This window comes from Ceratosolen solmsi, unplaced genomic scaffold (assembly GCF_000503995.2).
Source record: "Ceratosolen solmsi marchali unplaced genomic scaffold, CerSol_1.0 scaffold33, whole genome shotgun sequence".
Taxonomy (NCBI): Eukaryota; Metazoa; Arthropoda; class Insecta; order Hymenoptera; family Agaonidae; genus Ceratosolen; species Ceratosolen solmsi.
The window spans coordinates 574,454-637,894 of NW_011948438.1; the positions used below are offsets into that span (position 1 = coordinate 574,454).

A 63,441-nucleotide genomic window follows, 5' to 3' on the forward strand; every position below is an offset into this window, starting at 1 on the left:
TAGTAATTTAAATTACCAATGGTATAGGTCGATAGAGACAACAGGAATTATGCTCTAAAGCTCCAGATCCTGCAGCGCTATTTGGCTGCAACTAGAAAAATAATTAAAATTATAACGGGAGTAATAAATATTTTAAATGAATGTAAATTATAAAATAATGAGTATTGTGATTATACATTTTTTAATATACAATATTAAAGATATTCATACATATTTGAATATTTGAAAATTAATAAATGTTTTTTTTAGAAAATACATAGATTCTGTATTCTATGAAGATACATTCTTCTGAAAAATGCATTCTTTTCTTCTAATCTAATGTGAACTAATCTACGAGATATTAAAAAAACACCAATAGAAAAAGAAGTCTAAGTCAATAATCTAATTAAGTACTTTTAATTTTCAAAATAAGCAATTTATTATTTACTCTACTAAAGACTTTAGAATCCAAATACTAATCCATATCATAGTCTTAAATACAGCCATTAGCCTATTTAAAAAACAAAAAAAAAAAAAAATATTGATGTCTTGAACGAAATATTGAAATACAGATTTGTATGAAAAACGTAGTTTACTAAAGATGCTGAAAGTTGACATTCAATATTTAATATTAATAAGATTAATCGCATCCATAATTTAAGTGTGAATATAATTTGAATATTTATATTAATAAATTATATTTTACTAAAATATAAAAGGAAACAAGCAATTTTGTTTAAATAATAAGGCGATTAATATTTACTGTAAAATAGTTAAAAATGAAATATATATATATATATATATATTACAGTTATCTGCATTAATAAATAAATAAAATAAGTACTAATAATTTTTATAAAACTATACTTTCAACACTGAAGTTTCTGTTGCAAACCACATTACTCACATGTTCCACATCTGCTCTTCTGTTCGGTTCCATCTAAATACGAATGAAAAATTTTAAATTCAAATAAATGGGCTAAAACGATACTCTAATCATGTTTATGCTTTTAATGGCATATAATATAATTTTTCAACGTAAATTTAAGCTTTTTATTAACAACGAATTACCTGATCCTCTATTGTCCGATGATCAGTTTCTTGTAACCATGTTCCAAGTATAACTGAATCGTTGGCATGGCACACTGTCCGAAGTAATGAAGTAGTTGTATTTCCTGGATTGTCCGCTAATGTGAATTCCGATACTAACATTCTAAGCAGATGAGTGTAAGAACCTGCAAATATTATAAGTAAATAATATAAATACAAATGTCACGATAGATTATATTAAAGAAAATGAAAAAAAAAAAAAAAAAAAAAAAAAAAAAAAAAAAAACAGAAAAAAAAACCCAGATAAAAAAAAAAAGGTGCGTCTGATTCATAAATTTTATTGTAAAATTGTTGGTGAAGATGAAATATCTTTATAAAATACCTACCTTCAAATGTTTGAGGAGGTAATAATAATAATGTTTCGTACAAACGAAGACGAACCATTGCAGCTGGAGCCTTTAACTGTTGTCCATAACATTTTAAAACAGTTGACAAGCTTAAATAAAATTTAAAATTAATCGATAAAATATGAATAAGAAACAATGTGACGTGTAATTCGAACATTCTATTGCATTCTGTCCTTTAATTGGATTATTATTTTGACAATTTTTAATCGATTCAATTTTTTCTCAAAAATAACGCGAATAAGGTGCTTTTTTTTTATTATATGCTTTAAAGATTTGGACGACTACTTACTTCGTTAACATTGTCAAAGCAGATTCAATTGGCGTCAGAAGTCGTCTTGTAATATCCTCGCTCATTAATTCAGGACAGTGTAACAGGAAGCTGTGCATCGCTGAAAGTGCTCCGGCTCTGCCCTCCAAAGTTACTTGCCATGTAAATGCATCACCGCGTGCCTTTTCACTTTCCAATTCCTTATTGGAGCGAGGAAACGAATTCCTCCACAGTAGCAGCATCCTGGGCAAGAGTCCTTTCACAACAGCGGTACCTGAAATATTTCAATTGATTTTAAAATAAATAATTTTCTTAATCGTATAGAATCGATAATGTTTTAATTATAGATCGTATACCTAAGGTCATTATAGCTCCTATGAGAAGCCAACCCGCATGAGTTCTATTTAGCGATAGACGGCTATTTTGACTTGCACTTCGTAATAACTCTTCAGCAGTATTAAATATAATCTACAAGTTTTTATTATTAGTAAAATGAAAATAATTTTATTTATGAAAAGTGCATAAAAAAATTCTAAGCAAAATGCGATTAAACTAACCACACGGAGTAACATGTGTTTATTTATAATTATATTAGTCATCGATGAACTTATGCATGCTTATCGATTAATTTCTCTATAAGTTTTTAATTAATATAGACGTATGGATCAATTAGAATAACAATTAAGCAATAATATTAATTGCAATGTACTATTACATAGATTTAACGAAGACCATACATTCTGTTAGCGTGATTAGATGATTGTTATGCTTTGATAAACACAAAGTTGTATATAAAAATATATAAAAATGTAAGCTAACTTTTCCTTTGGTGTGTGGAACTCCAAGAGGCGATAATCGTACACTTCCTAAAACTGCAGCTAACGCGCTACTGTATCCTGTTATTGCTTCAGGTGACGTTCTCATGCTTTCAATGCTTTCGACACACCTGTCGATCAATGGTGTTATCTGACTTGGTACCGCCACACAGATGCATCTCAAACACCAAGCTGCTGCGAGTCTAGCGGCTTGACAGGGATGGACCAGAACAGCCATTGTAGTTTCGACTAAATCTAAATAATTATATTAATTTTATTAAAGAATATGAAAGGATTCAAGGATAAAGGATTAAGTCGTCTGTACAATACCAATAGCTAATAAATACTTAAAAATAATGAACACCCGAGACTTTTCATTCCAAACTGATATTAAATTATGTAAATGCAACACTCACTTAAGGAATGATCGTTCAAGAGATTCGAGGCTGTTGTTCCCAAACCAAGAATCAAATTGCCCATTTCCTGCAATGCGCAGACAAGCAAGTGCTGACTAAATAATGTCTCTTGATTACAATCCTTTGCATTTTCTGGACTAAAATCTGTTAATATAAGCAACAAAATTATACGTACAAAGTAATTTATATAAAACGATAATTCGAATAGCTTTATTTGACAAACAAGACTTACCAATGGAATTCATTTGCTTTAAAATAACGTGAGCAATTTCCTTGCATGCCGCAGCCTGAGCTCCTTCTCCAAGAAGCTTGCCAATGGTTCCCCTTAACATAAAATTTATGCATTTCCTTGAATAGACCGCGTCAACGTGAGAGCTCGCGGCCTTTGGATTAGCGACGAGGTCCAACACATGAGCGACTAAGGTGGCGATATTGCGCTCGAGCCATGTACTACCTAGCATTTGTACGAATACTACGTAGGCCTGAAAATAATTCTTTTATTTAATAATTCATTGTCTCGTATCGTGGAATCCATTGGAATAGTTGAGGAACAAATTTATTTCGAGGAAACCAACGCGATATAGGCTTGTTTCGCACAACAAGCACGCAAATATAAAATAACCCAATATATGCATGAACACTGCACGAAGCTAATTATTATTAATTTAGAATTTTTTAATTGCTTATTGAATTTGAAAAAATAGGAAAATAAAGTATGTGCTATTTATAATATATACTTACATGAGTAACTCCAACGCGCACTTCCCTATTAACTCCCGAGCTGCCTTTTATTATTTCCCCCGTCCCTTTCAAGAATCCTACGCCACCTCTTAGAAAGCCAGACATTAAAATATTCAGAACTTCTTCCAATGATATATATTTGAAATTTTTACTTTGATTAGCTAAAATTATAAAACGGTTAAACATTAGTATGGGCTCGACGATATCTTTTTCCCCAATTAATATGAAAATAATACATATGTAGTTGTATATTAAAATTAAAAGTAACTTTTTAATTGATACTTTTGTTTTCACACTTACATGGTGGATTTTGACCTTTTGGTGCTGACAGTTGTGTCTTTGCTACAAGCATCCCTAATAATTTTGCAACCGAACATCGTACTTCGTAATTCGATCCCTCAAATGCCCGAAAACATAATGTTGCTACACTTTCAATTTCTGTTGTATACAAGAAGGGCGCATGATGTAACATTTCCAGAAGACACTGAAATTTCAACGAGTAATTTCATTAAAACACTGACAATCTTATCGAAACTGTATTATAAAAAACATTGATTTCATATATCTTAATTATATCTTAATAATCTGTATTAAAAGCACGTTTGTGCTTAAGCTACAATCTGTCAATAATAGAATGAAATACTTATAATTTATGGTTAATTCTTTAAATTTAAACGTTAATATTATATTTACTTTAGCAGCAGCGCATCTGACAGCCATTACTCTATCGGTTAAACAATGTCTGCAAACTTTATAGATTTCTTTATGAACATTAATAACAGCCGATCCCATACCCGCACAAACCTAGAAGCCAAACAAAGCGAACATTAATATAAATTTTTCACTATATCGATCAATATCATCACGTTACCTTTAAAGAAAAAAAAAAAAATAAATAAAATAAACAAACAACCAATGGTTTTATTTACTTTTTCCAGGGTGTGCATAATTTCAATACGAGTTTGCGATTCAGCTGAACGTAGAGATTTAATTAAAATTTGCACTGTTTCTTCGTACGAACGACCCATCATTCTTCCCAGTTTCTCATACATACAACCAACGCAGCATATAGCAGCCCTAAAAGTATATCGAATTAAAATTCCTATGCAATTGATGTAGCTATGGATAAGTTTTGTTGTGTAAATTAAAATTCGATTGGAATAATTTGATTGGATACATATTATGGAAGCTTAAAGCACGAATTATGGTTATTTATTTTTTTTTAATTTAAATGCCCTGTAAATGATAAACTTGTAAAATTTATTATTTGAAATTGTTAAATATATTTGAATTGATTCATAATATTATTGATTATTTGAAAGTACTAAAATACATAAATAAATAATTAATACTAACAGTTTAGTTGGAAGGAAGCTTGGTGAGTCGTCTTTATTCTTCAAAATATCATTGCACTTATTGACTGTATCGAAGAGTAAAAATGTATCGCCAACACTGAATAGCGTAGCAAGACATCGAGCTATTAAACGTCGAGTGGGTGGTCCTGGAGCACCTTGCATATGCTTGGTCAGTTGTTCGACTAATTTTTGCTGACATCCTTTAATATCGTTCTGTATGACCGATTAAAGGTACAAAAAATGCAAAATATATTAACGATAATGTAAACGTCTATTATAATATAATTTGTTTACTAATACTAATTATTATTAAAATAAATCAATATATAAAAGACTTAGGAATCTCTACATTTTTACATATGACTCGAATAAAAATTTAAATGACTTTTGCTCTTTGCGTTCGTAAGTTTATAATAAATAGCCTTAGTCGTTGAGTTATATATTAACACAAATTTACTTTCTAACTATATATTGTATATAAATATTTCAGAATGCCGACCTTCTGAGCAGCAATTAAAACTTTGTCTAAGAATCTCAGCCATTCAAAAACAAAAACTGGACGTTTTGCTTCAGGAATTTGATTAAGTGCATCCTCGTTGAGGGTTAAGCTATGGCTCAACTCCATCATTGTTAAAATCTCTTTCACTATGGATATTATCTAAAAATTAAAATTTAAATATATAAATTCGCATAATATATGAAACATATCAATAACGATAGAGCAAATGTGCATGCAAATAAAGTACAATTAAAATAATGTTTAAAATACAAAGAATATTCAATAACTGAAATGCCTGGATTACTACCTTTAAGTCTATAAGTATTCAACAATCATGAGTATTTTCACTAACGAGATTATTTAATCGATAATATTTGTACAACGCGCTTAAGTATTATTAAAAATATTCATAACCAATACTTGTAATGCTCATAATAAGATACGGTTTCCTTAATAATTTCCTTTTGTAAATTAAACAATTTAGTCACATACGGTATATTAAGGCCTAATCGTGAAAATTCATTTGTCATCGATTAACCATTAAATAAATGGATATTGAAATTGATGAAATGTATTTATCCTAAGATTTTGGTATATTAAACATTAACATAACATACGTCTATTTGTTTGAAAATAAATATCGATTCTTAAGCTTAAGATCACACCAATGCTACAAATGAACTATATAAAACAATAGGAAACAAAACAACCAAGCGAATGAAACGAGACTTTTATCGTTATATTAACTTGAAAGTTACTTTTGGTTTATAAATCTGTTGACCAACGATGCCGTTAACACACTTATGTGTAATAAAAATTGACCAGCCTAATTAAAATTTTGTAGTATGACATAAGTATGACTTATGTATATTAACACTTTATATATCAGACACATCAACATTGAATAATAAAAATTTGTAAAATCACTGTAATGAAACATTGTTAACAATTAACACGAATAAGAATGGTGTTTAATGTTGCTGGAGAAAGGTCGGGATACCAAGAGTTTATATCACTATTAAGCTTGGAATTATTTAGAATAATTTTCCATTTGAAACGATCGCTAATTACAATCACTGATTTCACGACAACATTATTAATAGATGACAGTAGTCTCGGAAAAGTATGACCCAATTGTTCGTTATATTATAAATAAACCAAAAGAAATTATGGAATATCTATTTTTACGAACCTGCTTTCAAGACGAATGATTAATGCGGCATCACCGACTTTGTTATTAAATATTATTGGCTTTCTGTTTTTTCATTATAATGTCAAATGTGTATCTTCCGTTCGATTAAAGGCTTGCACGCACGTACGCACGCACGCACACACGCACGCACGCACGCTCGCTCGCACGCACACTAGGGAACGATTTTTGGAAACGACGAAGGAAAAAAAAAAGAAATTATCATATAAATTAACACTGCTGCTCAATATATCATGGAGTATCGAGATCGGACGCTCATCATTATGGAAACTCATACACTCATACTTATTATATATTCTTGATTTTTTTGTTATCGGTTGTTATCGTGTCTTGTTTCTTTTCTCACTCTCTCTCTCTCTCTCTCTCTCTTGCTCTCTCTCTCTCTTTATTTATTTATTTATTTATTTATTTATTTATTTATTTATTTTATTTTTTTTTTTTGTCAAAGTCGGGCGGAAGATGTGTACATTACGCACGAGATACGATTAGCAAATTAAAGCCAACGGGGGACTCTTTAAGGGTAGGATATTTATTTATTGTTACCGTTTATGGGAATGATAAACGAAGGGGACCAATTAATATTGTGGAATTACGTGGCTTAGGTTAGAGGATAATGGCCATGAGATGATTATTCGCTCGGAAATCCGTCGAAATGTGTCACTGCGTATATTAATAGTTGTCGGAGCGATAGTACCCGCGAGTCTAAATTACAGGACTCCCCGTTGTTGAGTGGCTACTGCTCACTGAACAGCCTACACTAGATTCAAGATTTTTTCCCTTTCTTATCCTTTTATCCTTATTCTTTGTTTTGTTTTGTTTTTGTCTCTCTCTCTCTCTCTCTCTCTCTCTCTCTCTCTCTCTCTCTCTCTACTTTGCGGATAAAGCGGAAAATGGAGAATAGGAAGGAAGATGTCTCGTCTTACTGCATTGTGCATACTATGGGGCCGCATAGCTCCGATTAGCGACCGAGTAACTACTCTCGGCGTTCGGCTAATTGTGCTTTTATTTACTGGATAAACTCATGCCAGATGGAGCAACGTGTGCCAGTTGTCCCTTTGGCGGAGTTTCTGCCTCTTCGCGCCGTTATCACTTTGTGGAAGATTGCGCCCTTCCTGCTTCATTCGGCCCTCGCGCTCTCACAAGCGCCATTTTCAAAAAGTCTAAGCGCGATCGCATTGAGCGACAATGATCGAGGAAAGTTGTGCCAGCGCCAGGAGAGCCGTCGTTTAAAAATTTCACCACTCGAAGCGTCGAAGCATTCATTTCCTATTCAATTACAGGATTAGATTTAATGGTCAAGGTACTTTTCAACCACCAGATCTCATAGCAGGAAGTAACGTTGATTTAAGATTATTAAAGACTAATGTGACACGCACATCGCGTAATCCTCCAAGCGTTTCAACCAATTCAACCACTACTGTATTGCCTACTCTTTCTTTCTTTTTAGCTGTACATTGTGCGCCTGAAAAAAAAGAAAAAAGAAAAAAAGATTGACTACGATGCTAATTATTCAACAGCTTACTCGAACGATTGATTATTCTTATTATTCTTATTTATCCGCTAAACTTGTAAATTGGATAAAAAAATTGAATAAAAAAAAAGTCGCGTCTAAGATTGCCAAAGCTCAACGATACTTTCTAAACGGATTCGCCACTCGTTTGCTTTATTCAAATTGCATTTTTTCCCAATCCACAATACCTATATTTGTATAAGGAATTTTTCATTTAGTAGGAAATACATTGAAAAATTCTTCTACCAATCGATTAAGGGATTTCGATAGTACAGATATGAAAAATAGCAGGAAAAATATCTGTTCTTCGACTACGATATAATACTTAATAATTAATCGTTTTTCTTAAAGAAAAATAAAACAAAAACAAAAACAAAAACAAAAACAAAAACAAAAACAAAAACAAAAACAAAAAAACAAACAAAAAACGAAAGAAAAAAGTAAGAAAAACTTAAAGGAACAAAACAAACATATTTTTGCGTAATAAATATTATTACTTACAGTGTGCGTTCATCCCTATAGATCAAGTGACGCATGTGCAAATCCCAAGCGATGCATTGACAAATTATATAATAATTTCGTTATAATTACATATACAATAATTACATTTATAATTAATAATTGTAAATGTACGTATAAATAAATAGATGAGTTTTAATCTCGTTAGCGAGTCGAATAATTAGCTATCAATTGCTGTTGAAATGTCGTTTGGACCGAAGAGATTGGCACACCATTGGTAAAACAAAATCAATGGCAATAATTTGTTTTTGTTTTTTTTTTTTTTTCGTTTTTGTTTTTTGTTCGCTTAAATGTTTCGAGGATGCGCTCGTCGCCGCGAATCATTGAGGTTCGATAAAATGATTGTTTATTTGTGTTATTATGCGTGTGCGCGCGTAAGACGCAGTGCGGCAATACCGGAGAAGGAAAGTGTAGTTCCCAGCAAAGATCAATCAATTAAATTAAATGATCTATCGATTACGATAAATTAGTTAATTGGTCGAGCGTTGTTGGTGTTTGTGGATACGGTAATTGAACAATCGATATAATAGAATATAATCGGTTGGAGAAGCATGAATTGCGAAGTCGTGGCGAAAGAGGCAGTAGTCGATAGTAAGAGATAGTAAGAGAGCGGGTCAAGAGAGAGGGGTCAAAATAATTATGGCGATAGGTATGGGATTGATGGATGGGGAGGCGGTAATCGGTCAATCAGGATTATTTAAGGCGGGAGATAAGTAGAGCGCACGGGTAACGGGCGAGGGATGTTGGTGTTTGCGACCGAGGGTGATTTGTGATAGAATGGCCGGCGGACTGGCAGGGCTAAACTGGATCGGCTGGTCGCGTGAGTCGTAGAGAGGGTCGGAGGTTTGAGTGAGATATAGTCGAGCGCTACTTTAGGAGTGGGTGTGTGAGCGCGCGCGCGCGCGCGGTTTTATCAGAGCCATATGGACAGTACGTACGCTGTTGAACGTATGAGGTTATTGCATCGCGGTGCCTCAACCCTCATTGCGCTCATACGTCTTTGATATAATTTGATGTTATTACCTCTTCGGCGTCCATTGGCTGGCCATCCATATCAGCAAAATATTTTAATAAACGCTCAACGGAGAGGTGGATGAGCAAGACGATAGTTTAATTAATTTGAACAATAGTTGAAATAATAATCATAAAAGATCACGTTATCATACTATTCATAATATTTCATGCTATATGATCCAAATTGTTCTCTTGCAAATTACTTTACGCCAGATTCCATTGGGCTAATATGATTAAGTTCTGTTCGATCACACTTGTTTCAATCCCCCGTCATCCAATGTCAAATGCCTTAACGATTCAATGCTTAAGAATGTCAAAGAGCAACTAAAATATTGAAAAATATTTACAATATATTATTAAAATGTCTTTATTTCACTTATTTTCTATCCAGTTGGTGACCGAACCATACGCTCGCAGAGTCGCCGTCAAATGTGACATGTTCTTACATGATTACAGCAATAGCAAAATTATAATTGTCTGTTCCAGCAAACATTGAAGCTATTTAAGGAGATAAAAGGGGAAAAGCGCATTGCGACACGAAATATTCATCACGGCAAATGAAAATTTGTAAGACTACGTAGTCGTGATAAGAGCAAAGGTCCACCTATCTACAACCATAATAATTTTAACCAAAATTTGACATCATTCGCAGATCAATAATCAGATTATTGTTAAGAGACAACAATTGCTAAGAGCTCAGTTTAATTTATTTTCTATCATCGATCATATAAATAATTGGGACACATGAAATTTATAACGAATAAGGTTAGATTTTCTTTTCTTATCTTCATTATATTGCCGATAATTAATAATATTTATAAAACTTATTAATTTTTATTGTTTCGAGTACAGTAATAGAATGTTTTCGATGAAAGCTGCTTGAAAGTAAATAGATAAATAATTGGTTATAGTTAATTATTAATTATATAATAATTATATAAAATGTGGTTTATAATAAAATTGTAGGCCATGTAAAGACAATGTTACTGATCAAATGAGTTACTTTGATGAAATACAATTGCCGAATTTTCCAATATTCCAAGGTGATATAACGATAATGAAAATTGATCATATAAAATATTATTCGACAGATTTTGCAATTATCCATAAAAATTTTAATTTTCATTCCATAAAATTATTATAAATCATACGCCTATCAATTAAGAATAATAGATATAAAAAGTTAATTTTCAATACCATAAATTAGCGTTGAATATTAAAAAATAAGCGTACAAAATTATATAAAGCAATAAGTTTTCAATGAAGTTTATTAATTCAAATAAGAACTGGGAAGTACATTCTATAATATTAACATTTGTTTAATTTAAGCCCTTTGTAATAATATCGTATTTGTTTTTATAATTTATGACAATGGAAGCAATGTCCTAATCCAAACTTTTCAGGGCCATTTTCCTTAAACAAGTACGAAAGAATAAATACAAGTACCCTACCTACTTTTGAATACACATTCTAGGGATCAAAATTCATTCGAAGCATAAAGAAATAGAAAATTTTCAAGCTTTTTTAATTTTCAAAATAATTGCATTTAAAAACATATGGGATAAATATTGCTTTTAGAATCAATCAAATAAGCATGAAAACTTTATATGATAGAATATCAGTTTATTGAAATGTTTTAATAGCCAATAACGTGTTTGTGTGCGCGCGCGCGCGCGTGTGAATCCGTAAGTAACACGGGATTCGTTACTTCATATATGTAACGTATTTGTATGTAACTAAATGAATGGGAAAACTTTTTATAAAAATTTCTTATTAATTTTGGCTATCTATCACAACGAATCTATATATCTGTATTATATCTAACACATATTCCATTAAGCATGTAAGATTTGTAAGTAAAAAAATTACATGACAATGGGACACATAAATTTTGATTAATAAAACTAAATTTATAAAATTCTCGTATGATTGTATTAAATTTGATATGCGATATTAATTAAATATATGTGATGTGCATTGTATTCCAATTCCAATAACAATAAAATAATATTTTTATAGTCAATTGTGAGTCGCGTGAATATTCTTCTAATTGAAACAATATTAGTGCGCGCGCGCACGAGTACACGTACACACATCATATGTAATACTAATCTATGAATAAAATATAATATAAATACTTAACTTAATACTAAATAAATTTAACAAAAAAAAAAAAAAAAAAAAAAAAAAAAAAAACACACAAAACAAAAACAAAACAAACAAAAAACAAATAAAGAAAAACTCACGCGCGCTTGAATATTAGAAAATGAAAAGGATCGGGATTAAAAAAAAAAAAAAATGTACATTTTATAAGACTACAACCAAGAAGTAAGTGCATGACATAATGAATAAGAGGCAATAGACGTGTCTTATACGTACATAAAGTTATTTCTTACGTAATGCATATCCGCGTAATGAATTTTTCTTCATTCGCATGTAATCGTAAAATATTCACATATATACACGTATAATATACATATAATACAACAATTTTTATAGAATTTATATTTACATTGTATTATCGTGTATCGTTTAATTACAATTATCATTTAAGTTAAAGTTTCTAATTTATTTTATATTTTAAAGACTGAACATTATCAACAATTATTCCCTAGTAAATAAACATATTTTTTGGCTATAATATTAGCAAACCTCGAAGCAATTAAATAAATCAAAATGCATTTTCAAATTATTAATGAATTTGAACTCTATTACTTGGTTCAATTCTATAATTTTCTTAATTCATTAATTATTATTTTTACCAAAGAGTCTTATTAGTAAGTGGAATATTTGCTATTATAAATAATATCATTTATACTATAAATTATTATATCATTTATATGGGATATTTACTACCATTGAATACGAGTATTTAAATAATAATTTTCACTAATTTATTCTAAACTTTCATTCCAACTACCAAAATCAATCCATTTCTTTTTCCTGTGTTTAATAGTATTAAAAATTTAATTTATTTATCATTAACATTATATTATAATTCGTAACTCAGTATTATAAATGTATAGAGACTTTAATTTATAAATGGACGATCATTATTAAAAATAATAATATTATTCTATAAGCAATATTTTTGTTTAAATTAATTAATTAATTAATTAATTTGTAATGTAATATTAATTTACGTATTTAATTATTGTATACAATTGAATGTATTAGAAAATTTGTATTTTTACGAAGATTAAATGATTAAGAAATTGTTATCAATAGATAAAATAAATTTGAATGAATGAAGGAATTTAAATATTAGAAAGTTCGATTAAGTTAAGATTATCGAGAGAATGTATAATTAATTACATTAGAGCATTATATTTTAACCACTGTTTATGTATATTATAAATTAGGTCGATTATTAGTTTAATTTTATAAAGATTCGATTAAACCCAACAATGATCTGAAGGGGATTGAACGTAATATTTCATATAAATTCCAGGTGACAATTACACCGCCCAAGCTTATTAATATTATTACAAAAGTTCAGATCAACAATTAATAATCAATCAATTTAATGATTAAGTATTATAAAACTAAACGGGTAAGATTTCTAATAATTTTGCTACTACTTATATGTCGTCTATTTATATAGTCGTCGATAAAATAGTTACATGATTAAACGCTTCTTACATATTATGCATAAGTTAATCATTGATTATTTCAAACACATTGATATCAAGTTTCTCTATCACAAATCTTGCACAATTATCTATTCAACTTGTTTTTCGAAGAGTGCACGATTTGATGAGTGTGTGCTCTGGTGACCGGTTCTTGTCTAATACCATTGCCATAGTAAAGAAGCATAAGCACGTTTAGTATTACAAAAATGTATGACAATTTCTTTGAACTTTTTACATATATTATATATAATCGTATAGGTAGAGGATAATTATTATAATAATTTTTTTTATATTTCGTTAGTTTTAGTAAATTATTTCTAATTGTTTATTTCTAATTGTCTTTCTCGTAGGTTTACATGAAAGTTTTCATTTTTTAAAATATCATTTGATGTAGGTTTTCTTATTATCTACATGACTTTCTCAAACTTTCTCTATATAAATATACTTGACAATTATTCTCGAGTTTTTAGCAATTTTTCAATTTTTCAATCAAAAATCGATTATGAATTTAGTGAAATGTTATATTATAGTATAATTTTGATAATTTTATCGATTATGAATTTAGTGAAATGTTATATTATAGTATAATTTTCAATTAAACTCTTTTCTGTATATTCGTTCTATATCTTAGAATGTTTCATGAGTCTAAAAAATGTCATAACACCCTTTATATACTTTTTTTTTTCTTTTTTTTAGAAGAAAAAATATCAATTAATTCGAGTATATAAGTGTAGGGTCAAAAAATTCTATTGCTTTTATAAATAGATATTTTTATAAATTAAAAACTTATAATCAATGTGTTATAAATAATTATAAAATTGATAAGATTAATAAGTTGTTGTTATTAAATATATGAATTGAATTTTGTTAATGATTGTACTATAAAAATTAAAAGCGCATTGATCTTTGTATAAATAAATGCTTATTAATGAATTAACTATTTCTTACATATTTACTTTATAAACCACTAAAATAATTTCAATTTATCATATTAATAACAGACTTTAAAAACAAACATTTCCAAGAACTTTTATTAATAAAACTCAAATGCAATTGATACAACAATAACATTTTTAATTCACTTACGAGTAAGTAATCTGTTTTTTTACTGATAAATCTATCAAATAGTCTTTGGTATATTCTTGACGGTGTTTCATAATTATAAGTTTTCTACTATATTGTCATTTTAATCAATCATTAAAAAACTATTATTTTATATCTATTTTTATGCATAATGGTATCAATGAGTATCGAAAACGATGACGAACCTAATTAATATTAATTGTTTCATAAATATATGTATTGTATCTACTTATATATATATATATATATATATATGAACACACTTAACTTATATTTAAAAAATAAAAAATATACAAAAAAAAAAAATAATTATTTACCAATTTTATTTATTTATTTATTTATTTATTTATTTATTTATTTATATCATTAAAGGATCGAAATGATAATATGAATTTAATTATTAGAAGCTTAAATTTACCCTTTTATAATATATGTTTTATTGCTATTTTTTATTAGGTACTCTAATATTTTTATAGGGATTTAAAAAATTCAATAAATAATATGAATGAGCAAATAATTAATACATCTTATTCAAGTGTTTTAAAAAATGCAGTTTTAATAATGCAAAAGATGTATTTATCTTATGAATTTTGTTTCAGAATATTTTTATTATATTTTTATTTTCTTTCATTATTCAGGTTGTACTTACATTATGATAAAAGGTGTGAAAATGTTGTTAATTTTAGGTAAATAGTAATGAATTTTCTTTTTACAGAGCTTAGTGAAATATTTATGTTGAAAAATTTATTATTCGTATCGGTAAAATAATATATTATTAACTATTTTGTTTATGAAATTTTTCAAATTATTCATTAAATATTTTGTATATTAAATATTTTAATCTTAAATATTATTTATTAAAATATTTATGTTTATTTCGTTTGTTTTATATAGCTCGTTTTTTTCTCATCAAGGAAAATAATAATAGCTATATATTAATCTAGCTTTCAATTTTTTAATAAATATTGATTTATGAAAATTATTAATCAAATTTATTCTCGTTATTCCTTTTTATTCAAAAGTTTCGGAATACGGCGATAAATTGAAACTTGTATAGTTTATTTATTTTTAAACTTTAATATAAATATGACGTGATAACATTGAATAGGTAGTCATTAAAAAAAAAAAATTTTATGTGTCTCTGCCAGTGTTGATTAATTTTATGTCAATTGACTTGATATTTTCAATTTACAGATGTGTATTTTATATTATTTATATTAATTGTATCTTTATCAAATATATTCAACTGTAAGAAAAACTCTACTGTTTTCGATTTATTAGGTTGTAAATTATTTGTATCTGAACGCCTCGTGTCAAAATAGTACAAAAAATTGTGTATATTGTTATGTTATTCTTAATTTCATCGTTTTGTTATTATTTTTTTTTTTTTTAACTAAATTTAATTGTAATTTTGTCCTATTTCATGTATATACTTTAATATTACGTTTACGGAATATCTATTCTATGAATGGATTGTACCTAAATGTTGCTAAACAAAAATTAGTAAGTACATTGTTTATAATTTATTTTAGATTTTCTGTAGTAATACGTTCGGAGATAATAAAAATGTATACAATTCGTGCTAATAGTGCATAGATTATTATTTTAATGTTAAAAGGTGTATTAAGTGATAAATATTATGAAAGCAACAATAAAATATTTGCATTAAATACTAAAAAAAAAAAAAAAAAAAAAAAAAAAAAAAAAAAATTACTACTTTGGGTCAATTTGAGAACAAAAATAGTCGAATATTTTACCTTAAAAATGTCAGAATTTATGGGAACTCAATAACATCTATACCGGTTGCCTTCTATACATAGTAAATATTTTTCTGCTCTTTCTATCCTTTCTCTCATATTTAACAGTTCATTCACATGCTCTACCACCACAACATTTATCACGTAATCAGTGAATTTACGCCAACCTGCACTTGTTACGATTCTTACTTCTGTAGGACAGAGAACTTGAAAATTGTTTTAATTTCTAAAGCCGTTGATTTGCTTTCAAAATTCTAATTTTGTAACGCTGAGGCAAGAAGTAATCGTACAGATTTTTCTATCGACATATTTAATATTTTTCAAATTTTTTTTATAACTTAAATGGAAATAATTTTTTATAATTATTTGATGAATAATGCATAAATAGAGATCAAAGTTAAGCTATGGAAGAAATAATATAAGTCATTGTCATCTATTCGCACGATTTATACGAACTTCCATAATTATTAATGATGTGAGTGCCCTTATAAAGTCAATCATCTATTCTGAAATATTTATAAGTCGAAATATTGATAAATTGATGTATGCCTGAATTACAGGATTATTGTAATGTTGTGGACATTTTTTATTATTAAATATATATTTTGGCGAATCAATAGTCTGTTTTGAAATTGAATATGATTTTCCAATTAGCCATAAGTATAACAGTACTATTTTTAAATCAAATTCGATGTTTTTGAAAATGTAACGTAATTTTATATTATCATATAAATAAATTATTTATTCGTTATTATTATCATGAAATTTCAAAATATTCTAATAACTAATTTAAAGTCAATATATTGACAATCGTGTCTGTAACATAATTTTTTTTTGCTTTGTTTTTGTTTTGTTATTTTAGAGAACTGAAGAATGAAAAAAGTTCAATGATTTATAAATTATTTACATAAAGAAAATATCAATTAAGTATGACAATGATAATAAAGCTAATGTATATTATATCGGAAAGTTGCCACAGATTACTTGTAATAACGATAATGTAATCGTTAGTATTAATTTTAATCATTTCTTTATATTTCTTCTTTTTTTTTTTTATAGTTAACATTTATACATTGTTATTTATTTTTCAATATTTCAAGAATCATGGTATGTTATGAATTTTGAATTTATTAGGCTATTTAATTAACAAGACCAAATATGATAAAAAAAAAGTTGTTTTAAAATAATTTTAATAAATAATTTTTGTACAATACACTTAATTCTCATATTTTTTTTAAAGTAATTTACTGCAAAATTTTAAAAACACTATAATTAAATATTCCAGATAGATAATTTTTAGAATATATATATAAATATGGAAACTATAAACAATTAATAATTTAGTTATTTTTTAAGTATGATTCAAAAATTTAATTAAAAATAAAAAATTAACGTTAAAAAATGTCTTTTTTTTTTAAAAAAAAAAAAAAAAAAAAAGTTATATGTTAAAATGGTATAAATTGAATTAATGACAAAGATAAGAAAGACTGTGAATTATTATAATGTTGCGTACCATAAAATATCATGAAATAATGACAAAAATGATCAAAATTTTAAGTAAATTTTATATAATACATAGTAGGCCAGACATAACAGATTATATTAAAACAAATTATCAAAATTCAAATATATATATATATATATATATATATATATATATATATACAGAATAATGTTAAAAATGTATCAAATTCTATATTTATAAATAGAAGCGCGCTCAACACAAATAGAGCAAGACACACACATATAATAATCTACTGGCAATAAATACACACATACATACATATCGACATTTATTTATTAATTTGATTAGTCTGTATATTTTGTAAGTATTTAAAGGCTAGATGATGTTTGTTTTTGCATTAAAATTTTCAGAAATAATTAATTATTTTTAATTTTTGTTTTTATTGTTGAATAATATTTTTATCTATTATTTACTAGTGCTCAACGTGTTATTGTTAATATCACAGCAATGAAATAAAACTCTTCGATGGATATATAATGACACCTATATCAGTCTACATAAATCAAAGACAGTCTTAGCCTCTACTTCAAGTCTGCTAGTTGAGATTAAATTTACATATTTATACCAAATAAATATTCCAACAATCATTTAATTATCCTCGGTTGAGCGAATCGAGTAAAGTTGATTTTTTACAATTTAATGATCACTCGTCAAAACATAATATATTGAAGGATCATCTGAGCTGTGAGTTTGACCGATAATCACGATGAACTTGAATTATATTATTACGAAAGATTTATTGTATTATATTCTATTTAGTTGAAGGAATATCAATTTTATTGAAAAACATCAACTTCAAATTATTATTTACGTCAATATATGTATAAACTATTATTTTTAATATTAATTTTTTTTGTGTTTCGCAGTCTTAATGTTGCTTATTTAATAAAAAGTTATATAAATGAAAATTACTCGAGGTGTTGTAACTATTAACTTTGTTATTAATATTCTATTATATATTCGGATTACGTTTGTAATAAACGTTCGGATTATTTTTTTGTAATGGTTTTTAATGGAATATATGTACAATAAAATATAATAAGAGAAATTAATTTGTACGTTGACAAAATTATAAAATAATTTAAAAATAACTGAGACAACTTTTATATTAGACATAGGATTTAAATTTTTAAACTGTTCTTTAATATTTTCAGTTAATGAAACTTGCATCTCACTGCATATGCTTCAAAAGTAAATAATATTAATTTCTTAAATTAACTCTTCACTTTCAATAAGCGATAGCGTATTTTAAAATAATTATAATGATTGATGTAGCTATTTTTATATGAGATAAAAAAAAAATGTCATTCTCTTATATTAATATCACAAAGAAGTGTGGATAATTATATCCATAGAATACAGCCTACGTGAAGTAAGTGAGTTGTATATGTAAAACGAAATCCATGTGAAATTAGTTATATTGAATTAATATGTGGTATATATTAATGGTAATGTGTTTGTGATAATATTTAGTTATTTATCATAATGTGGCATTATTATTTGAGGAAAATATGTATGTACATGTAGAACGCTCGTTTATACCTTAACTTGTATTATGAGAATACACAATGTTAATTCTATTGGAAAATATATAAATGTATTAATGTATAATTTATAAATTACATGAATATAATGAAACGTCATTTGAATTTAAAAAAAAAAAAGAAAAAAAAAAACCCAAAGGATTATAAATACGTTGATGGATAATTTTTTTTCCTTTTTTTAAATTTTTCTATAAATAAAAGATTAGTCGATTTGTTATTTGTTTTTCAAAAAGCCTATTTCTACAAACTGAAAGAAAAAAAAAAGCGACCGGAGAAGTATAAGATCTGACCATTGCTGCTCCATTAGGCTAGTTTGCATATATGCAGAGAGGAAGGGTCGAATGAGCCGCGCGTAAGAGTAGAGTGAGAGGAGAGAAGGAGCCTGCAAGTATAAGAGATCGAACGTGCAAGACATCTCTCGGACTCGGAGCCGGACTTTGGCTGGGGTTTTGGGACCAAGGAGAGGGAACACACTCACGCTTACTGTTAAATATTAAATAGTAAACTGAGCACGCGTCTTTGAGACAATATTTGAAATTAAATTTGCGTAATTATAATAAAAGGAATAATAGTTGTTATTCATTGAAAGATTCCTTCTTTTCTTTCCTAAGTGTTTTAGTTAATTTTAATTCAACTGGATTTAATTAATATTAAATAACTAAACGTTAAGTGAACAGTTGTTTTGGTGCAGTGATGATTATGAATAGAATATGATTGCAGAATAGATATATAAGAAGATTTGTGAATAATTATTGACAAATCAAAGATAATTCAATTCGTCAGTCAGGCGATTGGCCCACACGAGACTGTAAAAAGAAGGTTTGCATTGTATTTCTTTGAGGTTTATCACATTATTAATTTGATTAGTTTTGTTAGTTTGCATGCCACACTGGGTAGCATTCAAATAATTTTCATTGTTGAGCTTAATGTTTATAAATTAATGATAGTAGCATCATATACATTCATTTCAATTATTCGGAAGAAATTGTATGCAATGTACGATTTTGTTTTATTAATTCGAAAAATCATAACAATCATATTAATCGAATATTATTATTTTTCTATAAATACGATATATATGTAACTATATATATATAATAGTGTACGTCAAAGAGCAGTAAATTTATGTAAAAAAATTTAATGATTTTACAATTTAACGGTCTATAAGGTCCTTGCTTACATGGACATATCAATAGATATATATAAATTATTATTCATTTAAATAATTAAAAATTTTGTTTTCATTCGTTATGAACATGATTTTATTACTATTTTTAAAAAGAAAAATGTTTATTGAGTATTGATATTTAATTTGATATTTACGCTTATATTTATTTACAACATTATAAACAATCACTGAATATATATTTTAAATATTTTTTACGTTTTAATGGTATTAGTGCAACAAAACGTGAAATATTCATTCAATAACATAAAACATTACGTTCTATGAAGTAGTGTATGACTATTTTGTTTATTATAATTGGAAATGCTTAACTTGAATCGTATAAGAATCGTATAATATTTTTGCAATATTTATTCAATATTTATCTCATATATAAATGATAAGAATAAATAAGCAAATAACAAAAAAATTAAATAATGTAATAATAGTATTTTATATGTGATCCTTTTACCATTCGTAACCTAATCAGCTTTTATCCCAAATATTTTTAATTAATTATTTCAAATAAAGGAACATTAATCACAATAGAAATATATAATTATAAGTTGTTTAATTTTATTATGTTATGTTAATTATTCAAGTATAATTTCAAAATTAATGTAGTAAAGAGAATAGCTTCTTATAATGTTTTATAAATAAAAAAGTTTATCATTATCTCTATTATGCTATATAATGATTAAAAAAAAAGTATATACAAAAAATATATACTTTACAAATTTTTTAAATTGAAATATCAGTTTTACTATAGGATCTTTAAAAACTTTTTGAAAACGTATAAATATATACAGAATGTAGAGTATTTACAGTATTTGTTTAATAAGATCCTGAAACTAATGCTAGCGTATTCGCGTTATAACAATTAAATCAATAACAAGAGTTATAATAAGCTAATAAGTTAATATAAGCGAATTTTCTATAATATACATACAGTTAATATGAATAATTTTCGAAAATTTCCTTCTCGTTTTATCCCGAAACTTATAATATATTAGCATTTTTCATGATATTTGAAACTGATTTAGAAAAATAAGAAATTCATAATATATAATATAATTGAAATTATATATTTTTTTTTCTGTACAATTTGTAATTTCAATTTCAATCTAGAACAGTATATTTTAAAGAAACACAATGGATCGATAGATTTTTTATTATTTACATCAAAATATATATAAATATAAGTAGAATTAACTAAAATAAAAATATATATGTATTTTAAATTCATATGAATAATTAAAATGTTTTGTTTACTTTATAGTAGACAGTTTTATGACGATGTAAACGCTCCACATATAAATTTTACATATGTGTGTAATAAATTGAATTAAATTTATATTATCTTTAATGATTTTGTTAACATTTTGAAAACCTTGATTGTATGAACGAGATATTTTTGCATAATTAAATGAAAATTTTATAGACATAATCATCGTATTAATTACTTATATAAACATTTATTTCATTGTAAACAAAAGTTAGATTAAAAGTAAAAAAAATATTTTGATGATTAAACATTTATAATTAAAAATATTGATTAATTCATTTCACTAGTACTTATTTTCTAGAATTACTAATGCTTTTTCATGAAAAGCATTGATAAAAAAATGTTGAAATTTTCATTTTAGTTAAAGCTATTTTCACATATAAGTAGAATGATAATATTTATGTGAATAATGTTTAACATTAAAGTAAAGTATATAATATTGAATAGGAAAGAAAAAGCATTTGAATTAAATAATATGGAACTGAAAAAAATAATAGCATTATTGATTTATTTAAAATAATTTATTAACATATAGAAATTTCTAAAAATAGATAAAAGAGTATTTTGTAATGCTAAATTCCAATCTATAGTATTGATTTATTGATTTATAATGTTCTATGAAAAGGCGTAAATTTAATAAATAATTTCATACAATAATCACGTAGTTGTTTATTCATCTTATAATTTAAATAATTTTATATTTATTTTGTATTTCTATTTCTTATTTAAATATGCTATAATAATTATTATGAACAATAAAATGACGATTGTATATACGAATTCAGGAAAGCGCTTTCGTATAATAATTATTAAGTATATTTTTTAATGTACTTTCTCGCATGATATTTCATTGAAATTTTAAAATATTTAATTGTACTTTAATTTATATACAATTTTGTCGAAGTTAATTATTATTAAATTAAAAATACCAATTCATAATATAATAGACAATGATATTTATATTTAATAATAAATGAAAATAACAATAAATAAAAATTATTGATCATAATAATAAAAGTAGAATCAGTTTTTTTATCAGGTAGTGGAATAATTTAATATTATCATAAAATTTCAATCTTCACTGGTGCACTGAAATTTATCATTATCTATTAAAATTATTTTCTTCCAAAGATCATTGATATTATTTATTGATAAAAATATGTTTTAGAATTTTGATATCCCTAGTAAACAAACATTGTATTTCATAAAAAAAATTTATTCTTGAAAAAATGAACAATTTAAATTTATTACAATTCGATTTTATAAAAATATTGATTAAACATTCAGATAATTTAATAAAGTTATAAAATATCTTGGAAATAATTGTATTGTATGAAGATTTTCATAAGAAATGATAAAAAGATATAGAACAATATGTGCTTGGATATATTCGTAAAATTTTGTTTAAGAAGTTTTGAAGAAGATATTCACTATGGAAGAACAAATCTTATAATACATAATTATTCATTAATAAAAAAAAAAATTTTACATTCGTTAATGCCTTGGCAACTAAAACGTGAGTTGCTTCAAATTCATTTACATTAATATCTATTTTAATCAAGTAAATTTTAAAAGTTATTTAAAAAGATTGTTAACAATTTAAGTGTTATAAACATTGTTTAATTACTTCTTTTATTCGATACTTTGAATTACTTTCGAATGATTGAAACATATAAAACAAAATTTATAAGAAATATTGTAATTTCATATCTTACATATGTTAAATCATATTACTATTTATACGCATATTTCGTGTAGTAGAATATTTTTATTTCGCAACTTGAAAATACACTTGATTTACCCGTTTATTATTTTTAAAGAGCAGTAATCTACCTGAAAATAATTTAATTCAGCATTGACTTTTATTTTAGAAGTAAATAATTTCCTTTAATTGTATTATTTCTGAATAAATTTAAATACATTCGTGTTCTTCGTATTTCGCTTTTTTTTTTTGTTTTTTTGTTTTTTTTTTTTTTTTAATGAAATTTGGATTGATGAATATATAGGTGAATGAAGATGAATTTATAGGTACATAGATAGAAGATGTATAGATTTTTGGATCCAGAGAGAGAGAGAGAGAGAGAGAGAGAGAGAGAGAGAGACAGGGAGAGGGAGAGACAGTAAGTGAGCGAGGGAGTGAGAAGTGAGAGTAAGCGAGTGTGTGTGTGTGTGTGTGTGTGTGTGTGAGAGAGAGAGAGAGAGAGAGAGAGAGAGTAATGCGAACCGGTTTAAATGTATCGGTGCACAACGTAATGGATTGTACGCCAAGCACCGCTTACTCGCATAACAAGGCTTTGGCAATACTTGCATAATCCAAAGCGTGTAATTACTTACATAATTTTTCAAGAAGCCATCGTCCGGTCGTCCCAAGTCCTATTTAGTTTTACGATTTTAGTGACGTCCGCATTGATTCTCTTCGTAATCGTCAAAATACGTTATCTAAGTTCTATCGACATAATTTCGATTGGCTGGTGCAACGAAATTAAGTCATCAGCTTACAACTTTGCTTTTAACAAGATAGATAATTTATTGATACTGCCGTTACTTATTGTTATTTATATTTTTTACAATACATAAGACAACATTAAATTCCATATAGATTTCGTAGATAGCCAGTTCTTCATTTATATATATATATTAAAATTATGTATTATATTATTCATTCATATAATATTGATAAATATTTTGTAAACACGAATTACATTAAAAATCTCAATTTAGTAAACATTTTTTCGCCTGAATATATTTGAATTTAAAATAAATACTTTAATCTGTCATATATTGTCTTCTATTTTAAGCGAATAGAGAGAGAGAATGTTATTGAAATATTTTTTCATTATTTATAAATAACGAAACTTATGCTCATACCACACGTTCATTTACAATTACTTTATAATTCAATAATTTGTTCTTTGCAATTTTAGATTTATTTTTTATATCAATTTTTATTGTGAATATTTTTAATTACTGGATGACCATAATTATTTTATTAAAAATATACTTATATTTAGATGTGAATATTATTTAAATTTATAATGCAGTATTTATTTAGTATTATCAAATTTTTTTTCTCTCTGCAGTTATATAAATAACATTTATTTTTTAATGTTGTTAACGTTGAATTCATAATCTTTTTTCAAAACCTCTAATCAGAAAATCAAATAAATGTAAATATATTATAAACAATAAAATGATGCATGACAATGACTTCATTTATATCTATAAATCCAATAATTATTAATATTTGTTAATAATAACAATAATTAAAAATAATTAAAAATTAAATATATTTATATATATATATATGTATATATATATATATATATATATATATATATATATAAATTATATACTAATGGGCACAATTATTATATTACTTGGTTTTTTCGGTTACAATTCAAGTTGCTCATTTACATATTCTGATTAAAATATTTTTTCTTTTAAAAATTGATTTTACGAACAAGTAACGACATAAATGTATATTAGTATATTTTTTCGTAATCTATTAATACTTAATAATTAAAAATATTAAACAACATATCTAATGTAATTACTAATTCCCAAATATTTTATATTATAATTTCAACAGTTATTAAAGTAATATTTTTGAACGATTATGGCGTAGATATTTTAAACATTCGATATATTGATATTAATCGCTTCTTTCCTAATTTCAGATAGGGTTAATATATTCCGGAACTATAAAATAAAAAATAGTAATGAAGGCCTTCATCGAATTCCAACAATATAAAAGTAAGTAGTGGGAACATATTTCTACTTCAAATTCTAAAATAACGCAAATCTCTCATTTTTCTATTGCATTCCAAAATTTCCAAGAAAATTCATTACCTAGTGTAGTGGCAATAGTTACAAAGAAAAAAATGTTAGATTTATATGTAATAGAAATGGGTAGTTTGATTCACAGTTTCAATAAATTCTGCGAATAATTTCAAACTTTTTAATCATCAGTTTATTTGACGGTACAAACATTTATAATATGAAAAAATTCATATGAAAATTGTTTGTGATAATAAAATTAATTATAATTTTTTCTTCAACGTAATATTAGATTAAATGGAGATTAAAGAATATAGTATATTTTTAAAATCGATAATGTTTCGATCGAAACCTTTTACCTATTTGATTATTCAATTCTTTATCATGCGATTGACTAAGATGAAAATAATGGAATATATGAATAATTAGCAATTAAAATCAATTTTATCCGTTATTATTGTTTTTAATGCTTTTTTATTTTTAACGATATATTTTGCTAATAATTGTCAAAAATGGAATTAAATGATGCTATAAGCGGCCTTCAGTCTATTGAACTCTTTCATAAGAATTTAGGAATTCAAGGGCAATGAATAAAACATTATATCGAATAAAGTCACACACTTTTTATATATTCAATATAAAGGAGTATTTTATACGTTCAATATATAAAGAAATAATTTTATATATTCAATAAATTAATTTGTTACGAATTTTTTCTTCTTATTGTTAAATTATTATAAATTTATTGTGAAGATGTTTATCGTTCTTTTTAATTATGTATATTGTTATTAAGTTTTTGTATCAAATTATTGCCATCAAGTTTTTAAAATAATAAATAAAATTATAGTAAACTAGATTTCTCATATATAAAAATTAATAAATTGCTTTTATTAACTAATTAGAACATATATCTTATCAATTTTTATCAGGTTTTACATAAACATACTGTAATCATTATTTTTTTTACAATGTACCAATTTTTAACAAATAAGTATTTGATTAAATAAATATAATCTTATATACGAGTATGTTTATTTTTATAATAATCATCATAATATACATAAGAACGAATTTCAAAAATTTTTGATACAAAAAACCGGTCTATATATACCGTTATATAGTTATTCCTATTTTCAAATGTCCTGTAAAAGATCTCATTGATAATATATTTTTAAATTTTATCTAAATGTAGTTATAATGAAGTACCTTATTATACTATTTTTTACTTTTTTAATATAAAATAATCATAGTTTATCCTTGTATAATTAATATATATCGAAATGATTGAACATTTCACATTTCATAATTTTCATTATAATTTATTAATTTTTATTATATTTTTATCATATTTTTATTATACTTATTTATATTCTAATAACAAACAAACAAACAAAAAACAAAACAAAGCAAAAAAATCATTTCGAAGATTCTTTTAATATCTGTTACCAAACAAATATTATTTGTATATATATATATGTAAGTATAAATGAAATGAAAATAATATTGGAATATTCAAATGATTTCAAATGATGCAAAATCAAATTTTGAAAATCAAAAGGTAGAAGAAACAAAAAACTAAAACGTGATATTTCTCTATATAAATAAAAGCTTTTATTTCCAAGTATCATAATGATCATTATTAATTGAAAAATTATCAATCGAAGTATTTATACTGTTGATATACATATATATATATATATATATATATACACATATAAAGATTATGTAAATTTTTATATAATATTTTGTATTGAAATTAATAATATCTATGAAAATAAATAAATTTAACTTGATAAAATGTTTTTACTTAAGAAGAAGTATTAATGTTGAAATTTTTTAGTTAATATAATTTAAGGAATTGGTCCTTATGAAATATCTTTGAACTTAGCAACAATTATATTTCATAAAAATTGTTTGAATTGAAAATTTGTCTAAATTTTGTTTCTTCGACAAATAAAAAGTATGTATAAAAAATTTATTTCTAATTTCGAAATAAAAAAATCTAAAGATAAAGTATTATCTCGTAAAATCTCTTCAGTGCATGTGAGAAAAGAAAAATTGCTGGTTTTTCCAATTATATAATTCTAAAATTCTCTTTCTGATAAAAATTCTAAAATTTACCAAGTCATATGAAATCAATATCATTATCATAATATTTTTATAAATCTTAATATCTAAAATCTAATTAGAAAAATGTTGTAGGTAATAAATAATCTTACATATTTCTACACATAAACAATGAAAATACCATATAAACAATGATGTTTAAAAATAATTCCTAATTCATCGCTTAACTAGCGGACGATGTTATTCTTATTTTATTTTATGCTTCCGTAAATGTAAGCATCGGTGATTAATAAATCAAAACATTTGATCTTGAATTGAATAGAGACTAAATTTCAAATTTCATATTTTTCTTTCTACTATCATCCACATAAATTCGAGAGGTAATATAAAATTTTGCATATTGCTCTTGTTTTTGGAAAACTTTAATCAAATATGCTCTTGATAAACCTGTATTACCTTACACTGTATTATCAATTTGCGTAATATTATTGAATGTTTTTAATGTCATTTAAGTTTGCAAACGAGTTTGAAAAATGTATAAATATAATAATTTTTCATGTTAACAGTTAAGCGAATGGGTGTGTGGAGGTAAACTATAAAAGGCATGTTTAATATCGTATAATAATTGAGATCGAATTGTGGATTTTTTTTGTTTACGAATTTTGAAATGGAAATTTCCGTATTTAAAAATTTAATGCATTTATACTTATATTAATTTTTCATAATAATTTAACCTCTTACATTCTAATATTGAATATTATTTTTACGCGGAGATAGATTAAATTAATTGTTTTTTATAAAGGAGAATTAATTTAAGGTTAATGTAACGTTAAGGTTAGAAAATCTTAGAATTACAAATAATTTTGGACATTAATATTTTCGTATTCACAAATCAGTTTTTATCGAATTAAAATAAAAATAATTTATAAATAAAAGTAATTCAACTTATCAAATAAGTCACCGATGATTTGTTTAATTTTAATATTTACATGTATTTTGTTATCACGAAAAAAAAAAAAAAAAAAAAAAAATACAAAAGTTGCACGTACAAATTATAAACATTACGACTGTAATAAGTCTATTTAAAGTCGAGGAAATATTTGATATTTTTAATTAAGTTTAAATAATTTTGAATATTAATAGATTTTAATAAGATGATGCATGTTTTTTTGTGTAAGTATTTAGTAATAATGATTGCGAATACGATTAAAAGTTTTGTATATAATATAAAGAAAATAAAAGGTAAAAATATACAATGAAAAAATGTTATTCTTCTACATAAAAATCCATTCATAATTCACCAAGACAATTTTAAGCAAATTATGTTTTCTTCACTAGATTTTCCTAGCTCGCTTTTCTGTTCTCTTACCGTTAGTCAATTATTTCATCTCAATTATCCAAGCTATTTTACCAGTTCATTATAAAAATGTATGTTTCTTCATGCCATTACAATACGGCTATCAAAGCATTTAAAAATGTTAATATGTATTAAAATAATATTTTTCAATTATTGTTCATACATAATCGTTCTATCGTCAATTTAACTTCACATCATTATACGTACATATTAAAAAATAAAAATATAATTTACAAGTTTGATTCTCTAATATAAAAAATAAAATACATATTTTTAAAATTATGTATATATACATAGTTTGTCGTGTGTGCGTGTTAGTGTGTTAAATATCATTACATTTATTTGATAAAATTTTTGAAAATTTATGATATAATTATTAGTTAACTGGTGATATTAGCCGACACATAATCTCTTAAATTGTTAATAGATTATTTATTCGCTGTCTGACACTATTTTCTCAAATGTGCGCAGTAAATTTGACATTCGAGTCAAGGTGAGCTAATTTACATTTAGATACAGCGATATCTATTCAATTAAGCTCCAGTCACATTTTGTTTCATCAATTTCGTCGAGCTGACAAAACGGCCATCACGGCACAATAATCATTCACGATAATAAAAGTTCAAGGCATTGCAGTAGCTTTTTCTCACTTAACCATTCCTAAAATTGCTTTTAATTGCACATGAAAATGAGCAAGATATAAAAAAAGAAATATCACGGTATTTATCGAACATTCTAAATCTTAAAAGTTTATTATAATTAACAAGGATATTAAATTATAAACAAATTTTAAAATCTTACATAATACTAACAAAAAAGTAACGCGCACACACACACGCACGCACGCACACACGCACGCACGCACACACGCGCGCACAGATTACCCAAAATAACGAAACATCCTAATATTTAATAATGTAGAAGAAAAAATTTAAAGCTCATTATCTAAAATTATATAGCCATAAACTATTAATAATTATAAGTCGAATAAATTATATGAAGTTCATTGTCCTTCATATTAAAATTAAAAAAATATTTTATATATATCTCATGAGATATATTCTACCCGCTTTAACGTTTGTTTATATCACTCAACAGAAGTACGAACATATTTCAATTCATGTTGATTAATTCATGCCCCCTCATAATTGATTATAATTAATTTTAATTTTTTACTTTCAATTTATGTTATATTACATAAATATTACTTTTAGCGTATATTTAATTTTAATTTATATCATTTACATTTACTTAAAGTAATATCTTATTAATTCGGTAATGTATGCAGTTGATTAATCGTTGTGCTTCTATATACGGGCATTTACATTAGGTAACATATTAATTAACAAAATTATTAATTAATTACAATAAAATTGTATTACGGTAAAATTTTTTACGTACCCGTAACAATATATTTAAAATCCTTTAAAATGCTTATAATAATCAAAAATTGTATCATAAAAAGCTATTAGTTTAAGTTTTTTAATACGTAGTAACTAATCTGTTGCTGAAATTCTCTTAAAATATGAATGCTTGAATTAAATTATTCTCATTAAATTTCTAAATGTAACTTAATGTAATTTTTCATATTTATAAATGAAATATGTATATATATATATATATATATATATTTAGTTTACGGATGTTTATGTAAATTGCGATAACTCTAATTTATTTTCTTTTGAAAATTAACATATTATGTTTGTAACAAAATGATCTTAAGTGCATGTTCATTTATATGGAATTAATTAAATATATAAAAAGTTCGCATGTAATTTTAAACAAAATAATATTAAAAAAAAGAAAAGAGAAAGAATTTAAATAAAAGCTCTGAAAATTTAAATGTTGAATTAAATGACTATTTCAATATATATTATATAATTAATAAATACGTTTTCGAAAAATTCACTAAATAAATAAATCAAATCAAGATGATTTTTTTTCTATTAATAATATATTAATTAAAGTATAATTACAGCATTATTTTTTATAAATGAAAAGGTTAGATATAGGGTTCTTAAAAAGTAAAATAATAATGTCTATATATATATATATGGATAGAAAAAATTAATATTTAGAAACTTCATGTACCAATTTACTATACATAAGATCGAAAAATTTGTTAACAGTTATAACAATATATTTGATGTATTAGCTTTTAAGTGCTGAATAAAAATAATTTTTCGTAGCCGAATTCCAAAATATTGAGTAAAATAGTTCAAAATATTAAGTATCCAGAATTTTACAGAAATTTATTGTTTGTTTCAGAATGTATTGTTTTATTGATTGTGGGAACTATTTGCAGTATTTCAGCATTAATAATTTTTTTAATTGATCCAGTGAAAACGGTGCTAGCATCTGTAAGTGCGATTACTACGTTTTTTAAAAATTTGTTTCAATCTTTTTTATCTTCATATTGATTAAGGAATTTCGTCCAGTAATGATATCACCACTATAATTGAAAGATGTGTAATAAACTTTTAAAATTATATTTTAAAGTATTAATTTTTCAATTAACTTAAGAAAGTAAACAAATTTAATTGAAATATTCATTTCTGAAATTATGTGTGCAATACATTGCATAATATTTTAATAATATATACAAATTAATATGTTATAAATAATTAATAAAATAAAGTAAGTAAATAGATAACATTTACTCGGGTTCACTAAAAGGAAAAGTAATTGAAAATAAAAGATCGGCAAAGTAACTAAAGTAATTTGTTAAAAAATAAAGTCTTAAAATTATGAAAAGTAATTTTTCTAAAAAGAACATTTAGATACAATAGTAAAGCTTTTATCAATATTCATTTTATTTAAGTTAATTTTTATTTCATTGGAATTGTAATTGATGTCATATCTTTAAAGATATGAAATTGAAGAGGAAATAAAGATTGCATAAATAAAGCAGATAAATATTGAAATATTGGTGAAAATATTGACAAAAAAAAAAAAAAAAAAAAAAAAAAATAAAAAAAAAAAAAAAAAAAAAAAAAAAAAAAAAAAAAAAAAATAAAAAAAAAAAAAAGGTGAAAATATTGACAAAAAAAAAAAAAAAAAAAAAAAAAATTAATGTGCCAGATATACATTTTAATACCATCAATGGATTGCATTTTTAACGAATGACATTTATTTATTTGATCCATAGTAAAATATAATCATTAATTTATAATACGTAATTAAGTTCGCATGGTTAGTGATATAGATATTATTAAGAACGATGGTTGCTTAATGGATAATTTAAAATTGCTAATCAATGTTGATATGTTGACTCATTTTCTCTATCCAGAAACTTAGAATGGCGCCTGGATCATTAGCTTTTACGCTTTGGATGAAACCACCTCTTGATATTTTCTTCTACGTATATATATTTAATATTACAAATGCCGAAGCTTTTCAAAATGGAGAAGAGAAACTTAAAGTAGAAGAAATCGGCCCTTATGTCTACCAGTAAGAAGCTTCCTGTATATAGAGTAACTTACAAGTTCCGCGAGACTCGAACTTCCTAAATATTTCAATAATCCAACTTATTTGCACACGCGTATATATAAAATTTGCCATTGGTCTTTCAAATTTATTATAATTTCAATAAAAGAAAATTTACAATAGTTTAAATTTGTATTGTTTTGAAATTTAATTTTATTTAAATTTTATTAGTAGCTTGACATACAACGGCACCAATAATATTAATTATATCAATATTTACATAAATTATATTAAATCTTATCAAATTAATCGAAATTTTATCACTTTCATCATTTTCAAAAATCAAAAATCTAAAAATATATTCAGATTATTGTTTTTATTAATCTATAGTAATTATGTTATGTTTTTATGTTTATCATCTTTATTATCTAATTCACTACAAATTTAATGTAATAAATAATCTAAATGACATTTGAACTTATGGCTGTGTATATAAAGTTATATGTAAATCAATAAATTATTAATTCTCATATGAAATTATAAATATCAATGATAATGATTTTTAATTAATTGGTAAACAATAGTGAATAGAAATTACAAAGTTATAATCCGTAGTAATAGGGAAGCTCGATGATAATTAATTGAAGGGATAAAAATTAATATAAACAAATACGAATAATATAATGAGCTAACATTATAAAAATTTCCTCTCCATAGGGAGTTTTTAGAGAATGGAAATATAACATGGAACGATAACAATACGATATCATATGTTCCGAAGCGAACGCTAATTTTCAGGCCAGATTTATCAGTTGGACAACCTGAAAAAGATTATGTTACTGTGCCAAATATCCCCATGCTTGTGAGTAAAAAAATTACAATTTTGTTAATGTTGTTCGATCCATTTTTATTGGCATTTTATAGGCAAATGAATTTAATTGATAGGGATATTAAGTAGGAGGTAGTAAATTTTTATTGTTCGTAAAAAGGCCATAGTTAATTATTAAAATAATGTTCTTAGTTTTTCAAGCGTTACATTAAGCTCAATTCGATTTTCTTTTAACTTCTAATTGCATATGACATTATCAATAATTTATCACATACAAAACAACATATTAATGTTATTTTATAAAAATACTTTAGAAGATAAATGTGTAAAAGCTCTTGGATTTACAGAAATAGTTAAAATAAATAATTACGAGTTAATATTGAATGTTAAATTATCAATTCATAGATATATGGACTTGTGAGTTTTACATTTTAACAATTTCTTTTTTTTTTTGCAAAAAAGAAATTAAATAAAATAAATATAATTCAATGCGTATGACAAAATTAGAATTTTTTTTTTAATTACTTATTATGAATATATTACACGCAGTTGTGTAGGTGTTATATATTATATTGAATAAATCAAAAGGATACTTTTATACTTGGAATATATTCAAATATATAGAGTTGTAATACGTTTATCTTATTTCATAAATTAGTTATTTCTATATCAATTATTATATGTAGAAATCTATTTTATACAGGAAAGCAAAATTTATACGTTCACCCATATGTGTGTTCATACACATAGAAATATACTTTAATAATACTGTTATTAAAGTAGATAAAAGTAGATGGAAAACCTAATATTTTTAATAAAAGATAATCATCTTGCTTTTCAGGGAATTTCTTCAGCTTTGTACAAGTCTGGTTTTTTTATAAATTACTCATTTAGCCAATTAGCTAGTTATTTAGGTAGTGAACCTATATTAAACGTCACTCTTTACGATTATCTATGGGGTTATGATGATCGATTAGTTCAATTGGCTGGCTCTGTCGTCCCCAGTTACATCAATTTCCATAAGTTCGGTCTACTAGATAGAGTAAGTTTTTTTATCATTATAATGTAAGATACTAATACTTCAAGTATTTTAATTAAATTGTGCGAATAACAACTTTTATTCTTTAATTTTCTGGTGCTTCTAATGATAATAACACACGCCTATTATCATTAAATTTACAAGTTCAACTACATAAAAGGTAAAGTTGATGATATAAACAGTCATTAAATGATTTTCAATTATAATTTGATTGACAATATTATTCATTCGGAAAATACATTATTAAAAAAAGGACCTTGATTCGCTGTTTTTACACCTTTTGTTTTTATGTATTTAAAATAACCATTACATTATTATTATTATTATTATTATTCATGCTTTTATACGCTATTTGCAAGTTTCTTCACCTGCTAGTTTTTTCTTTTATACAATGTTTTATTAAGGATATATATATATATATATATATATATGACATGAAATTAATAGTTAATATACTTACTTATACGGATATATTTCTACAATTTACAAATTGATTAATAATTGAATAATAATTTTTTTTAAACAAATCACCGATGAAACCTGTAATTTAATAAATTGAAAGCTGCTAATCAAATTAATCTTTCTAAATTATAATATTTCTTCGTTATAAAAGGTAGATTACGAAACAATAAATAAAAATCGCATGTAAAAATTAATTTACTTATAAAGTTAAATATATATAAAGACATAAACAAAACACGCGAGGAAAACACTAAAAAACATACGTAATATAAATGTATAAATAGAAACTTTTATTTAATTTAATGTTGTCGTTTTTTTTTTTTTTGTTTTTTATATTAAGAATATATTGATAAAATGTAAGAGTAATAATGGTGATTTATTGAATTTTTAGATATATGACGAAGGAGAAAATCTTTTAAATATGAATATTAACAATAACAACGATATGATTAACGAAGAGAATAGATACTTGAGTATCGAATCAATTAATGGCAGTCCAGGATTATCTCATTGGGGATACGTGCAAATTGAAGGAAATGAAACACGGCCTGAGTTAGTTACTTTTTTCTATAAATAATAATTTAAACAAAAGTCACCCACAACATTTAATTATTCGTAATACACAAATATATTCGCTTACGCACACACATTATTAGCTCATCGAAATATTTATTGAAAATTCTATTTTCAATATTTCACAGAAATACAAAATGCAATCAGATACGCGGAGTGACAGAAGGCACAATTTTCCCCTCCCAACTAGATTCTAAGGCAGTATTTCGAGTTTATCGAAAAGCCTTTTGTCGACCTATGCCTATAGTTTTTGTAAAGGAGGTAAATTGGGAAGGCTTACTAGGATATCAATATACTTTATCTGCGGACTTTGCCGATCCACCGGAATTAAATCCAGATAATGCGTGTTACTGCTTCAAAGGAGAATGTATGAAAAAGGGATTAATGAACTTGACGCCATGTTACTATAGTCAGTATATATTATTATTCTCATATCTATGAAAGAAGCCTAATTACATATTTCATTCTTCAGTACTCACAAAATTCTTGAGTTAAAATCTTTAGTGCCTAAATGATTTTAATAAATCTATAAATTTACAAAAAAAAAGAAAGAAAAAAATATAAATTGTTTTCAGAGATACCAACAGCAGCCTCTTTGCCTCATTTCCTCGATGCTGATCCATCGTTATACGATGGTATAGAAGGACTGAATCCCGATCCAAAGAAACATTCAAGCATAATCATTATACAGCCGGTATTAATTTACATAAATTTAGTAATTCTTAAAAAAAAAAAAAAAAAAAAAAAAAAAATTTTTTTTTAGAAAAATTATTTATTAGCACAAATTTTGTATTGATTTATAAATAATAATAATAATAATAATAATAATTTCCTTATTATATTTATCAAAATATCACCAAATTTGAATTTGATGAGAATATAAAAGGTGTATAATATCTGTTATTACGTAATAAAAATTTTAATGTGCCTGATGTGAACTCGCATTCATTATATATCTGAATTTATAATGAATAAAAAAAAAATTCATTATTTTCACAGAACATTGGAATTCCGATGTATGTACACTCGAGACTGCAAACAAATCTTATAATGAAAGAAACGGTATACAACTCTAAGATCAAACCTTTTAATAGCTTAACCGTACCACTTTTCTGGACTGATCTTGTAAGTACGAAATTTATAAAATTATGGCAATATTAATTTTATTTTCAATGTCTCTTCATCTAAAGAATTATTTTATCAATGAATTTTAATTATCAAACTCATACATAAAATTATGTTGCTGATTATTCATGAAAAAACATATTACGAAAATATATATTTTATTTGAAATTCTAATGTACTCAAAATTATTTAAATTAACATAAGTCATATCTTATTAATATTTAATTTATTAAAATGTGAATTTTTATAAGGGCAGTATTAAGCATTTTTCTAATAATTATTTATAATATATGATTATTGCACAATTGTCAAATACAAATTATATCCAATGCATGATTATGCAGTATTCTAAAATACAAGAGTATAGGGCCCATTATAGACTTTTATGCTGATTGATATTAGAAAAAATTCTTGACGTTATGTAAGAACCTTAAAAGCCAGGTCTTCGTTAACTTTAACAGGTAGTCACATCCTTACCGGACGATTTAGCCTTTCTCATAAAGTTTGCTGTCGTCATAATGCCTGTAGTGCAAGTAATGTTTATCATTTGTCTGGCTATCGGAGGAGCAGGGACTATTTGTTGGTCCCTTGTGCGATTTCTGATGATTTTACAGCAAAAGCGCCAAGACGCATTGGACATGGAAAGTCACGAAAATGCCGACCTCAGATTACCTCTTGGCTACGGACAATACACAGCCATACGTATATTACCAACTATTAAGAAGATCACCTCGAAAACTGATCTTTTTGCGTAAATCTACGATAATAATATGCTACCTGTGCATACGTGGTAAGAGAGATATTAAATATTATAAACAGATTATTGAATATATGAAACAAAATATAGGTGTCATTTAATAATGTGCTATTTTACTTGTGAAATAGTTCCAGATATGCCGTGCTATAAGGAAAGTAAATAACTTACTCTGACAGACGCTTTTATGAATTAACAATTGATGTTATTGAATGATTGTTTCACTCGTCAATGGATATTGAGTCGTCTAAGGCAATGTAAATATTTGTATTGATATTAATTTTAGTACAGAATAACATGAATAAATTATACGATTAGTAGTCGATTATTTAAAATTGTCATTGTTACGCAATGTATACTACTAATAAACATTTATAAGCACAATAATTCCTACGATTAAGTCCGTATTAATTTAATAAATATTTGTTTATGTGTGATTTTAATTGATCGATTGGATTGACAATGAAAACTGCTAATTTTGCTTAATAATCCTAGAACTTTATACCTTGAAATGCGCAAATAAAATATTCAAAAAGAAGCCATAAGCAAATACTTCATTACTGTAAATATTACAATAGTATAGCATTGTTGAAATAGTTCTGTTTTTAATTTGAATAATACTTGTGCGTTTATTATATAATGAAAATATATTGATATTATTATCATTAAAATTGTAATTATCATCATTTATATTGTTATCATTTTCATCCTTCTCGTCATTGATTTGTTAATCAATATAAACATTAACATATTTTAATTTTAAGTGAAAATATTAAATATATTTGTTTTATTCATCTGCATATTGAACCATATATATATATATATATATATATATATATATTTTTTTTTTTTTTTTTACAACTACTTTAACTACAATGATTTTTTTCATTTTTAAATATTTGATATGGGACTTATTCTATTTATTATACATTTGTGTTTATATACGTATTATATAAACTTAATATATATATATATATATATATATATATATATATATATATATATAATAGTTATTTAGATTTTTATATTTAAAAACTACTTTTATGCTGATTAAATTTATGGATAAATAAAGTTTTTTATAAGAAAATAAGCAGCGTAAAAAATTAAAGAATGTGTAAAATAGGCATTTGAAAGGATTATTAATTTAATATAACATAAAGTACTACATATTATTTATGTATATTGCGCTGTAAATGCAGTTCTTTTCTTAACTTTTATGAATTTGTATGAAATACGTGTAATTGAAATAAATGTTGTGTTTATAATAAATTTTATATATGATTATTGTAAAAATTTTTGAAAACGAAACGATATTTTATAAAGTTATTGTAACGAAATTAAAAATATTACCCATAAACATTTATATTTTGGTAGTTTAATAAAATAATATTTACTATAATTACTATTTAATAATTTTTTACTACATGATTCAGAATTTATCATTTTTGTATCATCTTTAACATCGATTGTGAAGACAATACTTTTACATACGTGGTAAGTTTATTTCATTTGTAGAATTAAAATCAGATATCAGTAGCTAATATATATACAGTCAAATATTTTTATTTAAAATTAAGATATTTTTTGAAACAATGAATAGTGAAAAGGAATTGGTAGTTTTATTATCTCATACAACACACGTAATAAATTAAAAATAATATAATTATATATAAAACATATATGATAATATGTAGATTGATAATTGTGATAAATTTAAACATTTGATCTACATATTTTTTAAACATATAACAATTTATGCTACTCGATAAATTACAATTAATTTTTCGATTCTAAATGTCCACTTTTATTACTTCAAATATTATTGCACTTCCGAATTGCAATTGGTTTAAAAGAAAATTTATAAATAAATTTTATGCTACAATAAATACTACAATTATTTTAATTTGTATTTCAACTGAAAGAGGATTGCGTCTATTAATTATTATTTTCTTATGTATAATATAGTTATATATGCTTACTTTATTATTAGGGCCTAATTATTGTTTAAAGAATATGTATTTTCAGTTAATACTCTGCTTCCATATAAAAAATAAGCTTTCTTGTAAAATATTTAACCCATTATATATAATTTTTAAATTCAGTTATATTTCGTGACTGTTATTTGATTGATTTTAATTTTGAACAATTTTTCTATGAACTTAATTACATAAAATTGTTCAAACTGTTCTTGAAAATCGTACGATTAACAATAATGTATTTATTTATAACTTTTTATAATTTGTAATAATTCAATAAATAATTTTTTTTATATTTTCACTTTCATTTTCCGTCCTCATACTATATACAATTAAAATAATATGTATTCTGTAAGCAATATATGTGAAATTATATGCTGTATTTGAATAAGTATTTTATAAATAACAAAAATTAATAAATGATAGACAGATCGTTTGTCAAAATAAAAATGATACATACACTAAATTTACTATCGCCATATTGCAATACAGAATTAAGTATCAAAACGTAAATAAAACGAAAATGGAAAAATAAATTACGTTCACATTAAAACATTTCGATTCAATTTGATTACTAAACTTATATTACTAAAATATTTAAAATCTATATTTGATATGTGCGGGGAGAAAAAATTTTTTTCTAAACCAAGCCCATATTTGTTATAACAGTTTTTACTAAATTTTGAATTAAATTTGACTTTATAATTTTATAGAAGAATTCTAATAATATAGAATTATATACAAAGAAATGGAATATATATATATATTTATTTATTTATTTATAGATTTAGACCTATTTAGACACTAACTCACGATTCTTAAAGATTAGTTTATTATTAAAAATAAATAAATTATCGATATTTTATACAAGTAATGAAGATATTCGAGTTATAAAGTTTGAATTGTTGACAGAATATTGATAATCAAACAAATTTATTTTCACAATTACTTGGTTTATCGTGTAACATTTATATAATAAAACAGTATAATTCAATATGCATCCATATTAGTCTGATAAACAATATTTTATTGATAATTCTGCTTTTGTTATTCGTAAAAAAAAAAAAAAAATGGAAGAATATGAAATTCATTTTAATGAACAGTCTCTACTGTTGTCGAATAATTTAGGGATTAAAATAAATATTTTTCTCGAATACTGCTCGACTTTAACACTACCTATTTAATAGGTCGGAATATTAAAATCAAAATTATTTAAATACATTACGATAAAATTAAAAGAGTACATTTCAAAGTTTGCAGAAACGAGTGTTTGTGTCTGTGTATACTTAAGCGTTTTAGATTTAATGCTTGTAGTTATCATAGAATTCATATCTCTTGACGTAAGTTAATAGTTCACCAATCGAAGCTTACCATTAAAAACAAAAAGGAAAATCAAAAAATGGTAAAGAAAGAATACAGTAAAAAGTGAAAATATTTTTATAAAATTTGATGTCTATATAAAGGTATTGTTTATTGTGTCTTTGTATTATGTTTATGTGACTGTAGAAGTAACATAAATTAAATTATTAACACAATGTTGCTGGTATATGATTATTTTTATAATTTTTACCTCCAGAAATTAATGAGATTTGAAATTTATTGCTCTTTCTACAACCTTAGAATATTACTTAGAATATTATTCGGATTAAATTATTGGTTTCTGAAAAATATCAAGTACGAGTAAAAAATTATCTATTAATATACTCATTGCATTAACAACATAAGGTGAACAATATTCTTATTTGGTAAATGAAAAATTACATATAGGGGTATCCTAAAAAAAAAGACAGTCTAACAAAATTCATTTGACTTCTAATTTTCCGTTAAAACTCGTATATTAAAACAATTTAAAATGGAATAAAATGTCATATTGCATTGTAAATAATATTTAATAAGTAATATATTGCTTTAATTTATCGCAAAGTATATCTTAAGTAAACGTCGTTAAGAAAAAAAAAAAAAAAAAAAAAAAAAAAAAAAAAAAATTGAAAATTAAAATTGTAATCATATAAAAGGGTTTTTTACTATTATGGTTACTCGTATATTACGCGACCGTTCTATTCTAAGAATACGCGATGAAACCTAAAATACGCGGGTATTAAACGTATAACGTTATTAAATCGGGAAGGAAAATGTCATTTTTCATTGGAAGACGAAATAATTTGATAGTTAACCTACAATACTTACATTATTCCTTTTACTGAACTTTTAGGTTACGATTATGGTGTGACGTCATTTACAAGTCGGCAAGTAATTCTCTTTTGCGTTATGCATGTGCTTGTTTGGATCTAGTTGAGCTATCGAAGACTAGAGACAAAGTAAGTAGGGGAAAAATCAAGCCTAGGAAGTCGTAAACGAGGTTTTAACAGAACCAGAAAAATGAGCTCGCAGCAGAGTCCGGCGGCCCTTCAGGCGACCATCGACCGCGAAAAAGTTTACACTTGGATAATTGAGCTGTCCAATCCAGAAACACGACAAAATGCGTTGCTCGAGTTAAGTAAAAAACGCGAGGTCGTGCCGGATTTGGCACCTATGCTCTGGCACTCCTTCGGCACCGTTTCTTCCCTACTTCAGGAAATAATTAATATTTATCCAGCTATCAATCCGGCAACTCTTACAGCTCATCAAAGCAATCGAGTCTGTAATGCTTTGGCATTGCTTCAGTGTTTCGCTAGTCATCCCGAAACTAGATCTGCTTTTCTCCAAGTGAGTACTCTATTTAACATTTTTCTCAGCATTTATCTTTTACTTTACTGCTATAAAATTAATATAAAATATTAATGGCCTCGGTTTATTTACTACACTATGAAAATTTGAACATCAATTGTAGAATGATTTCATTATTTTGCTAGTAGTATTTACATACATTTCCCATTTATTCGTATAACATTAATGTTCATTATTTTAATATAATTGTCTGTCAACTTTTGACAATTGTTTAATTTCTTAAATGTTTAGTTTACAAATTATTCTCGCACTAATTCTACTCAAAAGTCATTGGTTCCTTTTTAATTTATCGATATAATATATTTTTGTTACTCTACATCTTATGTTATATATTTAATAATATTTATAATTTTATAAATTTAATTTTAATCTGCCAGTTTTATGCTTTGGAATGCAGACAACATATTCATATTTGTAGCATCAAAGACTATAAGACTTTATTTTATAATAATGGATAATAAAAGATTTATCGATTTAATTTATCGAAGCCTTGTCACTATTTTTATAATTATTTATTTTTAAACGAAATTAATTTATTATCAAATTAGCGACTTTTATTCATAATTCTATATTAAATTAGTGATATTAAGAAATATAAATATATATATATATATATATATATATATATATATATATATATATGTATATGAGAAAATGGTGTAATTTAATTAATGAATTATTGTGCTTTTTTAGGCACATATTCCTTTGTTCCTGTACCCGTTTCTTCATACTGTAAATAAAACGAGACCGTTCGAATATCTTCGATTAACAAGCTTAGGAGTAATTGGAGCATTAGTAAAGACGGATGAACAAGAAGTTGTTACATTTCTCTTAACAACCGAGATCATTCCATTATGCTTGCGAATAATGGAAAGTGGTTCAGAGCTAAGTAAAACAGTGGCTACTTTTATACTTCAAAAAATCTTACTCGATGATAGTGGCTTATCATATATATGTCAGACATATGATAGATTCAGTCACGTGGCAATGATACTTGGTAAAATGGTACTCTCTTTAGCTAAAGATCCGTCAGCTCGTCTCTTGAAACATGTTGTCAGATGTTATTTAAGGTTATCCGATAATCCTCGGTGAGTTAAAACATTACCTCAATAAATATACCTCGTTGTTTATTGTTCGGACAACTATATATCATTAATTTTTTTTTACTTTTGCATTCATTATTAGAGCTCTATTAGCATTGAGACAATGCTTACCGGATCAATTGAGGGACAATACTTTTGCTACTTGTCTACAGGAAGATATATCGACTGAACACTGGCTTAATCAGTTACTGAAAAATTTGGAAGCAGGTCCACAACAAGTTCCACAGACTCAACCAGGTCAGCAAGATCCAAGAACAATTGGAATGTCTCCTTTGACATCTTAATTTTGTAAAATGTATAAAATACCTGATATATTCTATTGTTAGAGAATGAAATCTAATAATATCAAGTAGCATAAATGCAAAGTGTATATATCCTTTGTCATGGAGTATGACAATAAGAGATTTCTTTTTATATTTGTTTTGTGATATTGTTATTATAATGTCGACTTTATATAGAAATTGGTCGATTGTATATTTCATAAATTTTGTTTACTCCATGACTTTCTCTATTAGTATTATAGATTTAAGTCTATCGTAAGGCTTATAATAATAGTGTTTAGAAACTGCTTCATTTATTATAAATGAATGTGTGTTAAACAATATATTTGAAAACATTCGGTAGATTTTGTAAAATAATGTTAATTATTAAGATGTATTTTACATAAATGAAGTACAATTATTAAATCTAGTTTATATGACTGTACGCGAATATGTTCTTTTATAATACTAAAATTTTGTATTTCATTATAATTAAGTAATATACAAATTAAAAGAATGAGAAGTAAAATATTTATAGCTGATAATGAAAATCTGAATTACAACTTTAGTATTAAATTGAATAAAAGAAGAATATCAGCATCAGATGTATTATGTTTTACAACAAAATATTACTAATTAATTTATATGTTCATTACCACTATAAAATAAATGTAAGAACTAAAATTATGAATAGACAATTTCATTGTATTATAAACAAGTATCCTGGAAAAAATATAAATTTATTCTTTAAAAAATTTGGCTTTATTTAATAAAAAATATTTTCATGAAATTTTATTTAAATATATTTTTGTTATATTTGTTATATATTCGTTACAATAAACTATATAATTATTGCTTAGCAATATTTTTTCTTCAAATGTATAAATAACAAACAGTGTCTGATGAATTATAGAGGCACTTTTAATTTGTAAGCAATACCATTTCATGGTTTTATATCATTCCAACAAGTGATTTTCTTATAATTATTATATTATATATACACATATATATATATATATATATATATATATATATTTGCGTGCGTGCTCGCGCGCACACATGCATGTATATTGTACCTTAAAATTATAAATGAAGTTTGCATGCATAGAACAAATAATATTAGAAAAGTACTTAATGTTTATTATATTTTATCTTATTCTATTTAAAAAAAAGTATGTATATCAAAAATATGCGAAAAATATATTTATCTAATGAAAATAACTATATAAAGCAATTTTATTTTATTTCATTCTAATTATGCAAACTTCGGTTTTCCAACAGATTTCACTTTGTAGCACATAACAATCAGTCTTACATTGAGTCTGAAATCCGTATGTTAAATTATTTTTTACATTCAAATCGTTTCATAATTGAATATTTTGTCTACATCACATGTATTATAATTTTATTCATTACAATATTTATATTAATATATTTGCTTAGAGAAAAAATATACCATTATTTATAAATTAAGTCTTTAACCTTATAATATCTTAAACTTAAATAATTGTTATTTGTTATTGAAAAGAATATTGAAAGACCAATTTATAAATTAATGAATAACAATAATTATGAAATTAATTTCCATAAATATATATGTGTGTGTGTGTGTGTGTGTGTGTGTGTATATATATACTATTAAATGTGATGTTAAATATTTTAAAATATAAAATGCTATTTTATGCAACAATGCATTTTCATCCAACTTTGTTTTAACCTCTTATTTAATGTATTTTACTTTTTTTTTTTATTATAATTCATATTAGAATATTAGTAATTTGTGAGAAATTAAAAATTATATTTTATTTCTTGATAAAAGTTATTTTGGTTTTCTGTTGATTTAAAAATATTTTAATAAAAAGATTATTAATCATTACATTAATTAATGATTCTATTAGACTCAAAATTTAAATATATAATAATTGACGGGTGCAACAGACACAAAAAAGGTACTTTAAGCCACGTATTAATACTGTTATATATAAAGCTAGACATTTTTTTATTTATTGTCTATTTAAACTTTTAATTTTTATGTAACTTGATTTATAGTATACGTTTTTTTTTTTTTTTTCTTTTTAAGCAAAGCGATAATTAAGTGTCATTGGGTTTTATAAATTAAAAAAATTTAAATAATTCAATGACTTGTGTGAAAATCCCCATCGCGACTATGTAACATCATTGCTCTAGTTGTCAGGCAAATTTGATGCGCGTCCCAACTAAATGGTTTAATATCATTTACATTCCTTTTTGTAATTTTAGCCATTCCTCTTCGAATACATTGATCAAGGAGATGCTCTTCGTAAGTAATATAATAAGAATTTTTATGAAACTGATCAGAGGTTTCTTTTAGATTTGATAGTGATTCGATTGCATCCGAGTCTTCATTTGAATATTTTCCATTATAATTTTTACATTCTTCAATTTCATTTTGAAATTTCTGTTTTAAATTTAATTTATTATTAGTTAATTTATTTCCTTGATAGTTTTCTTGTTTATCATCAATATGATTGTAGATATCCGTGTCAGAATTTATTCTAATTCTGCTTATTATCATAGCTCTTGTTGCACGACAAGTTAATCCAACGTCCCAACTAAAGGGTTTAATATCATTGATGCTTTGCTTTGTCCATTTTGCTATACCTCTACGTATACATTGATCGAGTAGCTGTTCTTCGTGCGACGTTAAGTCAGTTAGTTCATCGTCTTGCTCTCTAATGAAATCTTCATCTATTTCATGAGATTCGCTTTCACTTTTCTCTGCCTCCATTGAAGGTTTGACTAGGTGATTAGATTCTTCGATTGGCTCTTCTATGCTATTTTCAATTTCTGCCTCTTCAGTAATACTCTGTTTTTCCTTGTTAGTAAGTTTGTTTATTAATTCATAGTCGTCATCGTCGTCAATTGTTAAGGAACTTAGACTGCTTGCTGCTACCGAATGAAGCTTAGTTGGTGTAGATTCATCTTTAAATGAAGTAATATTATCTTCAAAAACACTCCCCTTTGTCATTAGAGACTTTTTACAAGTGTTCTCTTGATGTAGCAGCGAACTGTCATTGGATATTATTGAATGTTGATAAATCTGAAAGATAAATTTCAAGTTATTTTATATGCAAATATTGAACTTTCAAATAGTTACGTTTTTTTTTTGTTAAAATATTTTAAAATATTATTGGTTATTTAGAAATATACAATAAAATGATTAACATTCGTTATTACTATCGGTCATGCCATATATTTTTTAATATTGCAAATAAAGTGTTGCATCATTTGAATTTAAAGATATTGTTACGAACTATATTTAAATTAGTCTAAACAATAAATAAATGTAAAAGACTATACTTTCAGTTTGTCATTTTGTATCTGAATTTTTTTCTTTACAAAGCTATTAGCTTGAGATTTTGGTTGTAATCTTATGTTAGGCGGAATAGCTTGTGCTGGGGAATCTGGAAGTTCACTAGGAGAAATAATGCCACTGGTCCTATGACTGACATCACTTATGACTGAACTACGATCATCGTTTGTCGAGTTTTGCTCTAATCCATTGAGCGAGCCTAAGGAACTACACCGGGAGAACATTAATGGAGTTTGTTGAGAACATTGAATGTCATTTCTTAATTTTGAATCTCTTTCACAATGTTCTACTTGTGGTTGAGGTGACTTTTCTACTTTTTGCTCATAAATTTCTGCATTTTTGAGTAATTTGGATCCATCCAGAGCTGAAATTTTGGTATTGTCGATAGCTGTTCTTTTTTTATCACGATCTTTAAAGAAATTAAAAATTTCTTTAAAACTTCTGCTAGTATTGCTGAACATTTCTTTCTTATTTCTTGTTGGTTCCTTATTCATACCCCCTTTTGGTTTAATGGTTTGGATTTTATCCTCTTCAATTGTCTCCTCAATACATAAGAAATCTATAGAAAAAATTTTCTACATTCTTTTTCTACATTTTAATTTCAATTTGATTTTTATAAAATAATGCACATAAGATCATTTATATATTATTGTTAACAAAATATTAATATCAATGTCAGTTACCATTTTTAGGGAAGAATGTTGCGCTTCCTTTTTTCTCTTCATCAGACTTATTTTCATCATAGCAAAGCGTATAATCCATAGGTTGATCCAAATCTGTTTCAACATATTTATTGAATATTTCTGGACTATTTATGTTGATAGGTAATTTTTCTGCCATCTTCTCTTGTTGGTAATTTTCAATTTGTTTTATGCTTTCAAATTCATTTATTCGATATCTTAAATTTGACTTGTCCAAATAATTTACTTGCTTGTCATTTTGCATTTCCTTGCTATTGGTTATACGATTACTACTTTTTTTACTATTATTATCAATATTTTCATTTTGTTTCAACATTGAGAATGTTGATTTATCTGCTTGAACTTCATCATTATGAGTCGTATATAAATTTTTATCTTCTTTTGCCTATTGTAGTAATATTCGAGTCTTTAAAAATTTAAATATGATATATCCTTAAATTTTTTTTATTTTTATAGTATTTACCAAATCTTCAATTTCATCAATTGGAGAACAACAATTTCTAATTTGATTGGGATGAGTGTTAGATGATGAATCAGGATAATTCCATGGCTTATATTTTGCATCAAATTTTTCTCCATCATCGTTCGAATTCATTAGCTTTATTTCAGAACTTTCATTTGACATTTTAATTACTTTACAATAAATGTTGCTAAATAATTTGAAGAAAAAAGGGAAAATCATCATAATCCATTTTCATTACCATGAATCATGTTATTGATTTGAAAATGTCAGAAGATATCTTATACTTACATTTGTTAAACAATCTTTATAATAAAACAATTTTTCTTATATATTTATTATATGCTACAATCATTCTTTTCCTATTCGATAATTCAATTCATTTATTATTTACATCTATATTATTATAAAATAAGAATTATACGCTTATATTTATACATGATCATAAAAATTCACGCAGAAATTATTAACAATTGTTAACAATTCTTTTAACATTACGATATATAAAAAAATGTACTGTGGCTCTCATTTTCTATGGAACCAGTAAGTTTTTTTTTTTAGGGACTACATAAAGAGCGGCGCTGCGAACAAATAAAGATCACTAGTATTATTTAGTGATCTACCGAAAAGATCACTAGTATTATTTAACGATCTACCGCTGAATTTATTAGTATTATTTTACTATAAATCCATGAAGATCATTAGTAGTATTTAATATTTTTTTTTATCTAAAAAACAACTAGTTTTACATAGTAAAGTGTTAAAATAATCTGCAGTTAATCAAAACAAACGAAGCATTGATTTATATTTAAACATAAATATTGAAGATTAGTTAAATAAATATTTTTAGTTAAATTAATTTATAATTCTTTTTAATGACCTTTTTCTTACTATTTGGGTTCTTGCAGAAATATATAGATAAGTAAATATAGTGACAAAGAGAGAATATAGATTACGAAGAATGTTAGTTTTATATTAATTACATGCAATGGGCGTATTTATTGTCATTGTATTATGAGCGTCGATTGATGACAAGCGAAGGGAAGAAAATTTAGCTAAAAGAAAGTGTAAATTATATAAATGAATTTAAACAATTATCATATTAAATGCTCACTTTACTTATATTCCTGTAATTATTATGCAAATTTATGCTAATGTAATGTCAGAAGTGATGCGACGTACTACTAGTTGTTTTCATAATATTAATCATTAAATTAAATTATTTCAAGCTGAAAAATTGTGGATTCATATCATATTATAATCTGTATACGTAGAACGATAAATTAATTTTTTATATTATTAACACTAATGGCATAATTATATAAATATATTCATAATTACGTTAAAAAAATTTATTATCCATTCAAATAATTTAATTAAATTTGTTACTGTTTACTGTTTACTTGACTTCAATATGAATTGCATTCAATTGGATGTCATTTTATTACAAATAATAAATTATTTTTGAAAGCATGATCTTCAACTAATATTATATTTCAAATTTAATTTACATTTGCAAAAATATTATGCATGATGAAAATTTGAATATATATATAATTTTTATTATATATAATCTTAAATCGCATATTATTTTAAAATTATCACGAGTGAAATGAACAGTTAGGAAGTAGAATTTTCAATTCGTAATAAATATGCTTAAAACTGTCCAAAAGATATCGTTGGACTTTTCGTTTTACCTGATTGGAGTTAAAAAAAAAAATAATAGAAACCTAGGAAATAATAGAAACGAGGAACAAGGATAATAAATTTATTTGTAAATTTAATTTAAAGAAATGTTAAAATATTATATGTAAAATAAATAGAACATAATACAAAGTAATTACTTAAATAATATTCATAATTCATTTTAATGAATTATATTTTAATGAATTATTCAGGGATTATTGAGATTTGAAAATTAAATATATTATTTCTTATACTTCATCATTCAAATTTTTTCATCTACGTACTTTTATTAATTTTATAATATTGAGTTGACTAGTTCTTTTAAACGTTCTCTTTACAGAATTTTGTTTCCTATAAAAGTTTTACAAATTCTATAGGAAAATAATAATAGTTCTTAGATCCTTTTGTAATTACATTGTATCTTGGTTCAAATCAAATTTGTTTCAAAGGAAGTTTGCAGTTGATTGTTATTTTTCTATTGTATTTATTACTTATATATTATGAATTTGAAATTTTGAAAAATTTGAAATTACGTTTATTGGATTTTTAATTTACCACAGTTATATTTGTTATTGTCGATGTAACGTATCCTTATTTTAAGCTTATATTAAACTTATATTGTGCTTACGGCAACTTCATATAAAATAATATATAAATGTTAATGTTTGCTATCGAATGTGCAATGTATTTTCATTTAAACATCGTTTGGTCTCTATGGGATCAGAGGAGAAAGAAGGAAGAATTATTAAGTGGCGGAGGCGTGGTGACGTGGAAGCGAGGAATAGAGAAATCGAGTTGTTATCTAGCTTATTTTATTTTATTTTATTCTCATAACTTAATCTACTATTACTTGTTGCATGTATATGCATCATATCATACTACTACTTTCTTCCTATAGAAATTGGTTTTGTCCACGGCTACACATACGGATGTCTTTAGCGTCTGCTTTTTTCGCTTTCATGATATGCGCACAAAATTCCTTTGAATAATCATAAAGAAGGTTCGTAGACAATTTCGGATTGTTAAAATTTTTGCATTAATTGGATTTTTTTTCTTCAACATTATTATAATGCATGTTATTTTTATTATATCTCTTACACTTTAGGTGGTACCGTTTCTGATGATATGCTATACGACATTACGGCCATGAAACAGAATAAATAAAATGGCTTGCCTATACTCGTGTTGATCATACACTCCATCAATTATATCCCATATTGTACGCATGTATGTAACTCGAGAGATTTTATATAAAAAGTTGAAGGCACTTACTTCTTTAGACATTTTTGCCCTCAAATATTAACTACTTGGTAAGCCATCGTTCTTGCTTAGTATTAGTATGTATCCATATTTATTATTTCGAGCCCCGTATTTCTAAAAATATTTTATAAAGCATATAAGATTTATTCCTGGAATTTGCATATTATTTTAATCTTTATACTAATTCAATGTTCCCTATGATGTATTTTATGAATGTAATTGATAACGTATTAAATATTGACTTATCAGCATCTGCATTTATAATAATAATTATGAGTAATTTCAGGCAATAATTATACAAATTATATAAATAATACATTATAAAGGGAACAAAGATAACACTATGTAGTTTCATCAATATTATAACTAACCTTTCATTTTTTCTTTTTAAGAAGCCATGAATTATGGGCGTGTATAATTTTTTTTCATCAGGTTTATATTTATTAGGTCCTGTGATCCATGATACGAGTAATCCTATTAAAATAGCTGTTAGAAAACCGACCCAAGTATACCATAAAAATGATAATTTATACAGAAAAAAAGGTTGGTCCCTGCAAAGAAATATAAATTAAAAATAATTTTAAATTAAATAAAATTACACATTAAAAAAATAATCATAATGGAACCTAAAGTGTATATTTTATAAAATTCAAAATATTATAAAATCATATAGATATACCATTAAATACAAGCTATATATATATATATATATTTCTCTAGGAGGTATTTAATTTTATCATTTTTTACTTATTATAGTTATAAACATTACGATGAATCACATCAAGTCATATTTCGCCCAGTGTTTATAAAAGTAAATGTAATAAATAATATAAAAGTAACGAAAAGATAAATCAGTTTTAAAAAATTATCTTTCATTTCTGAAAGTAATACTTTGATAAAAAAATCTATTTAGCTCCGAAATTATGGATAAAGTTTAATATTACGTAATACAGAGATATAATACGTTCAAATAAGAATTTTTGTTATACAATTCTTTTCCTTTTTAAATTTAAATATTTATTTTAAATAGCTATAAAATATTAACATTTTTATTTAATTGTCTTATAGTAGTTATAGTTACAAAAAAAAAAAAAAAAAAAAAACTAATGTTATGGAACGTCTAGTCTAGAGAGACAAGTTTGCAATATAACGTAACGTGTAATAATTTTAAAGTTTTTAATTATACTAATATGAATGACTAGTCGATAATATATATATATATATATATATGTAATATGAAAATTTATTTAAATAATTTGTAATAAATATACCTTAAATATTTAATTATGGCTTAGAATTGATTTTAGTAATATTTATTATTATAATAGTGATTTATTCTAATGAACTTAATGTAAATAATATTTGAACATTGCTATCAAAATTTATAATAGTAATAATACATAGAAATAAAAATAAAAAATAATGTTTTGAGCAATTTCGATATTACCAAATCAATAAATTCATGGTATTAGATATTATTAGATGGACTGATCTAGAGTAATAATACGAAATTGTTATACAATCTATTATTGCTTATTTTTTAATCGAATTAACTATACAATTTGATTGATTTGAAAATAAACAAAAAAAAAAACAAAAACACAAAAAAACGAATAATATAAATTACAAATAACAATCGTAGAGAAACATTTTGAAGTTTAAAAACTTCTTTTTTTTTACGTGTAGTTTTAATCTATTTTCTCGCAATACCTCTTAAGCGTCGGCAAATTAAAAAGAAAATATTAATCATGTGCATATTAATGCATACATACTTACTTAACAGTATCATCGATGATAACGGTCAGATTGGCTGTATGGCTGTTTTGAAAATCAAGACATCCCTCCACCGAGACAGGCTTTACCGGAAATTGTATTTTGCCGCTGGCCAGAGCTGCTTGCGTCCCGAAAGATATCCACGCGACAAGATTTAAGCTCACCAGTGCACCTATCATTGCACCCTTAAGAAATACAAATAGAATAGAGTACGTATTTTAAATAAATTATACGTTCCTTAAGATACGATTTTTATTATTATATATATATATATATATATATATATATATATATATAATTTTTTTTTTACTATAGTAATTATTACATTTCGAAACCGATTAATCAAAGTATTTTACAAATTGTAAATGTTATAGTTAATATCATTTAATTGGTTCGTCGATAGTTTAAATTTTTATATTGTATTTTAAATAGATATTAAGAGTGAAGGACGCAATTTTTTTTCTTCTTCAGAAAGCACTTGATAACCATTATAATTGTTCATTATTCGTAAGTGACAACACAAAAGGAATATGAAAATTGGTTACAATTGGATGTAATTAAAAAGAATTTCGCATTTTAATATGTGATAATTTCGTTTCTTATAATTCAATTCTAATCTATTATACACTTAACTTTAATCTATCTATTTCAGTCATTTAATCTTCTTATAGAATAATTATATTTAAAATAATGTAAATTATGCTTATTAATTATAATTTAAACGAGGAGCTGATATTTTTGTAATATATTTCGTATTTTATAATTGTAAAATTCTGTATTGATATTTCAATTGAAGAATACTTAAATTACACATTTGCCAAAATGTCATTAGAATATGTGAAAATCTTTTCAATACCTACCGTAGAATTTGCAAATGGAAAAAACATTCCGAGAGTGAAAATTCCGAGAAGTGGACCAGCTGTTATACCAGACAAACTTTTTCCCACCTACAAAAATTTAATAATAATTACAGTACAACAATAAAAACAGGAACGACGATAACAATAATAATAACAATAATAATAATAATAATCATATAACACATTTATAAATATTCAGATTCATACGACTCGTATATATTACGATTCGTATAACTTTTTGGCAATTATTTTCGTCATATAGCATAATCGATACTTTTATAATCCATCGAATTGTTCTTTGAGCTATTTTAATTTGTAATATATTTATTGTATGAATTTGATGACAACTCAATTAGAAGCTCAATTATTTATTTAAATTTTTCGACAATGCTAATGTAAATAGTATGGTTTACACAGATTTTCCTGTACTTTTATTAATAACAGATGAATTATCGTTAAAATTGCTAATGTAATAAAATGTTCGACTTACTAATGAAAGTAATAATAAATGAGAATTCAAAGAGCAAATGCTTACCTGAATGAGACCGCTGAGTTTCTCCACAAGTAATACCAAAGCGACGCATATAACTCCAATTATTACAACGGTAAGTTTTATGATACGACTAATTGCAACTTCGGTCATTGGTTTCTTTAGCCACGGTTTGATCATGTCCTCGTAAATTACTCCGGACATTGAATTCAATCCTGTTGACATTGTGCTGAAATATGAATTTTAGCTTTATTACTTTTAGCATATTGGGTAAAATGTTATTGTAAAAGGTAGTAAAAATAATGTTAAAAGCGATGGGGCTCATAGGTTGAGAAGAAATTTCTGTAATTACTAACCTCAATGCCGCGCTAAATACTCCAGAAACAAAAAGACCTGGTAATCCCGGAATCGACTGAGCCATTTCCATAACAAAATATGGTAAGAGTTGATCCGATTTGCGTATTTGCTGAAAATATAATAATTATATCCCAATAGCCGAATTACCAATCTCGAATACAATAATTTTCAAATCCACAGACTAATGCAATATTAATTAGTGGATAATTTTTTTTCCAAGCTTATTTTAATATTAAGGAAATGTATGAGAATGTGGAATGAGAAAAACCTTTGTTGAAATGGGATCGCAATCGTAAAAGGCAGCATAAATGACAATTCCTGTGTAACAGCTTAGCGAAACTATCGTTACTATACCGACAGCCATTATCATTATTGTACTGTAAAGGTGAGAATAATTACTGACTTATATCTTAATATCAGAGTTATCGATAATTTTTATAGCTTTGTAATAATACTCTTATCGCGAAGCTTACATGTTAGATTTTTTGAGATTGGGCATGGCAAGACACCGCTGGACCATTGCTTGATTTACCGAACACGTTGCCAGCCAGTTTAAATAATTTCCTACGACAACTGACCAAAATGTATTTCTGACCGTTGGATTTGTGTCCATACTGCAAAAGAAAATATTAATATTTAAAATATTAATTAATCTAACGTTTGGAAGTTTATCTAAGCTCTATTTGTCTTACAAATGGATACAATTGAAACAGTTAGAAATTATAGTAAACATTTATGATGTATAGTAAAAAAAAAAAAAAAAAAAAAAAAAAAAAAAAAAAAAAAAAAAAAAAAAACGTTACTGCATCTAATTGATAATCGATAAAAGTAAGCAATTTTTTGTAAAGAATAGATAAGCGTGTACTTTTGCGTTTGTTTGTTTTCTATTTTGCATTTTCTACTTAACCATATTATACATAAAATATCGAAATGAATTTTATATTGCTAATTATAAATATTAGAGAGTAGACGAATACTTAACAAACAATTACAAGGGATGTTATTAATATATTATTATGGCCATCATTAGAATTATCATCATCGTCATCGTCATCGTCATCGTCATCGTCATTGTTATTGTTGTTATTGTTATTGTTATTGTTATCATTATCGTTGTTATAATTATCGTCGTCGTCATCGCCATAACCGTCGTTGTTATTATCATTATTGTCATTATTGTACAAATGTATATCGTAGACGTTTCGTTAAGTCATGATTAATCCGTGTATATTATTTGCATACATCGTTCGCAATCACAATACAGCCACCGTTCGTTTTTGTGAGTTATAAAGCCGCGTTGATCCAATGACAATGGGAGGTAACTAAATACACTCAGATTGTCTTAAAAATCATTCCAGGATGAATTCATCATTGTCGAATTTTCGCGCATAAATATGTATGTCTGCTGATCCGTTACATTCACATTCATAAGGTGAAGAAGTGGCGTATGACGTATGGCGTATGGCGTATGGCCTATGCAGCGTTAGAACGTACTGACCCGATTAGGGGAGGGAGAAGGCACACGTGCGTGGCTTATAGGAGGCCAGTGTCGTATAAACAGATTAAGGGCCGAGGTACGAGCGGATAAGCGGACGCAGCATCCGAGACGCCGGCAGTCCTACAATTCAATGCTTTTCATGTTAAACGAAGGTATTGTCGTTATTACTTAAAGAATTCGATTCTGCCGCTGTCGACGTTCCGCTTCCAGACTTCGGAGACACTGCCGACTTTCAATGTTCCCAGTACGGCAACGGCTATCACGCCGCCAAACATCACGATTGTTTGAATAGCATCTGTCCACACAACCGCTTTCAAGCCTCCCTGTTTACAAATATTTATTTCTCTTTTATTCTTCTTCTTCTTCTTACAGAGCTTATTTGTATTCCATTTATTTCTCTGCTTATACATAGTTAGATTCATAAGATGCGAGCTTCGGTTACACGGTACGATAAGATTTTTTTCTTTCCTTCATCATTGTTTTGTTTATTATTGACAATGAAACCCACATCTTATTGCCGGGTCAGGTTATAATGTACGATAAGGCTTTTATTCATTCATACCGTTATTTCGATAGTTTAAAACGCGTTGAGAATCTGATCTTTTAGAACAACAGAATTATGCTAATTACATGCCATCGCGTTCAAATACAATTCGAGCTAAAGATTTTTCATTAATTATTCCTCGGTTTATAGTTTTGGTGATCGAATTCTATTAGTGCTTTAATTTCCAAGCATGACAAGCAACGAAATCATCATTCCTGAAATATCTACGTATCATCAATAATTGTTAACAATGGGAACGATTATTGTACAAGCATGTCGCACTTTTTAGAGTACGTAAATTAACGAGGAATATTCTTGTGTGGCAATAATAAAAAAAAATATATATATATATATATTAAGGAATATATTACTACTTCTACGTATAATAACTACTTTCAATTAATACATCTTCAATGATAGTGCACAATCGTTTGTTATGTAATTATATTCGTAAAAAAAATATATATATGTATATATATATATATATATATATATAATCAATTGCATTAATAACATAAAAACTACACTTCCTATCATTAATTATCGTGCACTCTTCCCTTAGGCGATTAAAATTAACATGCGGTTCTATGTACGTCAAAAGCAAATAGAAAATGAATAATATTCTAAACAATAACTAATAAGACATACTAGAAATGTAATAAAGGACTTACTAAAGTCGTATAAAAGATGCATACGGCGCACACTATTGAGGCTATCATGTGTAAGTTGATACCAGTCACTTGATTAAATGCTAGCGCCGGAACATATATTACCAAGGGTATGTAAAGTAACTACAATAATTAGAAAATTGACTACTATTAGTGGCATTTAAAATTAGTGACCTAAAAGCTTATCTTCAATTGAATTTTGAATTTTATGCGTGAATTTGAGCATACTTTGTTGGCTTACACTACATTGTCCAACATTTTATCGATAAGTCGTAAAGAATTTTCAATGCAATTTTGATTTTCATGCAATTTGCTAATTCCAAGAATAAAGTTTCAAAATCCTCGGAGTAGCGTTTAAAGAATTATTACATCAAATGAAATTATTGCAGGCACTGATGAAAAATAATAATATAAAAGTATAAAATATCATAATATTTCAGTTTTTACGTTACACATGTTATGACGAATGGTTACATTATAGGCAGAAACAGCTTTTGGCAAACAATAATAACTCGGTAACATTAAAAATATTATACATTATATATATATATATATATATATATATATATATATATATATATTACTTACCATTTTTATTAGAAAAATAGTTGATCCTATCAGTCTCACTACGTGATTAAAACGCAACTCCAAATACTGAAGAAAATTTGTACATTACATGTTATAAACGATATTACAGAATTAAAATTCATCTACGTTACATAAATATTTAGACTTCATACTTCGTACGAAGATGTAATTTGTAGACCATAGAACACTGGCAGATATACGATGGCCATCGTTAACGACACAAAGCAATCGGCAATGATTACACACCAAAATTGAGTTCCATAGACGTACATTTCAGCCGGAAGCCCTAGTATCGCGATGCCTGATATATAACTGTTTCGAATATTTTATTTTATAAGCAATAGTTTTTTTTTTTTTTTTTTTTTTTCATTTAGACAAATTCGCCGTTAAAATGTTCAGAATTTTCAGAATTTTCAGAATTTTCGGAATTTTCGAAATTTTCGGAATTTTCGGAATTCGATAGAAATGTGATATATTTTTTTAGTAGATCCAGGTATATAAAATTATCTAAAAATTAATTAGCCTGTCCAATATAATAAAAATTTTTATTTGCATATCATTATGATTTTAATAATAAATATTCAATCGTTTGTATTAATCGGTATAAGCCAATAAAACGTTACGAAATTATTCATAGAATATTTTGATAAACAAAGAGTTTTACTAAATTTACTATTGCATTCATTTTTTATTTTGCATTCATAAATTTTCATTGCAGTGTGTCATTTAAATTATCTTCATTAAGAATTATTCGGTACATCAAACTGATAATAAAGAACATTTCGGAAATACATTTTGTTGTAATGATAATATAATTATTAATAATAGTAAGAAAAAACATTGTTGTTTCAGTAAAATTTAAAATTATCTATTATAATAATTGTGTATAATATTAGTGAAATATGCGAGGAAACTTAAAGAACAAGACAAAACAAAAAAAAAAAAACAAAAAAAAATTTAAACAAAAAACTTGAAAATATTGGTATGCAAATGAATTATTAATTGATATTACTAATTGGATTAATCAAATTATCACGTGACTTTAATTATTAATTATGTCACTAAAAATGATCAAAATTTATATGAACTAAACAGGTTTATTATCTTAGAGATTAATCAATCTCCGACTAATTGTTTATAATGACTATGGATACGCTAATTGCATTAATAAGTGCAACATAGTTTGGAATATTTATTAGTATTTATAGTTAGTTGTGCGAATCATTTTTCGTATACAGTAAGTAAAGAACAGGTGGCTGGTTGGAAAAAAATTTTTAAATAAAATTGAATAAAAACTCACCTGGCTATAAGTGACATACTTATAGGGAAAATTGACATATTCTGTCCACCCACGAGATATTCCTTCACAGCATTTGGATTTTTTCTTGATTTATATGCTTGATAAATTCCCACTACGGCAGAAATACCCAGCATACCCGTAAAAACTACAATATCAATAGCATCGAATTGTTTTCTTCCAATACCCTCCATTATCTAGATAAATTAAATTATATTTATCATATTAACTTGTAGAAAATGTTTGGTATTTAATAATATTCTACATTATTTTAGCGTCATGCTTTCTTTGGGTTGTATAATTTTATAGAATATGCAAGGATAGATAATACAATCATCGTGTAGACTAATACATATACGTCATAATTAATAATATTTACGTTTTCCTTCCTTTACTATTTACATAGATTAATGTTAACATTTAAAGATTTAGATTTTAAATATCAGAGTTGTTTTTTCCTTTTTTTTTTCTTTTTTTTTTTTTTTCTTATACCGTTAGCATAAGATGAGAGTTATTGAAATTCTTCACTCACTATTTAATATTTATTTACTTTTATTTTTTTTTTTTTACAAAAAATTTTCCATTCCATTATATAAATTTTCATTTAGATCGTACACTAACTTAACATTTAATTTCTTTACTATGACAACTAAAATCTTATATTGCTCTTTAATCTTTAATTTACATATTATGTAGATAAAGATTAATGAAAAGGCTATTCGAATTTATTAATGATAAACAGTTTTAAATACTCGGATCATCGCATCAATGTTATTGGGACAAATTAAAAAATTAAAGTATAAAGCATTACATTAAATGTAGTAATTTGCAAAAATAATGGCGTTTAATATAAAATAACGATCAACAATACGATATCATTTGATAATCAGATTATGTGTTATCACCCGTTGGGACTTTATGAGCGTTGAAGTATCAATGGATGTAACATTTTGAATTAAATCTCGACTAATTAATTGCATTGCTCAGTCAAATAAAATATCGTATTTACAAAATAGCTTGTGTTCTCCATAGTTAATCTACATTATAAATTATAAATTACGTATAAATATAAACATTAACACGAAAAATGAAATATCAATCGCAAGATTAAATTCTATCGGGCCAAAATCATCATAACGTTATCTTAAAAAATTAGTCAATTAAAACTAATAATTGTGAATATACTTACGAATATTGGATAATTCGAATAACAACGTTTACTTTCTTTGCTGAAAATCAATTGTAATAATTGACGAAGATCAATTATTCTTCATCAAACAACTACGACTCAATTTCATCGCAATTCTTCTTCGTGTCTTTGTTTTTAGCCTTAATCATCGGCACATGATTTTACAAAAATACAACCACAATCGTTAAAAGCCGCAAAATACTTTCACAACAAGTGTTTATGATATATAATATATACACTATATACGCAGATGTTTCAAACGATTCACTAAAACATTTTTTTAATCAAGAATAAAGTTAAATAAAATGTATGTTTATAATGTAAAAGTTGTGCATTAAATTATTATTGTATACTAGTTATAATTTTATAATGAAAATTGTTACGTCGCATTCTCATAATATTAAATTTAAAAATAATTTCGATGATAATACTTTGGTTAAACTTATTCAAGCTAATGAGAAAAGTTGTCGAATTATAATATTGTTAAACTGATGAGCATATCGGTAAAAGTGAAAGTTCACAAAGATTAAACCGCGCAATAAAAATCTCAATTCGCAGAGATCTATTTCATTGTGAAATTTTTCCTTCTTACTTTCTAGCCCTCATTCATTCGATACTCTAATCCTGTTGCTTACGTGTTTTCATTCTTGAAAGTTAATGGTTATAGCAGATCACTTCACTATGCTTTGTCGGGGGTAATTGCACATATGAAATATTGTATATAAAAGACGGAATGTGAATGAGATGCTCAAACTTTAAATACCGACGACGTGTGAGTAAAAGAATCAAGATCGAGATGCACACACGGATAAGTCCGCGTTGAATCTGTCGCGACAGACGTAATGAAAAGCACACGTGGGGGAGGGGGGTGGGCGGTACTGGCGTGGAGATGAACCGTTCCTCGAGTGACGACCCTCGGAGGGCAGTGATTGAATAATTGCGACTTCTTCTCCTCCTCCTCCTCCTCCTTCGTACTCAATGTAATCCACGTAACTGCAATCGTCGAAAATTGTTGCGTGAAACTTTTGCTGTCTCTCTCTCTCTCTCTCTCTCTCTCTCTCTCTCTCTCTCTCTCTATATATATATATATATATATATATACATACGCAAACATAAACTTCTTTTTGTTGAACGTTTCAATCTTCGTATTTCGCTTTAGTATTATTCGACTTGAGAAAGTCTATCATAAATATGTGTTTTAAAAAACGTATATTTTCGATAATAATTTACAGTCTATACAAACGTTTTGTTTAGATTCAATTTAATACATTCTTCTTGCGGTCTTTTCAAAGAATTTTATGTTCATTCTTTGCTTTATGTATATATATATATATATATATATATATATATATATAGAGAGAGAGAGAGAGAGAGAGAGAGAGAGACAGCAAAAGTTTCACATCTAATACATTGTTATTTGATTCTTAATATATAAACATAATTTATTTATAATTAGTGATGGATAGTTGTAAATAAATTTTGAATAATGTGTTAAAAGATAAAAATTTCTTTCTATAAATTAATTTTCATTCTATTATTGTTAATACTATGATTATCACGAATATTACTCGAACTATCAGTACTATTGTCGTTATAATTATTATATCTCGTGTATATTCTACTGTCAATGTTTCCACCACTACTACCACAACACAACAACAACACTATTACTATTACTATTTAATTTTATACTTGCATTATTCATTTAATAAAATATATACAATTTATTATTTATTTTTAAATTTATATTTATATTTATAACTTCTAACTTATAAATTTCCAATTGTTTTATTACAAATTATTTATTAAATATTTGGTAAGAGTATTTAATATACTTTTAACATGATGGTTTCAAATTTCAATATAATTAAAATATGCTAAAATTATTAAAATATGAATTAAAATGTGATAAAATATGATATTTAATTTTATTCATGATCAATGCAGTAAATTTTTTTCTCCTATTTCCCTCTTAAATATAATTTATGCCCCAAGACTTGAATTGTAGAAAATTCCAGAACATTCGCATTCTTTTGAGCTATTTTATATGTTTTCAAGGTTAATATAACAATTTTAATAAAGTAAATATGTAATATTAGATAAAAACATAAATTCCATTTCCTTTACTCATTCGTTATATATTTATATAAATTATTATAATATTTTTTTAATAAAAGGATATTTCTGTTCTTTCCTTACCTATTCATTGTATTATGATGTATCGAGGTATCAACAGTATTCCATTATATTATAAAAAATAAAAAATATTATACAATGATTGTTACTAATATTCAATAATATTTGCAAAAATATGAATTATTTGTAGATATATTAAATGCGCATGTCAGAAGAAACTTAAATTAAGAATAATTATGTTACGTTAATTTATCATTACCAGTATTAATTATAATAATAAACTATTATAAAGTTTTTAAAATTATTATTAATCAATGTTAATTATGTTGATAAATCATATTGATATTATAGGAGTGTAAGAAATGACATCGAAATTTTAAAGAATGCAAATTTGTAAACTAACACAAAAAAAAATAATTTCTATTCAAAATTGAATTTTCATTTCTCATTTTTATTATTTATGCCTTCAATAAAGTTTAATTACAAGCCTACTTACTATATCTTAATATTTATGGTTCTAATAACAAATAAATAATCAATAATTATTTAATTACAATTCATTGTATTATTATCGATTTCAGTAACATTGGCTGCAACGGATTATTAAATATAAAAATTTAATTCAAATATTAATTTTAATTTATTAATGCAAAATTGCATATAAAATAATTTTATTTTCACACTATTGCAATAATCAAAGGAATTTACATAAAAAAGATTTTTAAAATCTAAACGAATAAGATAAAATAAGTGACGATAATAATTAAAGATGCTAGGTAGTCAGAGTCAGTCTCATCCGTAATTCCTAAAAGTTGTACGGAAGACATTAAGAATGGAAGACATGAAATGTTTGAAATATAATTGCAAATGGCAGTATGGAAACTATGAAAATCATTTTGGGTAGAATACGAGAGAGAATTCAGTAACGAGAGATTGTGAGCATGTGTGAACGATAGAGAGAGAGAGAGAGAGAGAGAGAGAGAGAGACAGCGTAGGTGGGTAGGAGAGACAAAAAAAAAGCGAATGAAGGTTGTGTATGTCTGATCCATTCGAAACGTAAGGAGCATTATTTTGTAAATGAAGAATAATTGACGTATTTTCATTTTGTATTCGGTAATAATATTAAATATCTATATTTAATGATATCTTAAGTCTATAGGATTAAACCAATTTTCCAGAATGTTTTTTTCCAAGCACAATACACATACGGGGATCACGGTGCTTCATAAATCCGTTTCTGAAATTTGATAGCTCCAGGGTGTTTAATGTATATCAGAAACAATAGAACATCAAATTCAAAGAAAGCTCACAGTTATTTTATTTTTTTTACCAG

The 63,441-nt window shown here is 25.4% G+C and overlaps 5 protein-coding genes across 5 annotated transcripts in view; 2 read left to right on the top strand and 3 right to left on the bottom strand.

The window, feature by feature from the left end:
• Positions 1 to 6,857, bottom strand: part of LOC105365388 (HEAT repeat-containing protein 5B) — an 18,246-nt gene extending 11,389 nt beyond the window's left edge. The window contains exons 1-15 of the mRNA XM_011503531.1: positions 6,723 to 6,857; positions 5,531 to 5,689; positions 5,033 to 5,244; positions 4,606 to 4,753; positions 4,370 to 4,480; positions 3,977 to 4,160; positions 3,677 to 3,837; positions 3,168 to 3,417; positions 2,936 to 3,079; positions 2,524 to 2,774; positions 2,061 to 2,172; positions 1,726 to 1,978; positions 1,416 to 1,525; positions 1,051 to 1,214; positions 17 to 91 (exon numbers count right to left, since the gene is read on the bottom strand). Of these exons, the coding sequence (XP_011501833.1) occupies positions 17 to 91; positions 1,051 to 1,214; positions 1,416 to 1,525; positions 1,726 to 1,978; positions 2,061 to 2,172; positions 2,524 to 2,774; positions 2,936 to 3,079; positions 3,168 to 3,417; positions 3,677 to 3,837; positions 3,977 to 4,160; positions 4,370 to 4,480; positions 4,606 to 4,753; positions 5,033 to 5,244; positions 5,531 to 5,659 (2,304 nt within the window). The 5' untranslated portion in view covers positions 5,660 to 5,689; positions 6,723 to 6,857. The remainder of the gene's footprint in view (positions 1 to 16; positions 92 to 1,050; positions 1,215 to 1,415; positions 1,526 to 1,725; positions 1,979 to 2,060; positions 2,173 to 2,523; positions 2,775 to 2,935; positions 3,080 to 3,167; positions 3,418 to 3,676; positions 3,838 to 3,976; positions 4,161 to 4,369; positions 4,481 to 4,605; positions 4,754 to 5,032; positions 5,245 to 5,530; positions 5,690 to 6,722) is intronic.
• Positions 6,858 to 19,951: 13,094 nt separating this feature from the next.
• On the top strand, positions 19,952 to 37,213 carry LOC105365327 (scavenger receptor class B member 1). Its single transcript, XM_011503462.1, has 11 exons — positions 19,952 to 20,143; positions 25,452 to 25,527; positions 31,244 to 31,335; positions 32,265 to 32,425; positions 33,119 to 33,263; positions 34,072 to 34,272; positions 35,123 to 35,283; positions 35,433 to 35,713; positions 35,880 to 35,998; positions 36,304 to 36,429; positions 36,891 to 37,213. The coding sequence occupies exons 2-11, from the start codon at positions 25,494 to 25,496 to the stop codon at positions 37,182 to 37,184; spliced, it is 1,614 nt and encodes a 537-aa protein (XP_011501764.1). The 5' UTR covers positions 19,952 to 20,143; positions 25,452 to 25,493; the 3' UTR covers positions 37,185 to 37,213.
• A 4,105-nt stretch (positions 37,214 to 41,318) lies between these two features.
• Positions 41,319 to 43,540, top strand: Rcd-1 (Required for cell differentiation 1). The gene is made up of 3 exons (XM_011503463.1): positions 41,319 to 41,865; positions 42,580 to 42,974; positions 43,072 to 43,540. Exons 1-3 carry the CDS (start codon positions 41,539 to 41,541, stop codon positions 43,271 to 43,273), a joined length of 924 nt encoding a protein of 307 aa, XP_011501765.1. The 5' UTR covers positions 41,319 to 41,538; the 3' UTR covers positions 43,274 to 43,540.
• A 1,820-nt stretch (positions 43,541 to 45,360) lies between these two features.
• Positions 45,361 to 47,974, bottom strand: LOC105365389 (adenomatous polyposis coli protein-like). The gene is made up of 4 exons (XM_011503532.1): positions 47,766 to 47,974; positions 47,280 to 47,687; positions 46,589 to 47,176; positions 45,361 to 46,328 (listed from the first exon to the last, which is right to left on the bottom strand). The coding sequence occupies exons 1-4, from the start codon at positions 47,925 to 47,927 to the stop codon at positions 45,384 to 45,386; spliced, it is 2,103 nt and encodes a 700-aa protein (XP_011501834.1). The 5' UTR covers positions 47,928 to 47,974; the 3' UTR covers positions 45,361 to 45,383.
• Positions 47,975 to 52,571: 4,597 nt separating this feature from the next.
• LOC105365329 (sodium-coupled monocarboxylate transporter 1) lies at positions 52,572 to 60,110 on the bottom strand. The gene is made up of 12 exons (XM_011503464.1): positions 59,973 to 60,110; positions 58,787 to 58,980; positions 57,639 to 57,798; positions 57,487 to 57,552; positions 56,902 to 57,021; positions 55,855 to 56,009; positions 54,662 to 54,802; positions 54,457 to 54,565; positions 54,188 to 54,297; positions 53,877 to 54,060; positions 53,342 to 53,428; positions 52,572 to 52,653 (listed from the first exon to the last, which is right to left on the bottom strand). The coding sequence occupies exons 2-12, from the start codon at positions 58,975 to 58,977 to the stop codon at positions 52,642 to 52,644; spliced, it is 1,335 nt and encodes a 444-aa protein (XP_011501766.1). The 5' UTR covers positions 58,978 to 58,980; positions 59,973 to 60,110; the 3' UTR covers positions 52,572 to 52,641.
• Positions 60,111 to 63,441: the final 3,331 nt, after the last annotated feature.

Bases quoted from the DNA above. Each gene is read 5' to 3' on its own strand.
- LOC105365327 (XM_011503462.1), top strand. From the start codon at position 25,494: ATGAAGGCCTTCATCGAATTCCAACAATATAAAA. The intron at 31,336-32,264 runs GTAAGTGCGATT...TTCTCTATCCAG, and splicing joins TGAAAACGGTGCTAGCATCT to AAACTTAGAATGGCGCCTGG. The intron at 34,273-35,122 runs GTAAGTTTTTTT...TTGAATTTTTAG, and splicing joins AGTTCGGTCTACTAGATAGA to ATATATGACGAAGGAGAAAA.
- Rcd-1 (XM_011503463.1), top strand. From the start codon at position 41,539: ATGAGCTCGCAGCAGAGTCCGGCGGCCCTTCAGGCGACCATCGACCGC. The intron at 41,866-42,579 runs GTGAGTACTCTA...GTGCTTTTTTAG, and splicing joins CTAGATCTGCTTTTCTCCAA to GCACATATTCCTTTGTTCCT. The intron at 42,975-43,071 runs GTGAGTTAAAAC...ATTCATTATTAG, and splicing joins AGGTTATCCGATAATCCTCG to AGCTCTATTAGCATTGAGAC.
- LOC105365389 (XM_011503532.1), bottom strand. From the start codon at position 47,927: ATGTCAAATGAAAGTTCTGAAATAAAGCTAATGAATTCGAACGATGAT. The intron at 47,688-47,765 runs GTAAATACTATA...TTACTACAATAG, and splicing joins TTGATGAAATTGAAGATTTG to GCAAAAGAAGATAAAAATTT. The intron at 47,177-47,279 runs TGACATTGATAT...AAAAGAATGTAG, and splicing joins TCTTCCCTAAAAATGGTAAC to AAAATTTTTTCTATAGATTT.
- LOC105365329 (XM_011503464.1), bottom strand. From the start codon at position 58,977: ATGGAGGGTATTGGAAGAAAACAATTCGATGCTATTGATATTGTAGTT. The intron at 57,553-57,638 runs GTATGAAGTCTA...AATTTTCTTCAG, and splicing joins AAATTACATCTTCGTACGAA to TATTTGGAGTTGCGTTTTAA. The intron at 54,566-54,661 runs GTAAGCTTCGCG...TCACCTTTACAG, and splicing joins AATCTCAAAAAATCTAACAT to TACAATAATGATAATGGCTG.